At 34.4% G+C, this 72,089-nt stretch overlaps 3 protein-coding genes across 3 annotated transcripts; all 3 read left to right on the forward strand.

Annotated features, from left to right (window-relative positions):
* The first annotated feature begins 9,445 nt into the window (after positions 1-9,445).
* Positions 9,446-24,668, forward strand: LOC104888468 (prefoldin subunit 3). Its single transcript, XM_010673458.4, has 6 exons — positions 9,446-9,704; positions 10,718-10,775; positions 11,773-11,844; positions 23,448-23,567; positions 23,660-23,761; positions 24,230-24,668. The coding sequence occupies exons 1-6, from the start codon at positions 9,568-9,570 to the stop codon at positions 24,314-24,316; spliced, it is 576 nt and encodes a 191-aa protein (XP_010671760.1). The 5' UTR covers positions 9,446-9,567; the 3' UTR covers positions 24,317-24,668.
* A 17,839-nt stretch (positions 24,669-42,507) lies between these two features.
* Positions 42,508-45,238, forward strand: LOC104888469 (WRKY transcription factor 23). The gene is made up of 3 exons (XM_010673459.4): positions 42,508-43,382; positions 43,832-43,975; positions 44,243-45,238. Exons 1-3 carry the CDS (start codon positions 42,733-42,735, stop codon positions 44,811-44,813), a joined length of 1,365 nt encoding a protein of 454 aa, XP_010671761.2. The 5' UTR covers positions 42,508-42,732; the 3' UTR covers positions 44,814-45,238.
* A 19,652-nt stretch (positions 45,239-64,890) lies between these two features.
* On the forward strand, positions 64,891-67,978 carry LOC104888470 (peroxidase 40). Its single transcript, XM_048640643.2, has 4 exons — positions 64,891-65,241; positions 65,766-65,957; positions 66,140-66,305; positions 67,369-67,978. Exons 1-4 carry the CDS (start codon positions 64,945-64,947, stop codon positions 67,767-67,769), a joined length of 1,056 nt encoding a protein of 351 aa, XP_048496600.1. The 5' UTR covers positions 64,891-64,944; the 3' UTR covers positions 67,770-67,978.
* The last annotated feature ends 4,111 nt before the right edge of the window (positions 67,979-72,089 follow it).

Raw genomic sequence — 72,089 nt, forward strand, 5'->3', positions numbered from 1 at the left:
CTACTTACCCTACTACATTGTTAGAAGGTTTTGCAGGAATTATCTTTGACGGGTGTACGACAGCCTATCAAAATGCTCACGACACAACCGGATATATTGTTAAAAGTTGTACCTCTAAATTAGGATATTATCTTTGAAAGAAGGATCTTCCTAAGTTCTACTTGTATCTTTTTTCTAGAAAAAAAACCTTCAGAAGCCTTGTGATAAGGATATCTAAATTAGTGTTGATTAATATATCAGGTCGGGTCATGTTCAGGTTAATAATAACGGATTGAGCATGTCCCAACCCAAACTGAACTTGTTTGTTAAACGGGAATAAAAACTCAACCTTGTTCCGGATTTGTTTATTAAACGGGTTGCCCATATAGGCATATAACCCGCTTAACTCATTTACATATTTATTACTATTAAATTTTTATTAAAATTTATTAGGTTTTAACAATAAATTCACATAAAAGTATGCATGATTAGATTTTCTTTTCAATATTTGTGTTCTACAATTAGAATTTTAAAATTTTCATCAACTTTAACACTAACTTTTTAGCAAATTTATATTTTAATGAATTAAACAGGTCAAAGCAGGTTATCTTCGGATTGAAAATGTCGATCTTAACCTAACTCATTTAATTAACTAGGTAAGTCGTGTAAATGGGTGAAAAATCTCAACCCAAACCCCCTTATTTTTAAATTCAGCAAACGAATTGGGCCAGTTTTTCACCGTCCTAATCTAAATAATTGATATGTGGAGCAGTGGGCTCCTCCATAATTTTTCTATCTTTATCCTCTGATAATTAAATTAAATCCAAAGGATCGTACAAGATTTTATTACATGCACGAGGTGAAAAGGACTTGAAGAGAAACAAATGGGTTATGTTTATGCATTTGCAATTATGCATGGGACCTTCACCTTCAGCTCTTGTATGCATATATCATGAGCGAAGTCTCAGTCGATCTGACACGTGCTACATGTCTGAATTCACTGTGGTTGTGACTTGTGAATAATATCAAATGTAATAATGGGTGCAATAATTTGCAGCATCTAGAGAGAGGAGGTGAAATTGGATGATCAGCCAAATGATCCAATGCAAGTGCAGGAGATTTTCAGATTCATATCAGTATTAATCAATTGGTTAACGACGTACTAACTAGGAAGAACTCTGAGTTATTATATGTCGTTATTATTTTTATTGTTTTAATTGGGTGAATGTTTGTTTCTAGCTTGTGGGTGTTCTAGAGAGGGGACCATAATACAATGGATGTATAAGTCAATATATGGATCTAAAATCATCATGACATTATCTTTTCTACCATGATTATGGGGGTATCCATACATCAAAAGAAAATGTTCTAATTTTCTTTTTTTTTTTTTCCGCCAAATTTATTCATGACCTTAATTAGCATGTATGTATGTATGTATGTATGTATGTACAAGACATGTAGAGGTGGTGTGTTCTCAATAGTCAATATGGCAGGAGTTTTCGGTGTATGTACGTGGATTAACTTATTTCAACTTGTTTTTAAATTGGAGATACAATATAGAAAACACTAAAACACAAGGATATACTCTTTAGGAAAAATCCATATTATTATAGAATGACCCTATATTCTAGATGTGCTATGAGAGAATGTTTCCGCGATAATGGAATGCACGCATTAATAATCTATGATGATCTTAGTAAACAGGCGGTGGCATATCGACAAATGTCATTATTGTTACGCCGACCACCAGGCCGTGAGGCTTTCCCAGGCGACGTTTTCTATTTACATTCCCGTCTCTTAATAACTAGGGTACTAGCTAGTTAATTATGATTAGTTTAACCTGCCAAGCTACGAGTTAGAGTTTGATTGGTGGTGAGGAGAAGATTAGTTCTGAATCTTGTTTAGATTGAGACTATTGTACTAGGGGATAATAGGAAAAGAAGAAGAAGAGAGAATCAAGGTTAATGGAGGTAGTGCATGGTAGATGCCATGAGATAAGATGGAGGAATAATAAGACAACCCTTAAAATGAGGATAATAATTCTCCTTTTCACACTCCCTCTTTGCATTAACACTGCATATTGTTTTACAATCACTAATTAAACTCATCTTTTCGCTCTCTCTAATTTAGATGCGTGACCCCCTTAACGTACGCATTACGTACCATGTTTTCTATTTAAGATTATATTGCACTTATAATTTTACAAAACAAAATAACAATGAGGATATTTTAAATTCATTGAAACATGTGATTATACTTTAAGAAACTGAGTGAAAGACTGAAAGTTGATATCATCAACTCTATTAACTTTTATTAGAAAATTAGAGTTAAAAATAATCATAGTACTCATTTATTCTTTTCTTGCTTACCCAAAAAAAATGGAACTTTTTTTTCGAAAATAACATATTGTACATTATCATGAAAGAGGCTATTAGGTCTTTTTAGTGTCTGAAAATTGATACCGATTAAGTCAGATTAAACTTGTAAGATACTGTTCTTTTGGACGGAAAGAAACCGAACCGAATTAGAAATAAGTTCAAAAGAACAAGGTCTATGTAATTAAGTTGGACCATGGCATGAAGTTTGTTGAGTGAGGTTCAATCCAACCCCATTGAAACACATCAAGTACACTCTTGTTAGGATGTTTCTTAACAAAACCATTTGGCTGATACCAACTAACATATAGTTGATTTTAGCCTAACGGTTTGCATTTTGAGTTTTTTGACGACTTTGCGGATTTGGATTCTTCATTTCTTTACCTAATTATCATCACTACATGTCAGTTTCAAAACAGCATGAACATTTCCACACATATAATCCAGAATTCAATGTTTGTTGGAGATATTCAACAAAACATGTGCATTGAAGATTTGTGATAGCAAAGATGTGATAAGTGAAATGTAACGAACAAGCTAAGCCATTTTGTAATAGAACAGAAATACCATTCCTTCCTTGGTCAATTAATTTATGTATGGTGGTCATGATAAATATGACCATGAAAATCTAGTGGTTTAGAACAATTTTAATCTAATTTTTTATATCTAAAATCATTTTGGATGATCATTAGATTTTCATAATCATATTTATTATGACTTGTACAAGTGTGGAGAATAATTGTGTTAACCTGAGTAGGTTAACCCTGACATTCAATATATATATATATAATGTTTACAATACAGACCTATGACTAGTAAACGACCATTTAACCCTATATTATCCAATATGACTATTATAGAATTTTCATCCTTTTCTTTTACTTACACTAGTGTACACTATGTGATACCATCTAGTTTATTGGTACAATTTTGACGGGATGGTACTCAAGACTTGAGATTGAATCTCGTCTGCATCATTGACCATTGTGCTTTGATACTCTCTAACAAAAACGCTAGTGTATGCTACATGTGTGTTATGCATGCACGGGCAATATCATAGATGGATTTGGAAGTAATATAGCTTGAAAAATGGGTACGATAAACGTAATTATGGTGTGTTCTACTCACCTAAAAAGTTTTAAGCTTCAAGTTTAATAAGTTCAGTTAAGTTCTAGATAAGTTTAAATAAGCTTTTAAACCTTGTAAAATAAACTTTAATAAGTTATAGTAAATTTCAGATAAATACATATATAGATTTGGATTTTTTAACTACAATAATACACACTTTTGCCCATTCTCTCGCAACAATACAAACTTTTGATTATTTTTTAATAATACAAACTTTACATCAAAATTCCTCCAGTAGGTCAAGTTGACTTGTAGCCGGTAAAATAGGTCAAAAAAATTATAAAATGATCTTTCTTCTTTCTCCCTCCTCCCCCAACCCCTCACCCACCTGAACCAACTCAGTTTGTTACCTCGTACAACAAGTTAAAATCGGTATTGCCATACTGGAGGAATTTTGATCAAAAGTTTGTATTACTAAAAAATAATCATAAGTTTGTATTATTACGATAGAACGGGCAAAAATTTGTATTATTCTTGTCAAAAAATCCTATAGATTTTAGAATAAGAAAATAAAAATTTGATTTTGAATAAACAACTAAAAACTTATTATTTAACTTAGTTTTTTTTTACAAGCTTGATTTATTAAAAAAATGACGTGGACAATACCAGATTACCAACTATGGTCACCTTTTTAAAACAATCTCAACTAAATTATATTTTACAACACTTTAAATATAAGATTGACATGTCTTTACTTTATACCCATACAAGTATAGAACACATATAAAAGTAAAAGGATATTTTAAGGTAAATAATACCTATGCTTTAGGTTACATAGAAAAAGCTCACAATTTTTTTTTTTTTTTTATGTAAATAAATCCTACATAACAGTGGTAGTATTATGTGAGTCCTTTAATTATTAAATTAAAATCAATCTACACTCAACACTAGAATTACCATGGTTATATAACTTAAAATATTACTTTCCTAAAAAAAACTAAAAAAAAAAGTACTTATTATCAATCTGTTTGACTTCAACAGTTTCGATCCTTGGATCTAATTGTATGACTTCCTATCTCCCACATGGAAGACCAAAATTCAAATCTTAGCAAAAGCCAAAATTTCAATATTGTTGGGAGTTTGGGAGGTAGTTTGGGGCTTGTTGGGCATCTGGATGAGTGGTCTTGTGCGAGGACAACCCACAGGAAGGACCTCTGGATGAGTGATTCTTTATGAGAACAACCTACAGAAAATTCATCTTACCACGGGTCGAGGGGCCTAAATTTCTTTTGCTCGAATTTAGACAATGATTTAACATTGTAAACCTTTACTTGAGCCACTTGAAAGAAAGCATGAATTGCGGCGTACCTTCTTTAAAATACAAAATAAAACAAGTTTTTCTAAAATAATAAGAAAAAAAATAAGTGACCTAGCTAAACAGCTAAAACTTGGTGAGCTTTATAATGAATAATAATTGAAACCTCATGCTTAATATATTATATAGGAAGACAAGTTAAAATAATTTGGAAAGTGACAAAGCACATGGCATTGCATCTTTTCGACTAAAACCTTTGATTAGGTAACCACTAAAATTAATACATTATATAATCTTTTGAATTGACAACAAAAAGTGACAATTGCCACTACTTAATTCATTGAAAACCAATTCATCAATCAATTTTTCTAATTTAAGATTAGAAGATTACATGGTTTAAGGGGGACCCACAAAGCATCTTAATCGTTAGTGGCTACCATGTGGCATGCCTTTAGTGGTTAAAGCCGTTACATCTACGTTACATCACTACACCTCTTTGTGTGCTCCTTTTTTTTGGCAATTTTATTATGGCTTTTAATTGTTTAATTTGATAAAAAGTTAATGGACAAATAGTAGTTTTATTTTATTATATGCCTTGGACAATTGTGAATATGGATATTATATGGACACTTTGGTTTCGACATGGATGATGATGGTTGTTGTTAACTACTTCAATTTATACTATATGTATAACCAATTGGCGACTATTTTTTTTTTAACAATCGAGGTATCCATTGCCGATAGCAGTGACTAATCTCCTCGCCTTGGGTGCTCCACGTAATGGTAAAGAGCTGGCCAATGATCTCTTTCCATTCCCGAAGGTTGAGGATCGAACCCCCGACCAATTGGTTAAGGGATAAAATGAGCAACCACTATACTAAAACTAGGGGTGAAAGTTTGGTGTGCGGTTTGGATTAGGGCCTAATCCAATCCGATCCAAATAAAATTTGGATTTCAATTTTTCAATCCGAATCCAAACCAATTAGGGTTTGAATCCGATCCAATCCAATCCGAAATTTTGATACTCTAGATTGGATCCGATCCGAAAATCCGATTTTTTTTTAACTCTAGTTTTTCAATGAAATAAATTAAGCAACAACAACAGCCTAGTAGATTAAGGAAATGAGGAATTAAATGCAGTTAGTGTTTTTAGGGGAAGAATTGAAGTGCTATGTGTATTGGGCTATGGAGTATGTTTTTTTATAATAAAAAATCAGTTAAGCACTTAAACCCAATCCAAATACATAATACAAGGCATATTACTATTCGGTTATATTGGATTTTTGGATCCAATTACCCTCAATCCAATCCGAGCCGAAAATCCAATTTTTCAAAAAATCTTAATCCGAATCCAATCCGAACACAGTTCGAATCCGATCCGAATTACTAATTCGGACTGGATTGGATTGGATTTTGGATTTTATCCGAATAACTTTCACCCCTAACTAAAACCACTTGGTTAATTAGTGACTAATTTATAGAGTATATTTTTTGTCGATGTAACTATACCACAACCACTATGCCAAAATCGAGTCCTCATATAATTATTGAGTCAATTTTTGTTCAAACTTGTGATCTTAGAAAAAGTGGCTACTAAGGATACCAATTTGCATTGTATGCACCTAATTTTCACCAATAAACTAATTTTGAAGATTAATGTCAAGAGTAATTTGAATCATTGAAAATTACTAATGTGAAAATTTGATCAATCAAAGTTTCGGGGTTTTGTGATGTATTGTTTCATGGAGTATTATCTTGTGTTGGTGGTGGATGATGCATAAGGATGCCGATGATGGTGGTGGTAGATATTGAAAAAAGAACTTTAATGTAACAAGATGGGTATATTAAAGACTATTGAAACAATTAAAAGCGAGGTTATTATATTGATTCGATTACTTTTTCTTTGCATAGAATTTACGTTTTTCTTACTATAGTTATGATGGGGCATGATGAATACGAAAAAAGTTCCGAAAAAATGTCACCGGACATCATAAATAAGGTATCTTACCATATTAATCCACAATTGAGCAGCTGGTGATAGCCTAATTAATGTTGTTGGAATCACTTCCGATATCGAGTCCCAACCCTTCCAAAGAGGGATCCCCAATTTCCCCCTCCTTAGAAAAGACGTTATCTTACCTAAAAAAAATTAATCGAAAATTTCGATTCATGTATAAATAATCATAAATTTACTAATATCTTTTCCATATCGGTCTAAGCGACTTGCACACTCTCACCAATCACCATGCATAAAACGTGAAACTTTATGCAAGTTCTCCAACCTTCGTCTTCATCCTAATTTATAGATGATTCATAACCTAGAACGAGAACACAAACGTTTATGCAAGGACACTTATGTATTGTCTTATTGACCTAGCAAATCTAACACAAGATTTGTGAAATTACTTCCTGAAAACGAACAGCTCTTCGATAACTCAGCTTCAGCTTTCTCAATGTTTGGACAAAAAAGAAAAAGAGAAAGACTTGTCTGATGTTTGTGATTGGTAATCAAGTATGTAATTGGTACCCGCCCAAAACAGGAAAAACCATGTGCCTTGCTTAAAAACAAAATTGTCCAAGTCATAATAAATCATCAAAAAAGGAAATTAGTATACAGAAGAGTGCATAAAAAATTTTCTTGTTGGGCTTGTGGGCCATGTAGAGAGGTAATAGTCATGGGGGCCTAAAGAAAAGCTAACAAATTGCAAGACAAGAAAAGGATAGGATCTATTTGAAGGTTCACAACTTCACCACTAAACAAAGCAAAACTTCCAACTTTACCTTTGGGCTCTTTGTCATCTTCTATTGAGACAAAAGTTTGTCCATTTATGTCTTCAACTAGTTATTGTCCCGAGCCATACGTCTCGAATTATTTACCGACGTGCAATTGAAGTCTTCAAAAATACAAGTATATGTCTTTAAATGATTTTTTCCCCCTAAAGACGAACATGAGCATTATAGTGTAGCGGTTAGTACATTAGCCTATCAAATCAAAAATCATGGGTTCAAGTCTTAAACATACATTTTTATTGTTTAATGTCTCATTTGATTGTGCGGAGAAGAGGAGAGTACATGTGGCAGCATGACATTTTTGTCTTGGGTTTTAGATATATATAGATTAGTTCATTACCTAAAAATCTTACCTAATAATATCTCCGAAGAATTAAGGGCTTGTTTATTATTGTTTATTACTAGAATAATAATATGAGAATCTGAATAAGTACTTTTTGGTTTTTTGTTGTTAATTTTCATAATTGATAGATTTAGTATGGGTATGACTGATTTTATGTTCAATATACTATTTATATCATAAATATCTTTTAAACTTAATATCCAAAACCAAAACTAGAGACTAATAGTGATACTGTAGAAGTCATGAAAAAAGTATAAGCTGACATATATAAAGTTTGTATCACATATGATTATAGTTTTTAAGCAATTTCGCAAAAAGTTTCTAAATCCAAGATATACATTTAACTGTGATCAATTACTATTTGGTGTTAGATCATAGCCAAACCTGAGTTTCGACAATCTTGAACATAAATTACAAATCACGAGCACCGAACCATTTGTATGCATAGTATAGGGTTTGATCGCGAGACTTCAAGTATATATACTAAAGTTTTAACAACTAGGCTAAGTTGTAGTTAGTGTTATTATCATAAAATATTATATTAATAAATGAATTTTTTTCTTACCCGAAACATAGTCCGGACCTAATAACTAGTTTCAATTAATTAAAAGATGTGGCTTTGTCGTATTGTAGCGTTTTAGGACTATTCTTCCTATTGCATATGAACTTATGATCCTATAATCCATGTCTATCAATCCGATTTTACCTCGTTTCATAGATCCAATGTATCTATCATAACTACGCTGTGCAAAGAACAATGTTGGACTGAAATCTGTACTGGATTGGAATTTGGATCAGACCGGACCGGAGACTTCTAACTGCAAAATAATTGATTCTGGGGTACGATACGGTTCGGTCCAAATCTGGAAAATTTCGATCCAAATCGTTTGGACCGGACTTCCTATTATTTTAGTAAAAAAAGTTTATACGTTAAAAAAAGTTGTAAAAGGTAGAAAGTTAAAAACCTACTATTTATTACTTTAGGATTATTGTTATTAAAATTATTAATTTTTAATGTATTAAGTTTATAAAAATATATATATAAATAAAATATATTTTTTCTTAAAATATAATTTCGATCCAACAGGTCCAAGATTAGAACAGACAAGAAAAATTTCCGTCCGATCCTGATCAAAAAAATACCAAATTTGGGATCGGCCAGTTCCGGTGCACCACCCCCTAAATTCCTAACACCATTGGCTTTCCAAATTTCCAATAGAATTTTATGATTTTATTCCCAAAGAGAGAGAAGGTAGTTGTTCTTGTACTTTTTCCCCTATATTATTTGATCTCAGGTTAAATGTGATGGAAACTTTGTAGCCCATCATTTAACAAAGCTAATTCCTTTTAGCGTTGAACAAATTTGGCAAAACCATACTGCTTCAACCTTATCAAGACCCACAGCCCAAACCCAATCATTGACAAAATCGCCTATTTCATCTTATTTAGCCCAACTTAGCTATACACCAACCCAAGCCCACCATCTGTAAAAACGACATCGTTTTCTTCCTTCATTCGTGAGTCTTCCTCTCTTACTTCGTTTCTCAAGATTCAAGTGCAGAAAATGTCAATTCGTCATAACTCATAGTCATATCATAACACTCTTGTCTATATTGTCCGAGTATAAAACCCTTCGCAAAACCCTCACTTTCTCTCTCTACAACACAGCACACTTCCTCTCTCTACTGGTTGTAAAAATGGCGGAGACATCGTCGTCGTCGGAGGTGAGAGAAAGGAGAGGAATACCGGCGGCGGCATTTGTTGAAGATGTTCAAACTTACCTTCGTCAATCTGATCTCGATGTTAGCTCTGCTCTCGCTTTTCTTCAAGAACGGTATTTTTCTCAACTTTCTCTCTCCTCTTTTTTTTTTGTTGATTTTGTACTTTCCTTGTTTTGAATGTTCTTGAGTTTGATCGTTTAGCTGATTTAAGGATTTAAGTGTTTGTGCAATGAATTTCATGATTTGAGTTGAGGATTAGTGATTTATGTGTTTTGATTTTTAATTTTGTTTTTGTAGCTAAATATAAGTTGAAGTTTGCTGATTTTAAATGAAATTAGCGAGATTAGTGAACAATTGGACATAGTAGTGGCATTGATAAACATTCTGTTTGTTGTTGAATCGTTTTTGTTATCTTCTTTTTGTGGAATGATAGAAACGATTGTGCGTTACTGATGGTTTTGTGATGTTACCTGGTTATGTTTTGCGTTTACGGTTATGCTGACCAGTAACCGGAGTGAGTGTTTGTTGTTCGGCTGACAATTAGACAGTACACACTCAAATTAGGGCATATTATACTAATTGATAGCGAATTTGTATTGTTGATGATCCGAAGCATATGCGTTGGAGGAGTCGAGGACTCTTGTGGCTGAATTTGAGTGACTCTAGTTTGTGTGCTGAATTGATGTTGCTTTACTGGTTTTGATTTAATTTAAAAAAAAAAAAAAAACAAGTGCTTGATTTATGAGTTGGATGTATATGGATGGCTGCATGGTTTGTATTTATGGAGGGCCTTTTATGCCAAAGCTAGATTTGCTTTTTTTAAGGTTTCCTTTTTTTTGAAAAAGAAATTCAATGATAATCAATAGGGTTTTGATTGTGTAGTTTGGACCTTATTGTGGCAGTGAACATTTAGTTTGGTTTCTTAATTTGGTTTGTTTCGTGAAGTAATAGCTTGTATGTGCCTGTTAATGTTTGTCCCCGAGCAGCTGGATTGAATTAGATAGCATAATCTTTTGTCAACAAACCATTGAGATATATTATAGTTGAAAGTAGAAGACTCATTTATTCCGTAATAATACCATACCTCTTTTTGTACCTGACTCCTGTCTATGGAAATCTTTGTCAGACTTCAGCAATACAAGTTAGTTGAAATGAAACTTCTTGCACAACAGAGAGAACTTCAGGTACCACTTTTAGTCCCTCTCTGTAAACCTTTTGTTTTTATATCAACTCAGAATGTTCTTATGAGTTGCTTGGTAATGCAAATATGTTATGTCATCTGGGATGAAGAATATTATTCTGCTGATTGAGTAAGATTTTTGTGCTGTCAAATAATCCTAGCAGTATTCTCACTTTCTCATGGAGTTGAGAGCTCAATACCACTTTTATCCTTCATATATTTTTTTTATTTGTTTACATATTCCCTTTACCAATGTAATCTTTCTTTTTAATTCCTAGGGTTAATATGGGAACGTTCAAAGTTCAATTTACTGAGCTTAAATTGTGGCCTATTACTTGGAACGACATATAATAGAAACGTGGCTGTTATCAGGACAAAGGGAGTATGCCTCTTTTCTTTAGGATCAAAAACAAGCTTTGCATATTCTCAAGTAGAGAAATTACTACTAGTGGAGTGAGAGGAAGAAGAATTCCACAAAGAAAACCCATTTGGTCCTTATGTTCTTTCTTTCTCTTTTATCTTTATTTAGAAATACTGTAAATTGTGCTCTGTCTCCTCATCTGTTGTAAATCTTATGTTGTTTGTCTCATTCTAGGAATGGATGATGGTTCTATAGCCTCTATTGCCCTCTTTTGAAAAGAGTATCTGAAAATGATTTATTATTTTTATGTTGTATTCTTATGCTTCAGCTAGAGATTTTGTTCTTTTATTTGGTCCAGAATTTAGATATAGAAAGTACTTAGTAGTGCATCCACATTTTAGGCCACAGGGAATGGAACATGTGATTTCCTTGTCTCTGTCTTAGCTATTTTTCTTACCTCCAACCCCTTTTCCCCAAAATTAATTTTAAGACTTCATTTGTAGATTATTGTTTGTCACTTTTGCCAAAATATTTTGATAATGAAAAATCTGTTCTGCGTTAATTTAGTATTGCTTGCTCAAGTCAAAATTAAAGTTTATAATACAATGTATTGAATCAATTTCTTGCATGTGTCGCCCAGGCCAAGATTCCTGATATAGAGAAGTGCTTGGACATTGTTGCCACATTGCAAGCAAGGAAGGGTTCTGGTGAGGTTCGTTGTTATAGTATTATTCCCCTTTCACATCATGCATGCTGCTTTATATAGCGGTGTTTTTTGGTTTATGCTTGAGGTTTCCGTTTGCTTTTTTTTATTTATACCGTAATCATATTCTATTATAGTACCTTTTTCTGAAGGCCACATGACAGCTATCTCTTATTAGTCCATATTATATGTCTCTCAAAAATACCAATATAGTATTACTTGCCGACTTGCTGTTTTTGTGAGACCCACATAAGCTTAATTTTGAATATGTATAAGAGTGCAATAGTCAACAATTTCATATATTTGTGCATAATCATAAGAAATTTTGCCAATAATGGAGGGATTATTTCGATAATGGTGTAACTATAAGGAAGGGTGAACTGTGATTGTACTTTTGCTCACATAACTACACAAGTCAATAGACCTTATTGTTGTGACACAGACGAAGTACTTTAAATTAGTAGTATTTTTTTAGTACTGTTAATTCTATATTACTTTGTCGAAAAATATATTGTTGGTTTGAAAGTTCTAAACTCTCTCTCTTTCTCTCTATGTCTTGCACACATTTTCTTTTTGCTTTTGGATATCAGAAGTGATTTTGGAGGCAATCCTCCCCCTTTATCAACTAAAATTCCCTTTTGCCGGGAGCTAAAGGATGGAAAAGAGGACCAGCCTCTAACACTACAAGTTGTTATCGATGTGTTCTCAAAATTCAGTGTTATGCGGAAGCGTTTAATTAAACCAACAAGAATTCACAACAACCAAGCACACACACAAGAAAAACAAGAAAGCGAATAAATGACACACAGATTTAACGAGGTTCACTATAAATCTGATAGCTACGTCCTCAAGGCAGGGAAAAAGATCGTTTCACTATGAACGAGACGATTACAAATACAATAGGCAAGGTTCAATTGAATTGAATCTCAAAGACTCTCTCTAATCTTCTCTATTGTGTTTTCTCTAATCTTTCTCTCTAGTATTTGTGGTTAGAAGCCCTAAATATGACAAAACATATTTATATGAAGTCTAAGATACAAGCCCTAAGTCGTTGAATAAACCGAGTGAAGAAATCGCCCTCGCGCGTCGCGGAAAAAAGTAGCCCAGATCGCGACCCGCGACAAGCGTCGCGACACGCGAGCAGGTCGCGAAGGGGTCGCGATCCTCGTCGCGACTCGCGATGCCTATTCTGCCTTGCTGCTCCTTGCTGCTTGAAACTTGGCCCTGTCGCGACTCGCGAAGCACTTCGCGACTCGCGAAGCACATCGCGACTCGCGATGGTCGCGATCCTCGTCTCTTCGCAAGTCACAACTCACAAATCTCCACCTTGACTTGCATCTACTACACAACTCCACCTCAAAACCATCAACACAGCATGTACCTCTGCAACAGTACGCGAGATACTCCTTTCCCTTCCTGCACATACATCTTTCGCCCGATGCCAGGCTTGCCCTCATATGAGTCTCACCCAATCTCGCCAAGATCGCTGACCACTCATTATGAACGACCCGGTCTCACAGCCTATGAGACCCATGTTGCGCATTCACCTGAAACCCAATTTATTACCCGTCGGAGATCAAATCGCCTTCACTGAACCGCAAACACACTAGCTCCACCTTAATCAAGACGAGCCAGTACCCTGCCAGTTGCTCCAACTAGAGCCATTTGCACTTACGTCTAAGTACCCAAAACAAATCACCCTTGGCGCAGGGGAACTTCCGTCGAAGTTCTTCTATGCTCGCACCGGAGCACTCCACCCCGTTCTCACTGGAACGCAGACAACTCCTCCTGGAGTTCCAATCTAGCTACCTCTTGGTGACTTCTCCCAGAATCACCTCTCAACCCAACACTCCCTGGCAAAGACATGTCGCTCGAGATCCCATAGCTATAAGTTGGCACACAAGTATCGATGAACCGAACCTTATCATACCAATCTGCTGCTGAGAGACCCTTGGTTGTTCTTCTTGATGACCCTTAGTTTCAACCAGTTGTGTAGAACTTCCCACAAACTCTACCTCATTGTTGACACTCTCAAACCCGGTTGTTGAACTCATTCCCGTTGACTTTGACCTCTCAACCTGTGAAGAAGCCCCCATAAGCTCACCTCACACTCAAGACCATCATTTTTCAACCCAGAATGCAGCTTCAACTCAGAATCATCTCTAGCAAGTGCCATACCCTGTAAATCATACAAGTTACCCACACTTGACTTCACGCCACGAAGTAACTCACAAAAACCCTTCACCACACGCAAAACTCCATTCCCTCCTTGGAATCGAAAACCCTTACGGTCTAACATCCCAAGAGATATAAGATTTCTCTTAAGTTGTGGAACATGCCTCACGCCTCTAAGATCCTTAACTCTCCCATCATGCATTCTAAACCTCACAGAGCCTACTCCAACCACCTCACACACCGTATTGTCACCCAAAGTAACACTACTCTTGCATAAGCTATAGGTCGAAAACATCTCCTTGTCAGAACACATATGTGAAGAACATCCACTATCAAGAACCCACTTATCTTCTAAGCGTTTCTCCTCATGGACAATTAGAGCTAAATCCTCCTAGAATCGTAGTCAACCTTATTTTGTTTTGCAAAAGAAGCCGAACCATCCTTCTTAGGACATTCACTCTTCCAATGACCCGGTTCTTTACAATAATGGCAAAGATCACTACTTTTAGGGCCCTTCGACCTAGGTTTTCTCCTATCCCTACTCGAATCTCCCTTATTTTTCTCAGCATTTGCTACCAAACCTGCAGAATAATCACGATCCTCTACCATATCACCAGTTGCTTTATGACGCAATTCCCTAGTGATAAAGTGCCGACTTTACCTCCTCTAGGGACACAGTGTCTTTTCCAACCACAAAAGACTCTACAAAATGTTCATAGCTACTTGACAATGAAACCAACAATATCAACGCAGCATCCTCATCCTCAATCTTAACATCTAAATTACGCAAGTCCAGTAAAATAGAATTCAAACGATCGAGATGTTTAGGGACATACCTTATCTCATGCGTAGGCCAAACAACCTTTGCTTCAATAGACAATTTGTTTGTGAGCGACTTTGTCATGTACAAACTCTCCAGTTTCAACCACAAACCTGCAGCCGTGATTTATCTGCAACCTCTGTGATGACATCGTCCGCCAAGCATAGCAAGATAGTGGAGTGTGCTCTTTCCTCCATAGATTCCAACTCAGCCTCAGTTAGACCAGTCAGATTTCCCTCTTTTGATGTCGTTGTGAAACCCTTAATCAATTGTTTCCAGATACCTTATTGTTTTAACAAAGCTCTCATCTTTATCTGCCATAGCCCAAAACTATTCCTTCCCGTAAACTTGTCGATCTTTAAGGTTGTTGTTGCCATGTCCCAAAAGCGATTAACCCCGGTGTTAACCTGTAGCTCTTGATACCACTTGTTATGCGGAAGCGTTTAATTAAACCAACAAGAATTCACAACAACCAAGCACACACACAAGAAAAACAAGAAAGCGAATAAATGACACACAGATTTAACGAGGTTCACTATCAATGTGATAGCTACGTCCTCAAGGCAGGGAAAAAAGATCGTTTCACTATGAACGAGACGATTACAAATACAATAGGCAAGATTCAATTGAATTGAATCTCAAAGACTCTCTCTAATCTTCTCTATTATGTTTTCTTTAATCTCTCTCTCTAGTATTTGTGGTTAAAAGCCCTAAATATGACAAAACATATTTATATGAAGTCTAAGATACAAGCCCTAAGTCGTAAAATAAACCGAGTGAAGAAATCGCCCTCGCGCGTCGCGGAAAAAAGTAGCCCTGATTGCGACCCGCGACAAGCGTCGCGACACGCGAGCAGGTCGCGAAGGGGTCGCGATCCTCGTCGCGACTCGCGATGCCTATTCTGCCTTGCTGCTCCTCGCTGCTTGAAACTTGGCCCTGTCGCGACTCGCGATGGTCGCGATCCTCGTCTCTTCGCAAGTCACAACTCACATTCAAAATAGCTGAATTGGCTTTGCAAGATGACTCTTTGAGTTCATAGGAATCACAGAAATGACTCCCTCAGTCAGCCTTGTAATTTTTTTTCTTTTTGAGAAAGCTTTTCCCAATGGAACCATTGTGTCTTTGAGCTAACCTAATGCGACAATGAGTCTACCATGATTTTTGAATGAACAAAGAGAGAGTCGAGGTCTGTCTCCCGGAGAGAGTACGTGCGTTTCCGAGGGTAACAATATTAACTCCCTGCTTAAAAGGCAAGGGCAGTTTTTCATCTACCAGCCACAGTAGTATCGATAACCTTCATAGTATGGAACCCCTTAAGTCACTTATATACAGTAGCCTAGATGTGTTATTTTGCTAACAAACACCAAGAAACTTCTAAATTTACACATTATATATGTGAACACAAAGATATGAGGCATACCTTTGGACTAAGGAGGAAATTCGTTTTGGTAGTTTCCCAGGATTCACAGAGATAAATTTGAACAGCTTCACATCAGCAAATAGTTCGATTGAAGAATCTGGACCTCTTATTATTTTAGTTTTGAAATTTTTGCTATATATATACAATAACACACAGGGTTTCCCAGATGAGAATAATGCTTTCTCTCAACTTCTCGTACAGATTAATGATTCTGTTTTCAGGGACAGCTAGAACACCAGATTTTCTTTGGAAGATGTTACACAGTAATCTCAATACATCCTTGAATGGAGATAACCTATTCATAGAAAAAAAAGATTTGATTGCTAGCATTCCCTTGTGACCCCACAACTGTCAAAAGTTGCCTCCCTGAGTCTGTATATAGATTTCTTTTTGCCAGCTCTTGAATATTCCGTGGAGCTCATGATCCCAAAGCCAATTAATTTGTTTGACCTGAAGCCAAGACATTACTTCCTTGAGAACACCTTCAGAGTTCTTACACTAATTAAATCTAATTAAATAAACTTTTCAACTCTAAATCTGTGATTGCTTAGCCCGCATCAAGATCATTATTACTTCCATATGTTGCATGCCTTTGCAATGTAACCATTTTACCCCTCAGGGCTAGCCATAACATAAAATAGCAGTAGAGCATATTAGAGGGACCATATATGAAGCCATGAAGGTGTCCCAGGGGTCTTTCTCCCCTTTCCAACAAGGCAGTTCATGCACCTTGTGAACGTGGAATTTCGTTTCCATAAGTGTTGTTTTCAACCTTAGCTTATTTTACGTTTTAGGAACTTATTCCTTGGCTACCTTTTGAACTGCTTACTAGCTGCTTACATGAAGCCGGCCTCGACTTTTGGGATTAAGGCTTTGGTATTCTGTGTACAGCTGCATTTACCCAAATAGAATATCCCTATACACGTTTAGCAGTGGCCAGCTGCACCAAAGTGACTTAGCATCATTAGAAGCCAACCGCTTACTAGCTGCTTACATGAAGCCGACCTCGACTTTTGGGATTAAGCCTTTCGTATTCTGTGTACATCTGCATTTACCCAAATAGAATATCCCTATACACGTATAGCAGTGGCCAGCTGCACCAAAGTTACTTATCATCATTAGAAGCCAGCTAGTCTTCGGAGAAGCTTTGTCCCATAACAAGAGCTCCTCCAGACCTGGTGACCTATCCTATAAGGTGAATAATACCTGGGTTTAAGGATCTCTTATTTCTCTCTTGAGTTCTATGGATAAGCTTCATTGAGGGACTGAAACTTAGAAATGACTCCTTTTGGTGGTGGGAAACCGTTGCTCTAGAACAACTGAACTCTATAAGTGAAGATCTTATCAGCCCTCCAGCTTGAGAGATGTAACAGTGCTCTTGCAGCCCTTGAATAATCTATGGTTGTAATTCTTGTAAAAGATGCGTAATGCAAATTATTGTACTGGAATTATGGTTGACTATGAAGCGCTAGGTAGTAGGTACCTAATAGGTAAAGCCTCCCTGATACCCAGCTGGTCAACAATCACTCTTCTCCGAGCTTCAGCGTCAAGGTACTCTCCCAGAGAAGTTTTTCTTTTTGCAAGATTCGCATGCCTATCAGCAACCTTGTCAGATATATTGGGATATCTTGAACATCCTCTTGACAGAAGAGGTCATCAATCATGGTGTTAATGAGCTAGAGCATCCTACATCTAGGATGAAGTCATGAAACCATCATAGTCACTTCTTGAAGTTTAAGGTAAAACTCCATAATAGTCAGAATAGGTATACTACTTTGGGTCACTTTGCAATCATTCTCTAGAAAATGTAATCCTCTAAATGGAGAACACAATTGTTTAAGAGACTTTTTTTTTGGGGCGAGGGGACGGGGTTTGCTGTTGAAAACGTCTAATTTAGAGTACCATAGAATCTATATATATATATATATCCTCCTTGAAAGCACATCTAGGGAAACTTGACCATAATGCTTATTGATATCCTGTCTAATAATACTCGGTCTTGTAGTAGGTAACATACAGGAGTTGGGGATGCATTTCAGGGGAGGTATGATGATGGGTAGAGTGATAGCAGTTTTGTGGAAATATAGATGTAATGGAAAACATTGAGTACTTTTACACACACGATAGTAAGAAAGATATAGATGTGATTGGAGATAGTATAATGTTACATTGAATAGAGAAGTAGATTTGTAGATGTAATTGAAATGGTGGTTATCGGAGAGCGTATAACCACAAATGTCTATGCAATGTATTTTGGGACAAAGAAAATCAGGAAATGCTATTTATTGTGAGATGGAGAGATTATGTAAGATTTGGCATCCATGTACGAAACCTCCTCTTCATCAGGACGTTTATCAAGCAACGCCTTTTATTCTGTCAGAATTTGTTTAGTATTAGCCCTCATACAAGACATTACAAATCAGAGGCCTATAATTCTTAAGGTAGGCTAACTTTGAAAAAGAGTTAGTCAAGTAGTATTCTCTCGTTGCAAGAGCTTACTGAAGTCTTTTTCAGCATCTATAATATATTTGTTTCCTATATGCCAATTTCTGTTTAACTCTTACTGCATTTGTTTAAGGATCATGATATAGAGTTGACTTTTCGATTGACTTCTCTTCTACCAATATAGTAGAGGATATAACACATGGCAAAGTGATGAATCTTTACATCCCACTCAAATTAGCTCATTTCTGGTGGTCTTATTCTGAACTGGGCCATTTCAATGGGCTAGGCTTGAACTCAATTTGGGGGAGGCCTGGCCTACACTCGATTTTTTTTTTTTGGGGGGGGGGGGCTTGGTATGGTCAAGGGCTGTATAGACATCCGATCTTTGTGGGCTAGAAAGAAGCTGTTTTCCAATTTCTATATCTGGAGCTTAAGTTGGTTAATTGCCTAATGTGGCCGTATGTGTTCGAATTTAGGGAAGTAGAATAATTACTAACTTCTAAAGACGGTTTTGGTTGGTAATTTTTAAATTTAGTTATGATAAGTCATAGTAAATTAGTACTATCTAATTTACATGTAAGTGATATAACTCATAGTATGGTAAAGCTGCCATTGAAGGATACATATACAAACAATTTGTAATTGACACCAGTAAATCAGTAATCTGTGCAGTAAAATTTTATCTTAATCTTGACGGCAATTGGAGCAATGGTAGCAACAAAATGCCTTGGAATAAGAGCTTTGAAAAAAAAATGATGGCTCAGATTTTGGATTTTTTAAAGTTGGTAAAACTTGCTCAAAGATTAGTGATCTGGGATTAGATTTTTCGGCTTTTCGATCTTCATCTTCTTGTTTAAGAACCTCAAATTTTGTTTTGAGATTGTCTCTGTTAAATTGCATAATATTGCGTGATTGAAATTGATGATGTTTTGGAGGTTTAGAGATCAAGATGATGGTGGAAGAAAGAGGAGAATAAGGTGCACAAAAAGGCATTCAATAGGGATATTAATTATGCTCTGAAGGGTGGTGGATGGTTACTCCTGAAAGAGATTAAGGCAGTGTGCTATTTTCTGTGAACTATCTTGCATTGAGAAAATGATAATGGAGATCTCTCTGTAACCATTTTTTTAGTTACCATTCTCCTTCCCCTCAAAAAAAAAAAAGTTATCATTCTCCTTCATTTGATTTTGTCCACTTTCCATTCCATAACTTGAACCAAATAAGCACTAAAAGATTTTTCCTAATCAAACCTGAATAAAGATAAATGATTGAGGTAATATTATTCCAACTAAGATTCTTAATAAAACATTCTACTCAACTGCATAAATTGCACTTAAGAATATCTGCTAAGATGATTCCTAGAACCTGGCCATTAACACTCACGTTTGAGTTATTATCCTCAAAAGAACCTAGGTTTTATTTACTTCATTGACTTAAAACCAGTTCCAGTTCCTTACCAATATCTGTTTCTTGTTCCTTGCTACAAAAACTCAATTACATCCTAATGTAGCCAAGTTTCTTGAGCTTCAATCCTTTGCACAACATTCTCTGATAAATTTGTCAATGCTATCAGTCAAGTTTATTTCCTTTCAAGTTGCATCGTCTATAATATCTTGCGTAGTTTAGAGAAAAATTCACCAGTGTTAGTAAGATCAGTTTGCCATTGTTCTTTTCATCCTTAAAATTAAGGGGCCGGGCAATAGGTCCAATACTCCAATTACAATATATGGCAACAAGTGAGAAATAATACAGAGAGGTCAGAAAAGATGATGTGTATGAGGTAAGACGGGGCCTACTATTGGTGTGAGAACAGAAGTTATTATAAGGGTGAAAGACAAACTGCACTATGTTATGATATTATAGGATTAGTTTATGTTTTGTTGTGGTCCTGTAAAATGTTTGGGTATAGATTTTCAACTCTTTTGCTGCAAAGTTGGTGGTTCAATGAGGCTGAGGATTTTCTTTCTTGTGCTAACATTGATATGGAATGATGTGTAGGATAGTACAAGAGTTGACTTTGTCTTGTGAAAGAATTTATTACTACAAGCCTTGGTCACTTTAATTATTTCTTGACTTGAGAAGGGTTTTTAATCTAAATGATTATGTCTTTACTGTTGCTTCTTGTTTCCTTTCTAGCGATTGTGGGATGGTCTGCATTGATGTTGAAAGGATGAGCCATATAATACCAATTATCTCTGCGTGGACAGCATGGATATAATGTTTTAGAAAGTAGCCAAAATTTATTGCTAGTTGGGCTAACTTGCTAGATTTTGCAACTCAAAGTCAAAAGTGAAATCTCCTTTGTTCCTTATGTTGATCTTAGCTTACCAAGGACTGGGAAGCCAACTTTGTTAATTGCGTTGCTTTTGAGCTGATTGATACGTTTCAAACGGCTGCATCTTATATCCATAGGTCTCGTTCATCTGGTTCAACTTGTAGTTCAGGGCCTTTAGGCTTTTTACAACTAAAATCTAGGCATAAGAAGCTTTAACAAATGCTTAGTCAGCATTATGAAGGTTTACCACAGTTCATTCATGGTAGATAATAACAAAAGATTAAAAAGAAAAGAATCAGTTCGATAACTAAAGATTTCAGGAAGTCGTACTTAAACGACTTCTAGAATGTGGTGTAACTCGGCGAAAATAATTAGTCTTGATGCTGGCCAAGTCCACCTCCGTTTGATTAGAGAAATTACATTGCTTCAAACTTGAAAGTTCTCTTTAGTAATTTGTTGGACATTTTGGGCACAAAATTAGAATATCACAAAAGATAATAACAAAAGATTTAGAGGCTAGTTCGATCACTAAAGACCACATCAACTCTTATCTAGCTTCTAGAATCTCGAGTGGTGCAGCTTAGCAAAAAGGATTAATCTTGGTGCAGTCCAAGTCCTCCTCAACTAGATTAGAGAAATTGCCTTGCTTGAAAATACTCTTTTGTAATTGTTGTACATTTTGGGGAGAAAATTAGAATAAAACATCAACCATAACAGCAACAAACCCTAAGTCCCAAAATGATTTGGGGTCGGCCAACATGAATCGTCACAAGAAACTTTTTTCGTGACAAATGACCAATGAAAGTAATGGAAGAAGAGTTTATTCAAGCAAAAATTAGATGGTGAAAGTGAAAGTGAGAGGAGTAAGACGTGAGATAAATAAAGGAACCAAAAACCGAATGAGGTGAAAAAAGACAACCAAAATATGGGGAGAAAAAGTAATGAATAGATAATTTGAGAACTTTCTATAAAAGATGTAAATAGGAAATAAATGAAAAGATTTGAGAAAACCCTAAAAGGAGAATAGATAACATGTTGTGGTAAATTTGGAATATCACACTGGCTCCTGCACTTTGGATGCATTGGGTTAATTTGGTCAGGTAACATTCATGTCTATGTCAATTAGTTTAATATGGACCATCTATCAATTTGAGGCGTCTTATTTATCATGTCTGGTACGTCAATGTCGGTTCAGGGTTGTAAATGGTTAACCAGTTTCAGGTACAGTCTAGGTCTGGTGGGTCATTTCAATCAAGTCAATTTTTGCCAGGGCTAGTAACACTGTGGCCTGGTCGATTAGTTTTCTGCTGTCCTTGACCTTGTTAGCTGGGTGCACAAGGATCTAAGGCATTGGCTTTAGGTGTTACTAATGAGCCGCTTCTACATAAATTTTGCTAACACTGTAGATGCCAAGTTGGCTTGGCCAATAGTTAGTCTTTCTTCTCCCATCTGTTGTTGTCTTTGTGGAAGTTCATGCTACTTTTCAGTCGCTGCAGATATTCTAATCTTTTCCCATGAGCAAATTTATGTGTTTTTTACTAGAGTTCCTGTATCATGAACCCTTTGGTTTAGAGGATTAAAGCTTAGTGTCCTGTATGGTACTTCTGACTTCAAACTTTATTAGGACATGCTTTGTCGAAGTTGGGTTCTGTAGACTTGTCAATATGATGCAATGTTTGAGTACTATACAGTTTTTCTTGGGGTTCATGAAGATTTAAGCTCTCCACTAGGCACTAGAACGGTTGCTGTTAAATAGTGGCTAACTTGGTGGTGGGCTTGGTCAATAAGCTAAATGATCATTTGTCAACACTAGAATGCAATTTGTTCCCCTCCCTCCCTCCCTCCCTCCCTCCCTCCCTCCCTCCTCCCTCCCTCCCAAGTATCTTTCTTGGTGGTGGTGTTTGGAAAGACTGAAAGCGTGTCCCTCATACAATTTCCTCTTTACCTGGTGCTGCCTGAGCGAGAAAGATGAACTTATTTCAATTTTGATAAGCACATCCCTGCGTAGGAGTAAACTTTTGTGCTCATAGCTTGCTCCTTCTAGTACTCAAGTGTTTGGAGCTGACTTAACTGCATTATGTTGTAATCAGGACTTGCTGCTATCATTTTTAACAATCTGGATTGAACAGGATAGTTAGACCGGGTCCAGTTAATGTCCGAGGAAAAATTTGACTCCAAAATATTGTGTGAGCAATTGGAGTAATAATACAAACTTACTAAAATTGACCTGTATAACACTATAAACCATAAGAAAAGCTTTCTGGATTTCAATATATGAAAATTAACAAAAAAAATATTACTTCAAGTTTTAGATGACTCTGTAGACGAATTCTTGTTCATAATATATCTTCAATTTCTAGACTTGAATGGTTGAATAGCACAGTGCTGTATACTTGAATGGTTATTGCATTTACTATATTCACCAGTTATTGAGTGTATATTTCAGAAGTGGTATAACCTACTCTTATGATATGCAGCCCCTCTTAGCTGATTTTGAGATTTCTGAAGGCATATTTTCACGAGCTCGAATTGAAGATTCAGATTCAGTGTGCTTATGGCTTGGGGCAAATGTGATGCTGCAGTATTCACGCGAAGAGGTGGCCCATTCTTCCTCAATATTCTTGCAGAACCAAATTACCAATATTAACTTAATGTGTGCAAGTCTCATATATATGCAACTCTTTTACAGGCGAACACTCTTTTACAAAAGAATCTGGAAAATGCAAAAGCCAGTTTAGATGTGCTGATTGGTGATCTACAATTTTTGAGGGATCAAGTGACGATTACGCAGGTGTGTGCCATTACCTCTGGGGGAAGTTGTTTTTCTGTTTGCTGGTGTTATATTCGGATTTAAGCTACATGGCACAAATGATATATAAAATTCTAAAATTGTCTCTTATATTTCCAAATCCTCTACCCCCTCTTCCCTTTGGTATGGTTGGTAAAGGTGAGAACAAAGAGCACAGAGGATTTTCTTAAGCCATTCATGAAGAGTTGACTATTGAGAAGTCATCTAAATTTTAAAGGGATGTGAGACCTCTCAACAACTTCTGAAACTTATCTTTTTGAAATTTTTGCCCATTAAAACTTTGGTGATATGTTTATTTAAACTTCATCGGTACCATATATGCTTGAAACTTACTATGTGGACCTACCTAGGGTAGGATGAGGGGTTTTGTAAACAAACTATTGTTGCTATACTATATCTGCACTAAGCAACAACCTAATCATCGTAGTGAACAAACTGTCGAACTTCCAGGTTACAATTGCCCGGATTTACAATTGGGATGTTCATCAACGTCGACGACAAGCAGTTGGTACTTCTAGTTCCGACAAAGATTCATGATACTGTTGCTGACCTGTATTAGGAGGCGGCTTGCCGTGCTCTAGCCTTTATGGTTCAGAGTTCACTTGGACCTCCAGTATTAGAAGTAGGCTGTTTCATCTCATGTATTGCATTTCCCATCCAAATGAGATCATATCATATCTTATACTAAAAACAGTGATCTTATTTTGTAATCTTCCTCCAGATTTTGGTTTATTCATAGCTACGTTGTGAAATAGTCAAATCTTTTTTGTCCCCTTAGTTTTTTTTTTTTTATTGGCAGAAATATGGTGTGAGCGGTTGACAAAATTCATCATGAATAATTCTTTTGGCCTGGATTATGATTAATATGTTTTGTGTTATCATTTTATCAGAGCTTTGACTCGGTCAGTCTAGCATCATTCTTTTCTTTGTGAAGTAGATGATAATGGTATTGACTTACATAGGTCATTGTTCTTATAGTATAGTTAAACCTTTGAAAAACTTTAGGTCATAAAGGAAGAATCCTTTGATGTAACTAATGCGTGAGATCAGTGTCAGCAACATTTGGTCTTTAATTAATTATAGTACTCTTTATAAAATAAACAAGTACTATATTAACAATTGTGTAAAAGAATATCTTATTTATGGTTTTGTTTCTTGTTCTCTCTTCTTGTAAATAGGTCATTATTTCATTTTAGTTATCTATCTCTATTTCCTTGTATTTGTGTAACTTTTAATGTTAAGTTTTGCGAAATTGCTCAGTATACTTTTTTTAGCTTCTAGAGTCTATTTCTTAGTTCAAGATACCTTTTACTAACTAGAATCAAAAAATTAGTAGATTTGTTCCGTACAAAATGAGAATGGGCTAGGATTATGAACTTATAATCTAGAAGTTGATTATCGAGTCGATTTTATGAAATATCTTTTCGTTTAGTCCGTGATTGGATAATTTGTTGTGTTGTAGAGTTACTATCATTTTCTCTAAATTGAAGTAGTCTAAGAGGGTCACCTCGATAGGAGTGTCTAAAAACGACTTTAAAGAGAGAAGTTTAATAATTGAACTCTTATTATTGTTATTATTAAGCAACTACAATTTGTAAGAGTCCCACTTGGTATCTTTTTGACCCGTGACTAGTGGGGGCAGATAAATGTTATGCTAATCACTAATCAGACCATATTGTAAAATTTTATTTGTTAAATTGCTAATCTTTGACATGATTTTTATTGAGATTTGGTAAGTTTTGTCATGAAATACAAGTATTAAAAAAAGTGGTGATCATGTAATGCTTAAAGTCAAAGCTTTGGACTATTTTCCTTGGGCTTCCAACTTATTCCTTCTCAATTCTGACACCACCACTTCTTCGTGATCCATGTAGTTGCAATTTTTGTATTTTCTCTTCTTTTTCTTTTTCTTTTGGGTAATCGGATATTAAAAAATATAATGCGACCATCAGGTGTTCAAAAGTCAAAAACGTAGTGTTGTAGAAGTAGAGTATGTTCTACTGTTTTTTCTCGGTTATCCAACTTTTTGCGGTGGTTTATGCTTGCCTCACCCTTTTACCATGAATTTTGCAGACAACATGTGGTTTTGAAAAGTAAGAATGAAGCAAGGTTTTACCCTCATAAGTCTTATAAGTGTAGATTGGCTAATATTTAGGTAATGGGAAAAGGGAAGCAGCTTAAATCAAACAAACGATGGTAATAAATTTCGATTTTTTGGACTTGTTAAGGCTGATAGAAGTATAGTGCAACCGGTCCATGACTTAGCAATCATGGCAAATTGGCAAGGCAAGGAAGATTTGTGTATGTTTGTAACTGTGTTGTCGGCTTTGTTTTTTGTTTGTACTTGTTGTGAAAAGGAACGATAGAAATGCGTTAGTATTGAAATTAATATCTAGGAAATGGGCTTTATAAGCTAAAAACAAAGATGTTTCAAAAGGTAACTAAGTATTTTCTCCGTTTAGGTATGTAATTGTTTTGTCGGCTTTGTTTTTTGTTTGTACTTGTTGAAAAAAAAAGGTGGAAATGTGTTATTATTGAACTTAGTATGTAGTAGATGAGTTTTATAAGCTAAAAACAAAGTTGTTTCAAAGGGTAAATAAATATTTGCTTCATTTGACTTTTTATACTATTTGAAATTCGATTTTGATCATATTTTATTGCTAATGTGTAAAGATAAATGTCATTATCTTAATTATTATTGGGTCAATCACAATATGATGAATTCATTAAGAAACAACAAAATTATCCCCTCTTTGTTTTACCTCTATTTGAATAACAATGGTCATTCTTTGATAGTGTTTGGTCAAACTTTTAGGAATTTTTTTTTTAATTCCGTCTCTACTTATAAAATTATTGGTTTTTTTTTTACAAGAATTTTTCGATTGAATTCTAACAACTTAATATACTTATATACGAGTTCTGGACCAATTTTGAATTTCACTTACTATACCATAACAACACAATTACACAAGTAATACTCATAAAATATGGTAGGAATATGGAATTGTTGAGTCGTTCATTCTTCATGGATCATGGTGTTGTCCCTTTCTACAATTGGGACATCATATAATTGATCTCCAAGTGGAGTCCAAGTATTGAATGTTCATTTTAACTAACTGTCCCTATGTTTGACCCTTAGGCCAATAACAGTTAGAATCTCTCCTCTCATTCTCTCAACGCCCCCTCTTCTATTTAACATTTTCTTGTACGGATTGCTATACATTTTTACGATGTACGCTCTGAACATTTTGTTCTTGGCGTTCAATAGGTTACAAAAATTTAGAGATCATAATGTAAGCAAGAATCGAGAGATAGTCTGTTAAATAGAAATTTTATTAAGATTTGGAATATAGAAGAACTCTCAATCTTCTCATTAAACTTTAGAGGAATATATATATATACAACCTAATATCAGAAACCTTACTAAATTCGATATCCTAATAACTTTACAGATAGGAATATAATACAAGGCTCCTAATAAATATAATACTCCAATACTCCCCCTCAAATTGGAGCATGAAGATCACAAATGCCTAAAATTGCATAGGAGAAAACCAAACTAGCGTTGTCCCAAAGCTTTGGTCAAGATATCTGCTAATTGATGTCAAGTAGGTACATAGGAGGTAGATAAGTAACCAGAAGTCAATTGATTGCGAATAAAATGACAGTCTACCTTAATATGCTTCGTACGATCGTGAAAAAATGGATTCTTGGAAATATGAATAGTAGATTGACTATGTGAATACAAACGCGTAGGCTTAGGATGCAAATTACCAAGAGAAGACAACAAATACTTCATCCACTTTAACTCACAAGTAGTAGCAACCATAGCCCTATACTCAGCCTCTGTAGATGAACGAGGTACAATAGGTTGTTTCTTAGTCTTCCAGGAGACAAGATAACGACCCAAAACACCAAATAACCAGTAACAGAATGTCGAGTGAACGGACAAGAAGCTCAATCACTGTCACAAAATGCAGTAAGTTGCATATTACCCAAAGGGCGCAACATAATACCCTAGCCAAGACTGGCTTTTAGATAACGCAAAACACGAAAAGTCGCAAACCAATGACAAACCTGTGGTGCAACAAGAAATTAAGACAGAGTATGAACAACATAACTTAACTCAGGACGAGTAACACCCAGATAGACCAGCCGACCAACTAGGCGCCTATATCTGTTAGGCCATATGGTGACCCTTCGGCGGAAGCGAGACGATGATTTTTCTCCATAGGCGTGTCAATAGGTTGACAACCTAACATGCCAACTTTTGTTAATACATCCAACGCATATTTGCATTATGACAAAAGAAAATATTGTCCTTGCTCCTAGCAACCTCAATGCTTAAGAAATATTTCAATATACCCAAGTCCTTCATATGAAAACAAAAACTTAAATATTCCTTAAACCAAACAATAAAATCATGAGATGAGCCTGCAATAATCAAATCATCAACATAAACAAGAACATGAAGAGCAACATGTCCCTGAATGTAACTGAACAAAGAATAATTTGCAGCAGACTGTTTAAAACCATACGACTTTAATGCCTGAGATAACTTTGCAAACCACTGTCTAGGTGCCTGTTTCAATCTATACAACGATTTTCTTAACCTGCAAACCTTCCCTAGAGGAGCACCACGATACCTAGGCGAAAGTTTTATATAAACTTCTTCATGCAAATCACCATGTAAGAAAGCATTGTGAACATCCATCTGATGCAATTCCCAATTAAGAGATACAACAACAGCTAAAAATAAACGTACAATGCCCATTTTTGCAACAGGAGCAAATGTTTCATTAATAATCAACACCTTTTATATGACGATTACCATGAACAACTAGTCTACCTTTCAATCGTTCAACCTCGCCGGTGGAAGTGTATTTAATACGACACACCCAACCAATACTAATGGCTTTCTTACCTGAAGATAGATCCTCCAAAGTCCAAGTACCATTGCACTCAAGGGCCGCGATCTCCTCCTCCATAGCCTTACACCAACCAGGATGTTCAACAACCTCCTGAAAATTGTGAGGCTCGTGTCCTTTAGTAACAACTGCCAAAAAACCTCAATGTTTTGTAGAGAAATTATTATAATCAACATATCAAGCTATATCAAAGGACTTACCTGAAGAAGGAGACGGAAAAGGAGATGCGGTAGAGGGTTCGGATTCAATATTTTCACACACCACAGTATGAGTCACAAAATCATGCAGAGGAACCAAAAAAAAAATCAGTAGAGAATGAAAATTACTCTAGAATTCGAGGAAAAAAATTCAGTAGAGCAAAAGAATTGATAAAAGAAGGGATGTCCCTTACTAGTACCAACCTAAAAAGAATTGGACAACATATTTATTATACTGAATAAGTCAAATTTTTTAGGAGGGATGTCCCTTACTAGTACCAACTAAGATAATTTCCTAATCTAGACCTTAAATACATGTTCAAGCTATGATGTATAGCTCACGTGCACCACATGTGAGTTTGCCACATTGATAAAAGAAGAGAAATGAGTTTACTATCTAATGCAAAGAGGCTACTCATTTTATTGCCATATGGTTTTAAGGTGCAACCTTTTTTGCTTGTGAAGTGGATTCTTTCTCTTGGTGATGGGAGCGGTTCAGACCCATATTTAACATGGGTGCGGTCCTTTACACGAGTTGTGATGGGTGTAAAGGACGAGATAACTCATGAGCTACTCAAGATCGACTCAGCCAAAACTCGATGAATATTCGACTCAAGCTAAGTGAGCTCGAATCAAACTCAAGCTCGACTCGAGATGTTGGCGAGTCAAGTAAGCAACTCGATACTCGACACAAAAACTCATGAGAAGCTTGAATACCCAATTTATAGAAAAATACGTAAATGCAACATATATATTTTATACCTTGGGGTTGCTTTTAACACGAGACACTTACAAGCTACTCGAGTTCTACTCGGTCAAAACTTGACTTAAGTGAGCTTGACTCAACTCGAAATGCTAACAAGTCGAGTTGAGCTAGCTCAAACTCGAACTTGACTTGCATGATTTACACCTCCACTCTATGCTTGCAGCTTAGTAGAGAGGGTGTGGTATGGGATCTCACCTTTTGATTTGATGCAGGCTCCTATTAAAGGTGATCAAGGTGAGCTCGACCCCGTCATAATATGAGCGGGTCTTGGGCACAGTTTTTTGTTTGTGGTTAGGCCTAGTCTGACGTGGATTTTTGGGCAATAATTTCGAGTCACAGGCAACCTAGAGTTGAAAAATAGGTTAAATTTTGAGTCAGTCCGAAAATGGCACAAAAATCCTGCTAGACCCAGCCCGGCCCAAAATACTAGGCTTTGGCGTGAAGTTTTTGGCCGGAACCTCGGCCCAACCCGCAGTTTGGCCCGAAATGTGCTTTTTTATATATATACCAAATCCCGGTCCGACCTATGATCACCTCTAGTTCCTATATAGCCACTCATAGGTTTTTGAGGTGTTTTTTTTTTCTTTTATCTCCCCAACCCTAACTTTGAAAACTTGGTCCATTAGGCATAACTAAGAAAATAGTAACGATTAAAGTTCAATCTGTCACGTACTCCCTCCGTTTCCTAAAGATCTTCCCACTTACTGTTCCTACAAATACCAAGGAAAATCAAGTTGTGTGGGGCATGGTGTGAGTAAAGTAGGAGAGAGAAAGGGGTTAAGATAAATAAACAAATAAAAAGGGGTTCAAGTAGGAGAGAGAAAGGGAGTAAAATTGAATTAATAATGTAATAGTGGACCATATGATAGTGACATGAGAGGGTAAATAGGAAATTTGTTTTGTCAAATAAGGAATAAAGCAAAAGAGGGAAGATCTTTTGGAAACACCCTTAAACGGAAAGAGGGAAGATCTTTAGGAAACGGAGGGTGTACAACATAATCACATCACTAAATAAAATAGCATTACTAAATAAGAGTAATGCTAGTTTTCTCTATTAAAAAAAAGAAAAAGAAGAGCATTACTCTTTCTTTTTATTTTTCACTATAGCTATATTAATATTTTTTTTAATTATGTCCTATTAGTAAAGCTTGTAAAAATTGATAGTCTAAAAAAAACATTAACAATATCCTACATCAATTATCAACCTTAATTATATTGCCTAGAAGCGTTCTGCATCATCCAATACAAGATTAAACAAATACGTAGTATAGTACTCCATATGGTGAAAAAATTCATCATGCAATACAAGATTAAACAAATTATTTTTTCCACGGAATAGAATTAAGCATATCTATTTACTTATATTCTTGCAATTAACATTAAAAAAAAGATTGAATATTTTAATATGACGTGCACGCATATCGAGGCGGATTTGTCTTCACCTTAATGGGAGGTCTATATTATATCTATTACTTTTATGCAAGCAAATTTTGTCTGCTCCTGTGTTGACGCGTTAAACTTTTAATTTTATTTGTTTGATTTTATAATAAAACCTGCAAGTTATGCTCTTTGAGTCTTGACTTTGACTTATCACAAGGCATTTTTGGCCCTGGTCCAAACTGGCCCATAGTGGGCTCCCATCCGATCCTAGATGGGTTCTTTTGGTTTTTCCTTTTTCTTTTTCTTTTGTTATTTATTATTGAGAAATTAAAATATGTCTACTTTTATATATACTATTATTATTTTACACAATAAGGCGAATTTAAAAGAATTCTTCAATTTAGATTAGAGATCTATAGATGCCGCAATCACCGGATGATGTTCTCACAAGGGGGTCAAACATCTAGAAGTAGAGAAAGAGTCAACGGGTTGGAGGAGAAGCAATTTATTACAAGATGGAGGACCTAATCACCTATCAATTCTTATTTATCTTTCATAATCTTCCCTTCCCTATCAATATATATTACATTATTACTGTTATGTAAGATACTCCTTCAGTCTCTAAATTCATTATTTTTTTAGAGGAAAAGCTAGCTAGTTCATTAATCCAAAGACAAATTGTTTACAAATATATATGGGGAAATGTCAGATCGACAGTGATTTTTCCATATATGTTTAGTACCAAATGGATCTAATTTCGCTAGGTGATGAGCAACAAAATTGCCATCTCTACAAACATGAGACCAAGCTATTGAAATGAAACTAGAGCAAATAGAAAAAATTTCATCAAGTACAATGTCTAAATCTGCAAGAAAGAGAGCTCCTCTTGAGAGACGGTGGATGAGCACCTCACAATCGGATTCCAAGATGCAACGATGAAAGCCATACTTATTTAAATTCATTATGCATTTCACTATTTTCGACAATTTTAAATTACTTTATCCATCTTTTATGAGTCGGAATTGAACTATAATTTCATTTTTTATGTGCTACATACACAAATGACATAATAAATTTTTTTCGATTCCATCTAAACTCAAAATTAAAACTCTTTTACATTATATAAGAATATATTCACCTATATTTTTTTTAATCTTCTTGCTTTTTTCATTTTGCTCGTGATGGCTTTTGGGATTGTTTTGGAGAGAATTTAGAATTTTTATGAATTATATCTTATAGAAAGACTTCATTGACGATCAGTTAATTTCATATTTTAAAAAGTTCCTTGCGTAAGCCTCTTTAATATTTTCATCCAAAAGTTTAAAATTTCTCACCTATGCACTAAGTCACATTGAGTCGTACGTAAATCCTTACGCTTTTTACTTTTCTTTTTTATTAATGCTTTCTTATTACCGCTTAACTTGGCTTCTCTAAGTCATATGAAAAGATCAATGAAATAAGCCAACAATTATTTTTTTTAGATTAATTATGTATGAAATTAGAAACGTTTTTTTCTAACCTATGTACCTAGTGCAAAGGTTAAGGCTTATCTATTAAACAAATTAATTAACTAAAATAAAATATGCTCCCTACAATTATGCTAAATAGTTAGTTTTCCCTATTAATATATATTTTATCTTTTCTTTTAATCAAAGCAAAATTATCATTAATATATATTTAGCATAATGCGTGCATTGTGCTCCCGGGAGCACAATGAGAACTGTGCTCCCACAATACAAAATAGAACATTTACGAACACGAAAACAAACATTTACGAATACAAAAACGAACATTTTACTGTTGAAGTGGAACATTACAAAATTCATTTACGAAAACGAACATTTTTTTGTTGAAATGGAACATTACAAGAATTCATTTATGAAAAAGAACATTTTACTGTTGAAGTGGAACATTACGAGAATCCAAATACGAAAATGAACATTTTTGGTTGAAGTGGAACATTACTAGAATTCAATTACTTAAATAGAACATATGCTTATGAAATATAGAACATATTTTTTGGTGGAAAATAAGTTTTAAAAGAACATTTTTTAAAATTGAACATTTGCTTATCGTAAATAAAACAGATTCACAAAATATAGAACATACTTTTTTGCTAAAAAATAAGGTTAAAACGAACATTTGTTGAAATAGAACATTTGTTTATTGAAATTAGAACATTTTTTACGAAAACTAGAACATATTTTTTTTGCTGAAAAATATGCTTAAAATGAACATTTGTTGAAATAGAACATTTACTTATCGAAAATGGAACAAATTTACCGGACGCAGGGTGTGCACCGTGCTCCCGGGAGCACAATAGAATTTTCATATTTAGCATCATTATAAGAACGATATTTTATTTTAGTTAATTAATTTGTTTGATAGATAAGCCTTAACCTTTACATTGGGGGCATAGGTTAGAAAAATCGAATTAGAAATATCCTACATATATTTCTCGAACCAATTTACCGCATTTCGGACCCTTTTAGATGTCTTGTTGCGATAACATTGCGTATGAGATGCCTAGCTACTTGTAATTCTTAGCAACGTGAGAACCATTAACAATTTGAACATCGTAGACATTGGATCCACACCCCACATGCAAAGTGCCAATTTATAAGTTTCTCTCTGCCCTTTACTGTCAGCGTAAGATGTTTGTTGTTGAACAGAAAATATATATATAGGTCAAGTTTGACTATTGCCGTAATAGTCTTATCAAATTATTGTAGTACACTAAAATATGACAATGTATACGTTAGGGGTTTCTTTGCCTCACCTTAGCTTGTATGTGAATGCGACCACACTCAATAGGCTATATCGGGGCAATTGTTTGGTTTGCAAATATGTGGCACCCAATGCTACAAATTGATGTTCATCATAACAAAACAAAAAAGCTTCATATTTACTATTATTTCCTCCCTAATTTGCTTTTTCCAAATGTGCTAATTTACATCTCATCTACATAACACCGGCCTAACTAATGATATATATTGCTCTAACCATAAATAAAAATATCTTATTTAATATACTATGTAGAGTTTTAAAATTGTGGATGTCAGCTATCTTAATTGACTAAAGTATTAGGAGATGATGCATGGGATCAAATTCCGTCTACATTACTTATCCTTGCGACTCTTTCTACACAAAAAATAAAGATTCCTACAACTCATATATAATATACATAATATTAATTGGATGTTGAACTACATTTTGATATTCAAAACTCTTTCAATCCTTATTTGATACACATGGAGAGAAAAACAACATTAAAACCAATAAGTAAATTAAACTTAACAAAAAGAAAAGTGCACTTTATTAGAGTTATAAAAACAACAAAACAAATCTTTTTTAAAAATGGAATTATAGGCTAGGATTGATTAAAAAAAAGGCCGCCTTCGACATAGAAGACCTTCAAAGATGGATGTGAGGATTATGTGAAAGAGAGTCTTTCCTCTCTAGTTTAGTTCGTAGATTGACTGACACACGCATTTTAGAGACATCAAATTAAAAAGGAAAGTGTTAAGAAGAAATGCACATATATATAAGTTAATCCCACATTAAAAAAAAAAACGAGGGGAAGCTTAATAACTAATATAAAAGTTTGTTGGACTATACATATTGACAATTCATTCTAGAATCAAAAGTCATTGAATATGTATTTGTTTAGATTTTCCTCCAATAAAGATTCATGGGTCAGCCTAAGATTGTTTCGATTACAAAAAAAAAGAGCTTAAAGGCAATGTAAATCACGAGATAGAGAAATAATGTCCCTCTCCCCTCTCCACCCTTTCCTTTATCTAGCTGGGCGTGTTTGTTAAAATTAGTTATTTTAATAGTTGTCGGCTTTTTTGTAAGATGTTACTTTTTGAATTTTTTTTTAAAAAAACAATAAGTTCGCTTTGTAAATTGGCTTTTTGATTAGTAAATATAACAATAAATTATAATCTATCTTTAGTAGCTACTGCCATCTCCATAAATTAACTAATTTCGTGAATCCAAAAGTTACCTATAACTCCAAAAATAAATTAATTTTTCTTGCCAAAGGTGTCTTGGGAGTGCATATAATTTTTCTCCTTTGTTATTTGAACAAATTATATAAACAATTTTTAAAAACAGTTCAAATGAGAATGATTTATGGTATAGTCATCCATTGCACATATCTTTACCTACGTTATTTGAGAAGTTCAGGTGGTACTTAGTAGAGTGTTATGCTATTGTATTATAATATTTTGTCACGATTAATTTAGGTTATAACCCATGCACATCACTGCTATAATTTATACATGTTGACTTATTCTTATATGATGCTACCATTAGCTAGTGGCACTAATTAAAAAAATTAGTTAATTGGAAATTGTGTGAACTAGTAGTAGGATATGGGAAAGTGAACTTTGGGTGAAGAGAATAAAGAGCTACTCCTCCCAAATTACACAGGGCATTTTGTTTGATTATGCTCCCCCATACTTCTTGACGAAGCAAATCTACCCAATAGGCAATAGTCCTCTTTTTAAAAATCCCTTATACGTAAGATACGTTTTTTGAAATGGTTGGATGTATATTGAGGTAAGTGATACCTTACCTGTAAACTCGGACCGAGTTGAGTTGATATGTGTGAGGTTCTGGTTTGATTAGGGCGTTTTTTTCTTATCTTAAAAAAATATGATGTCATTTGATAATTTGAATAAAACAAAAACCTAATATCTTTTTTTATTAGGAAACTAAGAAAATTAAGAAAAAAGACTGTTTTTCGTTCATTCCGCAACCCAAAAAAATTGATTTACCAGTCCCTAAGCTCTAGCTGCTACACAGAAAGTAAAAAGCAAATGTTAACAGGAGCTCTCGAGACATTAATGAGATTCACTTATAATGTCATCTTCCAATTCATACTTTCGTTATCATTTTTAGATGCAATATTTACCTTTTTGATGATTGTATTAAAATAATCAAATGTTACATTTAAAACTACAAAGGTGGCATAATCTATGTGGGTCAAAGAGGTTAAAGTAAATAATGTGTTTTATATAAATCAATCTTACCGAAGTTAGTCTTGCATGGACCTGGTCGACAATAACATTATTGTACACCAAAATCACTTATTTAACAAGGTGACACTTACTTTCAATATAGTAACCTTTTAAAATCGTAAGTTACACTATATAATTACTATCTACATATATAATTCATCATGATCAAAATTCTCACTTTGTGACATAGGAATTTTTTTTTTCACATAGTCAAACTTTGCAATCCATATCTACTCATCTTTTTTATCTATTTTTTTTTATATATAATAACCCTGATTTCATAAATCATATAAATTAGCATTAGATCCACACTAATTTAGTGTGGACCGGTTCCATATAGTTTTTTTTTTACCTCCCTTAATTACACTTTGGAATTTAAGAAAAGGAATTAATAGATAATGTCCATGCATGATTCTACATTTCTACTGTATGACCAACGTTAGTAATCAAATTAGCTGTCTGACCAGCTAGCTTCACTATAGACACACCGAACAAAATAATACGAAATCTGGAAAAGAAGATAGCGAATATCCTTAACCAGATTTATCAATTTGCAAGTGAACATGAAAAGTGCAATCCCAAAACGATAACATTACTATCATCCTCAACCACAAAAGGTTACCAATAAAACCATGCTTAATTGAGGGAAAGATGAGCCAAATATAGAAATTAGAAAGCGCTAAGTTTGACTCACATGGAAGAAGTAGAGCCCAGACGGAATCGACGTTATTCATGTTAACCTTATGCAAAATATATATATTTTCTCTGTTTCGTTCTAGATAAAAAGTAGGGTTTTGGTTTCGGGAATTTAGGAGAAGATAGAGTTAGAGAAAGAAAAAAAGTGACTTATATGATGAAGAGAGATACAGAAAAAATAAGTACCAAATATAGTACTTTTTTGATTATTTTGAAACGTTCTAAAATAGAAAGTGTCTCGTTTATTTTAGAATGGAGGAGATTGATATTACTTTCTTATAGCAAGAGAAATTGACACTCTTATTGATTTGGAGGTGTCTACGTGTGATTTGTTGAACAATTGTAACAAAGAAATATTAATGAGAAATCAATAAGCCATTTAAAGAAGAGAGACACAAGGTTTTTTGTTTTTTTTTGATTTGGTAAGATGAATAAACTCGATGTTGTCTTCGCACAAAGTCCAATCCATAGATCCATGCACTTGGAAGGAAGGGGAATTATCCTTTAAGTGTCTCTCACCCTAGTGGGATTTGATCCCCTGACGACCTTGAGGTCATGAGGTAAAAGTCATATATACCAAGCTAAGTGCAAGCTAAGCTTGGTGACATACAAGGTTATTTGGTTTTCTTAGTAGGACCTTAATCTATAGTTGTGAGATTTGAGAACTTTTCTTGACCTTTTAATTATTATCGATGAAACCTTACTCAGCCCAAAACATACTATTTGTCTAATTACCTCTTTAACTTGAATACTCTTTTTATTTTTTTTAAAAAAACAAAAGGAAATTTTCTAAAGTAATAGTCATACGATATCTACAATCGATATCAAAGATGAGTAAAAAAGAATATAATTGAATCCAACATATTTCTCCTTTCAATTTTTTTGAAGTTGATTAATTATTAGATCTAACAATGTGGCATATCCTTTGTCCAATCAGTGTTTCATTATCCAACTTTTTGATTGAGCTTCCGAGAAAGTGTTGAGAAAGAATATCATGATTTAATTCGATTGACTGCTGACAAATAGCCAATATCGATTGCGAATTTGAACAACAAACTACCATCAATGAATCGTGTTAGTTTAAAATTTTGAGCACCCATAATCGCTAGTACAAAATTATTGATTTGCGTCGGACATCGGTCTGATGGCACAGGTCTCGACGCAAATTTGAGAGTTAGGATATGTGTCGGACAAGGACGCGACGCAGATTTAAGCTATTTGCGTCGTATGCAACACGAAGTCCGACGCACAAGGCGCCTAAACAACACCAACATCCTCATATGCATTTGTCCTTTGCGTCGTATCCTGAGCTACATGCGACGCAGATGAGCAACCATCTGCCTCGCATATAACTCAACATGCGACGCAAATTGCCTTTTTTTATTTTAAAAAATATAAATTCATAAGCATTGATACATACACAACCAATGTTGAATCATTTTATTAGCAGATCTGAAGTTCAAAGCAATACAACAAACAGATACCCAAAACCTGATCAAATAATCATTCTCATCACCGCAACTCACACTCAAATAATTCACAAATTCGACAAACACAAACAAAAAACAATGGTGGAAAGTTCTATTATCAAGAAAACTAAGAGAGACAAAGAGAACAAACTAGTTTACAGAGAATGAACAAACCACTATTATCAATTTAGAATTTACAATTACAACAAAAAAATCCTCTAAGCTTCTAGATCTAAAATCGAAATTGAAAACATGGATTGTATTGAGGAAATATGTAAAAAAAAAAATCCAACAGTAAATTTGAATCTAGAACAGTGGATAATAATCAAAGGAAGAACGATCGAGACTTCGCCGGAATAGAACATTCGCCAGATATGAGAGTCAAATATACAAGTATATTCGAGAACTTACTACCTGGGATTCATAATTTAAGAAAAAGAAAGAACGATCGAGACATTCACCGGAATAGAAGCTTCGCCGGCCAAAACATGGGCGTCAAATTGCGAATCTCCGATGAAGTGAAGGTCTGCAAAAAGAAGACATCAGCACCATCACCGTATACCACCACGCAACCATCGTCGGCGTTAGAGTGAATTTTCGAGTTTTAGAGGCGCGCCGGAGAGAAGAATGGAGATGGGAGTTGCCTGAGAGAACGAACGGATCGGAGATGGGGAGTGGCCTAAGAGAACGAGCGGATCGAAGATGGGTGTTAGATTTAAAGTGAAGGAGAAAATGGAGAGAGTGAAGGTAGCTGTAGCGGACGAAATTGCTAGAGTGAGAAAGTGAGAAAGTGGGCGAAGATCTAGGGTTTTAGATATGTATGGAAACGACTGAGAGGCAAAGTAAGAGTTAAAGTGGGTTTTTTATGTTGTGAGCCTATCTGCGTCGCACTTCCAGCCCATTCGGCGCGCGGCGCAATATCATTTTTTTTGGTTATTTTAATCATTAATTCGCCAAACACATCTGCGTCGGATGGACCTCTTCGTCCGATGCAAATCAACCTTTTGCAACGTACCTTAATGACATGTGACGCAGATAGGGCCTCGATAGGTACTCAAATTTTGTCACCTGGATGCAGCGATGTGCGTCAGATGGGCCTCAAGGTCTAAAGCACATCCTTGTATCTGAGCTATATGCATCGCACTTCATGAGGATCTGACGCATATGGTTCGTAGCTGGTGCTTGTGAGAAGTTGTTTTGCGTCGCACTTGGATCTCATGCGACGCAAATTAGGTTTTCACGCCGTCTTCGTTGTAGTGCGACACACTTGAGGGGACGCAAATCGTCCTTTTTCTACTGGTGAATGTTCATACATATCCTAAAGCAGTAGATCCGTCAAAAGACAATGAGAATGAAAAACTCTCACAAAAGGATACAAAAACTTTATTAAATATGTAGCAAAGTACAATTATTCATATTACAAGCTAGAACTAAATTGAAATCGAGACTTGCCATTGAATTGTTGATGGTTTCCCTTAGACTATCTATGGAGGCTAGGATTTTTTTTTAGAAAAGAAAGGGGAGGGCTAACCCTCTTTTTTAGGGAAAAGATAAATTTCATTAATTAAAATTTATACTACATTTATAATAGGTATTAAAGAAAAACGAAATACAATTTAACTTATCCATATAATGACGATGAATCAAATATGACAAAAATGTATTTCGCTGAATCATGCAGCAATTTATGATATTGTTATTTTATCATTCTTAAATATATACTTCCTCCGTTCCATAATAAGTGAAACATAGGCATTGGGCACAAGATTTAATAAACATCACTTTCAAAAGCCAAAAAGTCATAAAATACCCTTTTATATTATCAAAAGTAGGAGAGAGAAAAGCAAACTACACAAGTTTATGATGGGTATTCTTGTCATTTTGTCACTTTCTTTTTTCCATTTAAAGTATGTTTCACTTATTTTGAAACGTTCTAAATACTTTTTGAAGGGACATAGTTTATTTCGTAAATAGTTTTAAGTTTTTAATTGGCTATTTCTTAAATAGTTACATATAATAACAGTTGTAGAGTTATGATGTTCTGCGTATATAATTTGTATACATATTACCACTTTAATTCGCAAAATAATACGAATAAACGAGTAATGATTAATCTTTGGTGCATGAAGCTTCTCTAAATTATCACAAATTCACAATAATCAAATTCCTCCTAGGAAAAAGAAATAAAAAACAAAATCACAATCAACCTTGGACCCACTTTTGAGCTAACCCACCTGTTTATTTCTTTACTGGCCGGGGAAAATTCTATAAAGCCATTTCTATGATATGTGTGATTACGACGGCACTGATATCATATGGGAGTAAGTATCATTGACCAAAAAACAAAGATTATTAAAATTTTCAAATAATCTAGCAAAGTGTGATCATATATATATTTCACATATTTACATTAAACATTTTAGATATCAAAAATATAAAATAGAAAAATAGTGGAGATCATAAAAAAGAAAGTTACAAAGAGTTTCTCATAAACTTATATTATGAGAACGCCTAATCTTTCTAAGGTGTATTTCAGTAAAGACCTATTAAATTAAACCTTTTCATTTACTTATATTATCAAATATATATTCCCCTAAAAAAAAAATCAAATATATATATGATTTTGTGCGTGTCCGTAAACTTATTATTGCACTTGCATCTTGTAAGTGTATGCATTACTGTTGAATTTCATTGAAAGTCCACTTGTAAGTGTCCCACATTGGAGAAAGAGAAGATATTGTTATACTTTATAAAGTAGAGGGGTTACTCCTACTATCACCAATTGATTTTAGTATGGAACTTCCTTTGGGCTTATAAAGTAGACCAACTCTCTCCTCCTCCTCGTTTGGGTTACCTAGGCCCATTTCATATAATTTGAAAATCAACACGGTATCAGAGCCCCTTGCTACTGGATAAGGTTTTACCTTAAGGTAGAGGAATTACTATAACTATCACCAATTGGTTTCAGTATGAAACCTCATTTGGACTTATAAAATGGACCAAAATTCTCCTCCTTCTTGTTTGGATTACCCAGGCCCATTTAATATATTTACATAAATATCACAAGACCTCATGCTCATATATGTGGAAGTATATGCTTAAACATAATATCTTATCTTATAGTAAAATCTTAAATAAGTTGAACAAAACATGACTTATGTTGCCAAGAAAATAAAGACCTATAAGATATTACAACTTAGGCTATGTTTAGTTCACCTGAAATTTTCTGATCTGATCTGAATTTATTTTTTCTGATCTGATCTGATCTGAACTTATTTTTTCTGATTACAAGATCTTATCTTTTAGATTTTTCTCAATATATAGAAAAATATAGTCATGTGGGTCTTGTTTGATTCGTCTCAATGATACTTTATTAATATTCAATTATTATAATTTTTACTAATATGTAATGAAAGATATAATGATTTTTAAATATAAGCATAATCTGAACTGATCTGATCTGAACTTATTTTTTCTGATCTGATCTGATCTGATCTGATTAGATCTGAAATAAGCAAAAATAAGGTGAACTGAACATAACCTTAGGAATACTAATTCAAAACATCAAAAGTAAAAAAAGAATAACTGCCAAACAAAAAAAAAAAGACTGAAAAATTGACATCATTTTTCTAGAATTGACGAAGTCTTATGTTGCTATAAAAAGTAACAAAAAGGTGATTACTAAAAAAAAATTGTAGGTGGGGTGGGAAATGCACAAAAGCTAGACCTTTTGACAAGCCACGTGTAGATGAGGATCCCGTTTACACGAAGCTAGTTAAAATCCCGCGTTATTTCTTAGTACTCTGTTGTAGTAGCAGCAACAGCAAGCACTACTCCACAAATCAACAGTCTGAATGAAAAACGTCGACAACAAGCCCCCCCTTTTAATATAAAATCAAAATTATATACTTCCTCCGTTTTCTAGTACTTATTACACTTTTTAGTGTGAAAAGTTTCACATTACTCGCTATATTTTTTTTTAACAATAAATTCTCTTTATCTCTTTCTTTTCACATGGGTCCTTTTTTTTTTCTCTCTACTTCTTTTTTCTCCAAAAATTACCTAAAAATTCGTAAATAGAGAAGTGTAGCATATAATATGAAACGGAAGAATTATTACACATAAAATACAAAATAAAACTATATAATAGTGCCAATAAGAGGACGGTCCAAATCGCAATTAATGCCACAGAAATTTTTTTTAAAAAAACCGTCCAATTTATTCACTTAGACCCGTACTTTGCAAGCCAACCCTCTTCAAATTTTACCGGCAATTGGCGGTCACCATCACCCACCTGTTTCCCACACATAAAATGAAAATCCCCTCTCATTTCCTCTCCCTCTTCTCACTTTTAAACCAAACAGTCCTCCCTCCCCTTATTCCAGTATTCACACTCTCTTTCATTTCTCTCTCCTCAAATTTATCCTTTTTTTTCTTATTAAAATTCCCTCTCAAATGAAGCAGCAGCAGAATCATCTCTATATTATTTAATGGATGCTGATAATAATAATACTAAGAAGATCAAACTTGAAGAAGAAGAAAAAAATCACATAGCAACTTCTAAAATGCTAGACACTACTACTTCTAACCACAACAATAATACTATCTTCTCCGATCAGATCATGTTTGGTTACAACAACAATAACAACTTATTCGACGTTGCGGCGCAACCGTCGTGTGAGATGCTGATGATGGGAAGCTCTGGTAGTGGAGGATTTGATAAGAACAACAACAACAACAATAACAACTACATGGGTTTTATTGATATGCTTGGTATCCAAGATTATTATGGCGGGTCAAGTAATTCGTTATTCGATCTGCTACCACCTCCTAATACTCCATTTATATCAGCATCATCATCATCAGTGTCAACCACAATATCACAAAGAATGATGCAGCAAAACGTGCACACTCAAACAGTACTGGATCCGTCTCCGAGTAATTGTTCTACTATACCTGGAGAATCATCGGAGGTTGTTAATACACCTGCAACACCAAATTCTTTATCCATTTCTTCATCGTCGTCAGATGCTGTCAACGATGAACAACAACATACTCAGCAGCAGAAGACACAACAGAGTAAGACTGTTGAGGTTGTTAACGATGATGTTAACGATGATGAGGACAAGACTAAGAAACAGTAAGCTCGCTCTTAATCTCTTTTTACTTAAAATTTAAAAATGAATAATGATCGATGTCTGTTTATTAATTATAATTAGTAAATAGTAATCTTTTTTTTATAGATAAAATGTTCTAAAATGTGGAAAGAATTATTTTCATTATTGATATATGTATATTATTTCATGCTCTGTTTACTCTTGACTAACTACTTAGTCAATAGCCAGATATTATGGACGAAATTATAAAAAAAAAATATGAATAGATTAAAGTATGAGAAATGAAATATATTTGGTCAATGGGTTTTGGTTTTTTTATAGTTATGAATTTATAGCGGATTGGATTCCTTAATTGTTAAGGAGTTGGGTTTATCCATTTATTTCTTATTATTGTTTTAATTTATTTATTTATATTTTTTTTAAAAAATGTTATTAGTACTAATAATAAATAAATTGGGGATGAAAATAATAGGTTGAAGCCAAAAAAGAAGAACCAGAAAAGGCAGAAGGAACCGAGATTTGCGTTCATGACAAAAAGCGAGGTTGATCACCTTGATGATGGCTACCGTTGGCGCAAGTATGGCCAAAAAGCCGTTAAAAACAGCCCTTACCCCCGGTACTCTTTCTATATATCTATATCAACTCCTCATTTTATTTCCTTTTTTGATTTTTTCTCTCCTCATCAACCACTAATTTAGGCATTTTTTCCAATTGTGTCTCTACTTCTTTGCGTAAAAGAGAAAAATGTTCTTCGTTATAAATAAATGAAACACTCCTTTCTTTTATGCGAGAATTTTTTGAGAGAAATGATTCATTTAATTCAGAACAGAAGAGGTATATTATTATGGATCGGATGATTTAATATTTTTCGCTCCCTTTATAGGAGCTACTATCGTTGCACCACGGTAGCATGCGGGGTGAAGAAGCGAGTGGAGCGTTCTTCTGATGATCCTACTATTGTAGTGACAACTTATGAGGGACAACACACCCACCCGTGTCCGGTTTTGACACGGGGAGGGATTGGAATTGGGATCGGGATGGGGATGGGGATTGGAATGATGTCGAATCCATCCCTTTTAAATCAATGCAGCACCACTCCCACCACACCATCTGCTATTGGTGGGAGCGGTCCTGCATCATCCCAAACTTTCCTAATCCAACACCCTCAACACTATCAGTTTAACAATATATACCCTCATCATCAACAACAACAACAACAACAGTTTCCAAGTTATTTTCTTAACCCCTCGTCTCAAACTTCCTTAAGCTTCTCACCTAGTGGTGGTGGTGGTGGTACTAATGGTGGCGGCCAACAACCTAACACGATTGCTCTTCAGAGAAACATGTCGCGTCCTCCTTGTTCTTCCTCCATGAACCAGGTTAGAGATGATGGACTTCTACAGGATATTGTTCCATCCCAAATGCGAAATGATCAACCAACTAAAGAAGAGTAGGAAATCTGGATTACTACATATATTTCTACATATATATTATTCTATATTCAGATGATTATAATGTGGGATTTTTGTTACATAGTAGTACTAGTATATCCTTTTTTTTTTTTGTCTATTATTTGCTTTAATTAGTTTTTAGTAGGTATTAGTGCTAACATTTGAGGATAATTAAGGTGGCTTCGCCATCTTTGAAGCAGGAGGAAAGAGGTGGAAGGAAACTCAATATTCATCATTTTTCAGAAGGCCCTCAGTAATCTTGGTTTTGGATTGTGGTTATTGATGGGTAATTTTAATTGATTTGGGTTTATGAATTTCCTAGATTCTTTTCTTCTTTTATTATACAAGTATTATAAATTCTGTATATCAAGCTGTTTCTTAATTTTTACTTTAATGGAGAATATTCAGTAATGACTTTTAGCCTTTAATTATTGAGTAATTAAGTTTATCACTACATTTGTGGCAATCCATATTACGTTCATATGTGCAATCCATATTAAATTTTAGATCTATTTCATGGCATATTGATCGATAATGCATGGTTTTTACTAGTTATCTCATTATATAATTAGGGTTAGGGTTTTGGTATGGAGCATATTATGATCTTTGAATGAGTGCAACTTTCAGATTTAGCGTCTCTTTTTGTGTGCATGACACTTTAGAAGTGCTGCATTGGGGAAGTGAAGACAATTACGCGCATTACCCAAGCTTTGGAACTCGAACCTGTGGCTTTTCTTGTGCAAAGTAGATAAGAATAAAGGAACCCTAAAGATGATGAAATGTGGAACTAGTTTTCTCTTTTGACAGTTTGAAAGTAAATACTTTATTTGTTTCAATTTAGTTGTGACGCTTTCTATTTTAAAAAGTTTCAATTTAGTTGTGAAATTTTCATTTTGGGTAATAACTTCTCTCTATCGCTCTCCTATCACATATGATCCTTTTATTTTCTTTCTCTATCTCTCTGCTCTCAAAAAATTGTCTAGGAATCCGTAATTTAAAAAGTGTCACAACTAAAATTGAAACGAAAGAAGTATTATTTTTCTTTTCATAACCTAGTGTTTATTTCATCATGTAAATAAAAATTACTGCGTCCTTTTTCATGATGAGATTAGTACCTACACAAATTAAAGAATTTTTGATTGTGAATTGGGGCAGGTATTCAAAGGCAAACAATAATATTAATTACATTGGTACTTTGTAGCTGATGAATAAGTGTGTATTTACTTTCTAAGTAAAGAAAATTATAGGATAAGAATAGGTGAATAAACAGTCAATAATCTAGAAGGGAGGCAATATTATGTTTTTTGATTTTGTTTTATTCTTCAGATGGATATACAGTACTACTAAATTAGCACTTTTCATTGGTCAATAGTCAAATTTAGCGGGTCAAATTCATTGAAAGTAAGGAAAATTAGGGAGAAGAGAATATCTAACTCTCTAATACCCCAAATTGAAGAGATTTTAGTGTGGTTTGAATTCATGACTCGAGATCATATTACATATATACAAGTCATATATTATGTTTATATATGAGGGATGACTCAGCTGGGTAGAACATCTTTTCCAATTTTAATTAGGAGTTTCTCACATCAAAATAAATCTTTTTGAATAGGATTCCCTTATATTTTGCACAACTTTTCAAGCTACATCCTTATCATAACAAATAATATGTAGGTTTAGATTATCTAAAGAACACTTATATATCCTACGAAAATAGTGAAATAATAGTCTATTTTAGCAAGATATCAAATGATAAACCGTTTACCTGAAAAAAGTAATTTTTTCAAAGACTGACCCAAGCAACGAGTATAAACTGGTTAAGATTTAGCCAAAATGAATTACTTATTGATCTAAAAGGATACTACGTAGTTTTCTTATGTTCTTATATAAAACTTGTTTTCACTGGAACCTAATTCTCTCTCTGTGACCCAATTAAATCTCAACACTCACGGTTTCTCAGTCCAATCTATGGACCAGGTCCGGTGGGAGGGAAAGATATAAAGGCAAATCCTACCCCAAGAACCTTCAAGCGCCAAACCATGACCTCAAAGTGAGGAAGTGTGAATGGCACCGTACGTCTACACTAAGCTTAAGGAGAGATACATGCATATATACTTGGTCAGATTATGGGTACTTTTGCTTTGCATGATCTTCTAGAGCACCCATAGAAGTTGATCACATCTATACCTAAAATCAGGACCTTATTTACTCTTTATATTACAATTCAAAGAGAAAATAAAAAGGACTTTTTTTTTTTCATGCGAATAATATGCATTAGTCCTTTCCGGGAAAACACAGATAATAAGTATCCAAATTAAAAGAGTATATCTTTTTCAAGTTTTTAAACATGTAAATCTCTAACTTGCTAAGTTGCTTATTTGTTGAGCAGCAGGTGATAGTCTAATGGTATTGGCATCACCTCCGATCCTAGAGATCATGGGATCGAGTCTCACCCCTTGTAAGGAGGGATCCCCAATTTCTCCTCTTCCTTGCAAGGGACTTCATCTTAAAAAAAAAAGTTGCTTATTTCTTAACATACTATGTGTATTGTATAATTGATAGTACTTCACAAACCCAAATTGGACCAAATTAGTGAAATCCTTATATGTTATTATACAGCTAATATTACTGGTATGAGAGAACACTGATCATATGATGTTCCCCGTCATATGACACATTTTTCCTTATCATTAAACTTTGCTTTAATTTGCCCAAATTAATGAAACAATGATTATTTGTGTTACCGTGTACGTAATCTAGATATAGTAATTGTATATACCATTAATATGTATCTTGTCCTGTGTTATACATGCGGTGTATATGAGGCCAATCAGCTACTCAAAATATATATGGTGCAATATTTATCAATTTAATGCATTGCACTTATTAGTTTGCACTCCAAATTAATGGAGGGATGGTCTCAAATTAATTAGTTTGAGCTATTATAACCTTCTTTTAGTTAGCTCACTATAGCTAGTTAGGTACGTAGCTGCTTATTTATGAGTGATGTGCGTTTTAACATATTGCATCTTATTGAGGTTAAACGGGTTGATTATATCAAGTCCGGATCCTCTAGAGTGTTAATGAAACTCTACAAGATAGAGTTGTATCTGAGCCATACATTTTAAAATCAAGGGTTCATATTGGTGGAGGGGGGAAATTTAGGGGCAAATTTTTATGAGATAAAATATGAGGGATTTTGGAAAGAGAATATATGAGCCGTTGATTTTTTTATTCAATGATTGATATTGCTTAAACTCTACCTTGTAGAGTTATTTTACAACTCTAGAAGATCCAAACACGATTATATCATATACTACTAAAAGTATATTAATTGAAACTGACTCTATGGAATTATAAAAGTTGATATATTTAGAATTTGTAATACCTTAAAGAAAATAATAAGATCCTAAATGATATTATTTAGTCTTATTACATGGTCAAAATCATATACTCCTAATTAAGTATTCATGAAAAAAAATAAGGTCAAAATTGATGAATTGCCTTTGATAAAGTAATGGGTTATTAATAGATCACATGAGGGAGATATATAGAATGAAGGGAGTATTACTTTTTAACATTATACTAATTCAAAAACTAAATTACATTTTAATGTTATTTTCGACGATTGATTAAGATTAAAAAGACGGTTAAACAGTGAGATAATTAGGATGAAAGAATAAAGCTTTTGATATATTATATATCAAGGGTATTATTAATAGGTGAGAGTTATGACATACATTGATCCAACTTTATATATACCTCTACCTTTCAAGTTGTAGCAGTTTATCAAAGGATTCCAAATTTGTAAATACTAATTGTTAAGGGATCGGAGCACACATGTCAGTGATTGGGGAATTAAGGTTTTTTTCACAAGAATTCATTTCACAACTTAAGACTAAAGTTGGGAAATTTCAAAGTATCTATTAGAAATTTAAAACTAGAAAGTGATGTTAGGTTTTTGGTTGCTTTTTGTCTCCTTCATACAATCAACTACTTTAAGATGAAAGTTAGACCGCAAACGAATGATCTGAACTAATGATAGCCTTATTTCTCTTTTTCTTCCATGCCGAATAGAATATCACATGTACAAATGCAAAAGTATCTATTTTAAACATATTGGTTCGGCATCAAGTAATTGAGCGCTAATAATGATATACTGTGTTCACAATCACATTTGTCATACTTATAAGTGCTTTCATAACTAACTATGAGGTAATCAAGGATGTTTTGGCCTAGTGATTAAAATTGAGGTGCTGTGAACGATATGTCACATATTCGAATTCTCCTTTCTCTTCTTTGTACTTTGTACTGCTTGAGTTCACTCATTTTGCTCATTTGGAGAAAATAATCTTGGGATCATGGTAATTGGTACACCCAGGTGTACTATAAATATTCTCATACTGCTTTCGTGGCTCATATGAATAAAAAAAAAACATAAGATACTATTATTAGTTTCTCCATTCTTATAAGTATAGGTTTGAACATCATAGAAAATATAGGTTTGGAAATCTGCACATGCATTGGGAAAATATTGTGAAACAACGAGTATAAAAGACTATATTTTTTATTAATAAAGATAAATAGACAACTATCCAATATTTATTGTTGAACACAACAATGAACTATTGTGTGAAGTAAGAACTTCTATTGTAAATTTTGCATAATAAATTGCACTTTATATTATTCAACTGATTTTAACACATCTTAAGTAATTTGTATTTATTGAAATTTACTTAATGAAATATATTTAAACCTTTCGAACTTATCCTAATTTATTTTGAACATAATTTTCTAAAATATCAAATCAAAATAAATTCAATATAGACATAACAATCTATAAGAAATTTGATTAAAAGTAGTATGGATATTGTCGCTTTAAGATCTTTATCAATTACGCTAGATAATAACTAAAACTCGAAATTATGGATAAAACTTGAAAAGAATGGTTCTTTATCCTTTAATTTCATGATTGGGGGTTGGGGGGATTGGGATGATCAAGCGTATTGGAGATTGAAAGGGATGTTTTGCTACCACCACAGTCCACAGAATAAGGGCAGCTTTGGAGTAGAAGATGACTAATTAAAAAGGTAGCTTTTTACACTAAAAGAATTCTTTTATGGCTTTTAAGTCTCTTCCAAAAAGTTTTGTTAATGTATGTTGCTCTTTTGGCCATGTTTATCTTTTCATTTAGTCATTGCAGACAGGCTCAAACTTTTCAGACAAATGATTGTTGCTATAATATTCCAATGAATAACTAGCTGTACACGCTTCAGCTTCCTAATTAATGTACCATGATCTATCACCCATTATATATTCCTTTTCCAAATTTTACCCTCTTTCTATAATCTAGATAAATATAATTGATAGTTAGATATATCTATAGAATCTAACATAATTTATAATTAACTTCAATATAAAAAATGGAAAATGATATACGTAGCCCTTATGGCTATGTATAAGGTGCTTAAAATGGAAATAAAATATTGAATCAAACATTTATTACCTCAGTTGATGTGAAAATATGTCTTGAATTCTTAAACTGTTTCCATTTAAAGAAATGTATTTAATGCTTATATGTAGCCCTAAGGGCTACATATAACATTACCCATAAAAAATCTCGTCCAGTTAGTTTTGGCTAATGACTACTTATTAGTAGTAATTTCTATTATGGATAGACCTCCATAGGTTGTATGATACTTTGAATTTTGACTAGCTAATTTTAAGATCCTAACCTGCATTAAATAAATTTGCTAATTACTAATTAATATTGTCCATCTTAAATTGTTGTGTCAATTTTGGTCATTACTTTTTTTTTTTACACATATATCAATTGTACAGTATAATGCAATAGGCAATTAGGCATATTACAAGCTATAACATCACCAACAAGGCAACAACAATAGCAAAATATTTGGATAAATCATTTGGCAATTCAAATGATCATGATCGTATGTGTTCTTATTGAATACATATGACATGTTTGACAAAACTAACGATTTTAGTAGCGGTTAGCGGTTGTAGTAGTTGTAATTGTATGAGGTAGGTGCTAGTTGTTTACTAGTAGCTGTTAACGATTAACGATTAACGATTAACGATCAAAGTAGTTGTTTAATTAGAAGTGTTTGGCAAAAGTAGTTGTTGAAATTGTAAAAGACAATAAATGACATTTATCAAATATGAAATAAACTACAACAATTTCATATGTCAGTTCAATAGTTAAATTCAATATTTATTTTCCAAATAACTTAGGGCCTGTTCTTTTCGGCGTAAAGCAACTGAACTGAATTGAATTGAACTTAACTGAAATGAATAGTGATATGTGAGAGTAAAAGTATTGTCCAGAGTTGAACTGGACTGAACTGAATTGAACTGAACTGAATTGAATTGAACTGATCGAACTGAATTGAATTGAACTGAAAATAAGCCCGGGAGAACATACCCTTACACTGAAAAAGTTGTATACGACTTTTTAACTGCTCAAAGAAATATATAGATTTAAGATAATATTCAACCCTAAAAAAATTTACGATTTTTTCACCAAATACCCCTTACAAAAAATTTATTCACCAAATACCCCAACTTTTTTCAAAATTCACCATATACCCCTGACTTTTAGCAAAATTCACCAGATATCCTTACTATTAACGGACGTTAGTGCTCCGTTAGCCTGTATTTACAAGTTTACCATAAGTCAACCTAATTAGCCCTAAGTTAACCTAATTAACCTAATTAAACCTAACTAAACCCTAAACTCTCCCTAACCCAACCCCCCACCCCTACCCCCAAACCCTAGACCCACCAGCCCCACCACCCAACCCCAGCCCCACCCCTCCCCGGCATCCCCCGTGACCCCCTTTCCGACAGCCCCTTGCTTCGCTCGTGCCTCCCCTCCCCCTCCGTCCCTCGCGCCTCCCCTTCCTCGTCCCTCGCGCCTCCGTTCCCCCTCCCTCACTCTCGCCGGCGAGCTTGTTTTCGAAGTTCTCCCCACCCAGATTCCGACCAGATCTCTTTCTTCCCACCCAGATTCCGACAACAATTTATTCGTCGACATGTTGTTGGGTGTTTGTTGGTATGCCGGCGAGAGTGAAGGACGGGGAGGGAAGGCGCGAGGGACGGGGAAGGGGAGGCGCGAGGGAAGGAGGGGGAGGGGAGGCGCGAGCGAGGCGAGGAGATGGGGGCTGCCGGAAATGGGATATGCGGGGGTTGCCGGGGAGGGAGAGGGGAGGCGCGAGCGAGGGGAGGGGGGCTGCCGGAAATGGGATTTGCGGGGGTTTCCTGGGAGGGAGAGTGGAGGAGGTGGGGCAGGTGGGTCTAGGGTTTGGGGGTACGGTTGGGGGTTGGGGTTGGGTTGAGGAGAATTTAGGGTTTAGTTAGGTTTTTTATGGTTAATTAGTTAACGGAGTACTAACATCCGTTAGTCAAAAGGGTATTTTGGGTAATTTTTCTAAAGATTTGGGGTATCTGGTGAATTTTGTTGAAAGTTAGGGATATATGGTGAATTTTGAAAAAAAGTTGGGGTATTTGGTGAATAAATTTTTTGTCAGGGGTATTTGGTGAAAAAATCGAAAAATTTATATTACCTATTTTAACTAAATTGCTTGTGGAATGAGGAGTATATAATATTATGAAATATTTGTTATATCTTCTCTTTTAAAATAAATAATTAAATCGTATAACTGCTATTGTAATAGAAATACAATACATTGCCATATGCTATTATATATAGTGTTTATTCGCTAAACTGCTACCTATAAATCTCAGACGTTACTTGTAGTAACATTTTATAACCGCTACCCGCTACTGCAATAAACACCTTACCAAACAGTCATAATTTTCTTAAATAGCTTTTTGATCTTATTGTCCAACTGTGAACACACTACCTAAAACACTAGCTCCAAATAGGGCCATAACCCACAACAAAAATGGTCCACTAGCAACCATAAAAAAAAAAGGTGTAACTTTTAATATGAGATGGAGGGAGTATATGTCTTGGAGATTTTGTTTATATCATATGCTCCTATTTTCTCTGAATGCTTTACCCATTGGGTTCAACTTAGCACAATCATTGAGGAGGGAGTATTGCACTCCATCCATCTCATCATAATGCTAGTGCTTGTTTCTCATTTTTATTGGAATAAAGATAAGTGAACAACAATTAATATTGTGTAGGCAAGTAAGTAGGTAGTATGACTCAAAATTCAAGCAAGGATTCATGTATCTTTTTTTACCAAGTTTGTTTGGTGTAGTTGGTTGAGAATTCAACCTTGTGATTTTAAGCTGCCATACTTGGGGGTAGGAATTCTCCTTACCTTTCCCCTTAATCTCAAATGCCTGCCCCGTAAATATTAGACCAAAAACAAATTACGGTTAAGACCTAAATAGGGTCCTTTTCCTAATTATTATTTTATTAAAAGAAAATGTATATACTTCTCCACTTATTACACAGAAATTCATCTTACCTTAATGTATTTTCTACTTTTGAAACATTTGGCATTTTCATCTCATTAAGAGGGCATTCATTTGTTGGGGTTCAAATTATAAAATGGAATAGATGTGATAACCTTTTTTATGAACCTTTTAAGTAACGACAATGGATTTGAAACTTCATACATACTTTCAGTTTTCTCCTCCATCGATCATTCGATCTGACCCCCAAATCAGGTAGTGGTTTCTCAATCCTTTCTCATGAGATTCTCATTTTGATAACATTTTATTGTTACTTGCTATGTATATCATTTTCCTAAAATAAAAGGTCACATATAAACATATATATAGTGCTTGAAGTGTTTTAGATAGATCCCACCAATTTTAATACTTAACTTTTATAACGAATCACTAACACATAGACAACACAAAAAATAAAAATAGATTGGTAGTTAATCCAAGTAATCTTAAATCAAAATCATGTCACTACTCCCTAAGATTGATTGGTAGATACTAGCCAATGGACCTGGATGTTGGAAATGTTTATTCCCTTAGAGGAAAAGCATGCATCAGGTGACAGAATGGGAATTAGATCCTTTTACTGCTATAAGTGTATTGCCAATTTACGTAATATGGCCTAAAAGTCACAAAATTCTGATAAGAGATTTGATTTGTGCATAATAATCCCCAAACTCCTTCACAAGGTATGAGAATCAATGTGGTTTATAGTTCCCAAACCTTCCATTATCCGCAACACACATACAAAAGCAAAAAACAAGAGAAAAATTCCTCATAGTTTCAACTGAATACACTTCATATATATTAGGAATATACCACTATTATATTATAACTTTTAGGTGATCAAGAGTACTGCTTAATCCCTCCATCTTAAAATATAAGACATACACTATCTTTTTAGAGTAATCTTTGAACGTATTGAGAAAAATTGGTTATCAAGATTTGTATTTAAAGAATATCGTCTCATATATTTTAAAACAAAGTCTTTATGCTAAATTGATAAGAAATAATGCATTTTTCTAAGACGGGATTATGAGTACGAATTTTATATATGGTAAATGAAATAAGATGTTCTCATTGGCTAACATGCATCTATTCCTTTTTTTTTGGTTTCCTCTTAGGGTGTTGTTAGGGTGCGAAAATCTATTCCTTTATTTAATTATGGTAGATTGGTAGTATCATCTCTAAGGCTGCTAACTTAGCTGAGCAGCTCGCGAGCAACTCGAACTCGACTCAGTCAAACTCAGTCAAGCTTGACTCGAGTTCGCTCGACTAAGTTCAAAACTCGATAATTTAGTATGCGACTCAATTATTTTCATTCAATATCTCTTTAAAATAGAGAAATACATTGACATTAAATATACTATTTTTCACCAACTACCCCCGAGTTTTCAAAAAAAAATCACGAGTTACCCTCGCACTTTCAAATACACTTGTTATCCCCGAGTTTCTTGATAATACACCCAAATGTCCTTAATACTAACGTTAGTTTTTTGGAAAATTAGATGAGAATACCCCCAACTTTGGCTCATTCGCTTTTAATACCCCCAACTATAGGTTATTCCTGTATAATCCCAACTATTGGGGAGGTCTGTCATAAACACACCAAGGTGACTTGCAACCTGTTAGCTAGGTAATTTTTTTATTTCTATTTCCTTTCTCTTTTTAATTTCTACTCCCACCACAAATCCCACCCACCACAATTTCAGCCACCCTCTCCCCCTCCCCTCCATCGCGCAGCCCTCCTGCCAGCCCAACCCTCATCCCCATCGATTTTCGCGACAACCCCCTCCCCCTCGATTTCCGCGGTAACCCCCCCTTTCCTTGCCCCTCCTGTAATTCGATCTCCTCCATTCGCATGTCTGCCAGTACCAGTGCTGCTGCTCGTGTGCCCCCCCCCCGGTTGGGTTATTGCTGCTTTGTGGTACTGCCACCTTTGGTGGTGGTCATGTGTTGTTGTTTTTTATGTGTCGTTGTTGTTCTTTTCTTCGTCTATCGTGCACCGCTATATTGACGTTCTGTCGTCGTGTTGTTGTGTTTTTGCCACCTTGGCTGGGTTGTTTTACCCTAATTCTTGTTGTTGATGTTGTTGTTATTGTTAGAGTTTTGGTCTGATGAGTTACTTTGGTGTGTTGTGGTCAGAGGTAGTGGGTGGTGGTTGTGTTGTGGTGGTGTGGTGCTATGGAAAGAAACCGAAACAGAGGAGAGAGAAGAAAACCACGTAGGAAAAGGGGTCTTTGGTGTGGCGGTTTCCGACGAGGTTTTAAAAATGGGGGTGAGGGAGGGGGCAATGTTGGTGAGGGAGGTGGCAATGGGTGGTGAGGGAAGTGGCAGTGGGTGGTAGTGGGGGTGAGGGAAGTGGTAGTGGGTGGTGAGGGAGGTGGCAGTGGGTGGTGAGGGGGTGGCAGTGGGTGGTGAGGGGGTGGCAGTGGGTGGTAGTGGGGTGAGGGAAGGGTGGGATTAAAAAAATACAAAAATAAAATAATCATTGATAATAAGCCAATAAAAGCATGACACGTAGCTTATTTACCAGTTAAATAGGTTTCCTTCAGGTCACAGTGCATTTGTGGCGGATCTACCCAATAGTTAGGATTATACAAGAATAACCCATAGTTGGGGGTATTAAAAGCGGATGGGCCAAAGTTGGGGGTATTCTCATCCATTTTTCCTAGTTTTTTTAGGAAAAAAAATTTCGTTAGTCATTAACCCTAATTTTGTTTTAAATCTTAATTAACCCTTAATCATAATCCTAATCCTAACCCCTATTCCCAATCCTAACCACTAATCCCTCACCCCACCTCCCCCACCTTTGCTGCCCCCACCCCCATCGATTTTCGCACCCCTCCCCGACCCTGCAGCCCCCGCCCTCATCGATTTCGCACCCTCCCCCACCCCCGTCAATTTACCCCTCCCACCCACCCCGTCTATTTTAGTGGTGTTTTTCATCGGCCTTGCGGTAATCGACCATCTATCTTTGTGAAAATCAACGGGGTGGGGTGAAGGGTGCGAAAATCGACAGGAGTGGGGGAAGGGGTGGGGGGGTTGTTGGGCGTCTGTGGGTGGTTGGAGAGGGGGGCTGTTGTGGGTCTAGAAGGGTTGTGGAGGGGGGGTTGTGGGGCTGGGGCCGGGGCTGGGTGGGGTGCGGGGAGGGGGCTACGGGGATGGGGTGGGGGAGGTGGGGGCTGGGTGGTGGTGGAGGTAAGGGGTAGGGTTAGAAGTTAGGATGTTGTTAGGTTAATTAGGATTAATACTAACGGAGTTAACTGCCGTTAGTCATTAAAGACATTTGGGTGTATTATCAAGAAACTCAGGATACCAGGTGTATTTTGAAAAGTGCGAGCATACCTCGTGAATTTTCTAAAAACTCGAGGGTACTTGGTGAAAAAACCGTCAAATATAAATTTGAAACCCCGAAAAATGGACAAATTCCTTTTCTTAGGAATACATACCGCACTCGTCACTCCAAAAAGGATAATGGTAACCCCACTATTAACCACTTCATTTATGAATTTCACAGTAATAGAAATATATGTCCTACCGAGATAGAATTCGGAAATTGATCTAGCATAAAAGAATAAAATTTGTAAAGAAAATAAAATATAATAATCATATGCCCAAAAGTCAAGATGGACCGAAACTTTAAATGAGCTGCTCGCGAACAATTCGATTCGACTTGACTCGAAGCTTAGCGAACACGAGTCGAGCAATCCTTGACTCGTGATCAACTTGCTTGATTAGCACCCCTTTCACAATTGGGTTCCGGTTTAAGGATAATACTCCCTTCTCTCGAGATATCTCCTTACAAGCATTTGTTAAGACTGGAAATCTATGAGGCTATAGTGCTATATACTGTTTGAGAAAATAACTTAAACTAAAAATTCACCCCATTAGGAACAGATTGAGGGTGCGTTCTGTTCAACTTAAAAAATTAAGTTTCAGGTCTAATAAGTTCAGATAAGTTCAGATAAGTTCAGATAAGTTGCAATAAGGTCTAATAAGTGCAATAAGTTCCAATAAGGTCTAATAAGGTCCAATAAGTTCCAATCAGGTGCAATAAGTTCCAATCAGGTGCAATAAGTTCTAATCAGGTCTAATAAGGTCCAATAAGTTCCAATCAGGTCTAAAAAGATCCAATAAGGTCCAAATAGTCAATGTTTAATAAACATTTGTATTATTGTCCACTATTTTGTTATTCATAATTTCATATCACTATTAGCGGATTATGTTATTATTAGAATTTTAATTAAAGTACCACAATGATTATATAGTATTATACTTGTATTAGTGTCTATTATTTTATTATTTATTTGTATTATGTCTATTATTTTATGTTAGTGGTAATAAGGTTCATAAAAAATTTTGAGGGGTAGTATTTACATTAGTGGTAATATTTATGTTATTCATGGTCAATGTTTTTGTCTAATAAGGTCAAATAAGTTTCAATCAGGTTCAATAAGGTCTAATAAATTTCAATCAGGTCCAATAAGGTCTAATAAGTTTCAATCAGGTCAATAAGTTCCAATAAGGTCCAATAAGGTCAATCAGGTCCAATAAGTTCCAATCAGGTTCAATCAGGTCCAATCAGGTTTAATAAGTTCCAATAAGTTCAGTTCAGGTTCAATAAGTTCAGTTCAGATAAGTTCCAATAAGTTCAGGTCCAATAAGTTGAATAGAACGCACCCTGAGTAGTTGTTGGAATGATTTCAAGATAATTCAATTTGGACCCGTGCACAAGTACAAAAAAATTTAAAACAATGATAGATGCTGAATAAATCAACATACACATAATATATATACTTAGAGATATTATTAATATATATTAGTATGCCGTGATTAAGAATAGAAACTAGGCCTACAACGAATGGTGCCAAATATTTGTCAAATCTACAAAATAAAATTTTCACGTAAACATGATGTTCAAATAACTTGTATCAAAACGAAATACATACCGTTCCTGGGTAGGATACCCATCTTTACTCTTTTATGATGTTAAATATTGATTGACTAGGTAGCAAACTTTTGTTGTCTTGCTCTACTTATCCATACCTCATTATTTATGATAAGCTATTAAAAGTTGACACGACACGACAATATGACACGATTAGATATGGAAAAAATGGGTTAGTATCAGGCTTGCTTCTTTACGTTTATAAAAATGAGTCAACACATGTTTTACCGTTTAATAAGTGGGTTGAGTTAATGCTGAGATTTTTCAACCCGAAACTAACACAATTCTATACGTTTAAATTAAACATATAGGAAATTTATCATTTTAGCACCATTTAAGATATAAGTGAGCAAAAATAGAAGGGGAATAAAATAGAAGAGGGGGAATAAAATAAGAAAAATTATTTTTTGTCATAACTACCTTAATTATGCTAATTTTTGCAAGAAACTACATTATTTACAAAATTTTGTACGAAACTACCTTTGTTACGTTATTGTTTGTTGACAACTACCTAAAACTTTTTCTGACGTTGACTATAGTTTTCCGATGAGTAAACCCATCTGCAGGTCACGTGACTTGTTATTTTCCTTATTTTATTCCCCCTTCTATTATCCCCACCCTTTTCTAAAATAACACTCTTTCTCCTCACCTAACTAAGTATATGCATACGGGTTTTACACAAAATAGAAGGGGGGAATAAAATAAGGAAAATAACAAGTCCACGACCTGCACATGGGTTTTACTCACTGAAAAACTGCAGTCAAACGTTGGAAATTTTTTTTAGGTAGTGGTCAACAAACAATAACGTAACTAAGGTAGTTTTGTACAAAATTTTGTACATAAGGTAGTTTCTTACACAAAAGAGTGTAAGTAAGGTAGTTAAGGACAAGAAAATCCTTCTTTAATCTTTCTAATATACTATTAGTAAGTTATTACTTAAATAAACATACTTCGATAAATAATGGACATATAAAGTCAATTTATTATTAAACTATTAGTGATTTTAAATAAATAGGTTAAATGGATCAGCACGGGTAACAACTTAATTAAACGGTCGGGTTAGTGTGTCAAAGGGTTTCAACACGATCAGCTAAACAAGTTGGATCAATGTCAAGGCTTCTTGACACGATTAGTAAATGACACAAACACAAAATAAACACGACACAACCTATTTAATTTGATAGCTCTAATTTACTCTATGTATGGTTTTTGATGTGATATTAAAAAGGAGATAATTCAAACTTTTCCTCTATCTCAAGATTCAAGTCAAAGCAAGGGAGATTAATAATCTTCCTTGACTCTTTCAAATTGTGGATACAATATGAGCAGCTTATAGCATCCATCCTCCCCTTGAGAGGGAAGACTACCATCATCTAATTTCAAGAAGTTATTTAGAGAAAATAGCATTACCTATTCCACTTGCTTGACTTTTACAGTCTTTTTTTTTTTTTTTTTTTTTTTTTTGTAAAATGTAAGAGAATATTACCAAAATTGCAATCAAGATCCACCAATACACCAGGCACAACCTCAAAACACAAACCAAATAAACAGACAAACAACAGTTACAACAACCTACCACAACAACAAAAAACAGAACAGATTAAATATTACAGCTTCTATCTAAGTTTTCAAGCCAACTCAATTTGTGACCAGCCCATCTATGATCCACTTTGCTATCTATTCTTTTGCAGATATCCCTCTTAATATTCTTCAGCACCACTTTAGGTCTTGATACTGCATTCTGCCAATATGTAGTATTTCTACTCTGCCACACACGATATACTATAGCAGCAAGGGCGCAATAACAACTTTTTGGGCATCTCTTGCTCCTATATTTTCTCCCCATTTTTTCCAAGCTGTATACAAGTATTCATCTGCATCGATTCTGATATCCAATAACCATTCCATAATACCAACACAAATGATTCTGCTGAAATGGCATCTATCAGTTGCAGATTAACATCAAGCACTGCACATCAGTGCACAACCTTGCAACTGCAAGCCTCTCCCTTGTTCTCACTTTCCGCAAAGCTACCATCCAAGCAATAAGAGAATGGTTAGGAATGTTGAAAAGTGACCACACCCAGTTTTGCCATCAGACAGATTCAAACTGACCCTTCAACCATTTATACCCTTCCTTTGATGAGTATTTTTTACCACCATTCAACCATCTGTTGGCAGCATCATATCTTCCTCTCATCAAATCTTTCACTTTACACACATTCTTCCTCCCCCAGCTAGCAGACTTTGGTGGCTGATACATCCACCAATCTGAATCTTGGATGTAGACAATGTGAACCCATTTAATCCACAAAGTAAAGATCTTCTTTCTGAGCAACTTTTCATACATATTTACCCATTGCAACAACATTCCAAGTCAAGCAATCCTTGATCCATAAGCCTCCATTCTTCTTAGGATTACACACCTTGCTCCAAGCTATAGGAGGATGTCTATGCAAATACTCTTTACCTTCCCATAAAAAGGCTCTACACAGCTGAGTTACTTTCAAAAGAACAACCTTGGGCAATAGGAAAATCTGAGCCCAAAATGTATGCAAGCTAATGAGGACAACATTGATCAATGTGACCCTAGCAGCATAAGAAAGATGCCTTGGGCTCCAACATAAAATTCTTTTTAGCGTTTTATCCACAATAATGTCACAATGTTTTTGAAAACTTTCTAGCAGTAATAGGCATTTCTAGATACCTAAAAGGGAAAACCCCCCCCCCTCCCCTCTTTGGTACCTAGTAACTTGAAGAATCATGTTTGCAATGTCTTCTTTTACATTCCCAAAGACTTCTACAGTTTTACTTTCAAAATTATAACCTAATACGAAAATATACCAAATATTTTTCCTTGCCCTTTTAGACACATAAAAGTCGATTGTAATTCGTACACACCCAACTCCTTAACTTGCAAGCCCGAGGTACATATATACTAAATCAGGGCAGGGACTCGAGGCATCGAGCCGCCCACCCGGACACCTTAGACCACCGCTCAGGCAAGATCTTCGGAGTTCCTTGCGGTGCAATTTATTATGACCCGGCCTTCCAATTAATTCAATACCATATATATTAGGCTTAACTCACAAGTCACAACAAGATAATGTACATGCGTTAATGCGCTATCATATGAACACGTAGATGGGAATACATGCTTCTGAAACTACTGTACGTATAAACGCTCTATTATAAGAATTAACGTGACATAACAGAATTAGGCCTCGTTAGTGGATACAGTATCACATGGCAAGAATATCATCAATTTCATTTTGATCTAGAAAATACTATTTCTTTACAGAAAAAATTGTACATTTCAACATCGTAAATGATGTAAAAACTACTGAGAAGAATATTCACATTAGCTGGAGATTATCTAGTATTGCTATACGGTTGCAATCACCTTTCTTTTCTTTTAGCTTTTTCAATCTTTTTGAGCATTTATACAAGTATTTTCTTTCAAATATATATTTTTGTTCTTAATCTTTTGTGTGGTGGATATTGGAATCCTTGAATTTTTTGGAAAAGGGGACATTTAAATCATGATGAGTGGGAATACTTTTTATAATTTCCCAATTAAGTCAAAAAGTTAGATCCTTTTATGGTTTCTCTTGTGCCCAAAACTTTTTTTTTTTTTTTGATATACTTTGATTGTATGTATGTTGAGATGTCAACCAATAGATATGGATCATCATAAAATGAAAGTGGGAAAAATATAGCTAGGTGGGCTCTTGCTTTTATGCATACTTTTTTTGTTGCAATAAACATCAAATGTTTTTGTTCATTCAAGCTTCTCAAGTTTAGGAAATTTCATGTCGGCTTCATGGCCTTCAATAGAACATTCTAGCTTAAGTGCAATGATTCCACGTTTCATATATTGCGTTAGAATTTGGATTAACAAAGACGCAATTTTATGAATAGAAGAAATATAATATTGCATTACTGTTTTGCAAATGTGAAATTGCAATTTTCAAATCAATGATGTTTTTATTCTCTCCCTTTGATAATAGGAGTATGTTTTAAAAGTCATTTCTCCACTATTTAACAATTAACAATTCCCCCACGAAACAACTCATTTTTTAATGCAACATTTGTATTTTTGGTGAGTGGATTAAAAAAAATATCAAATGTTGCACCTAATACATACAAAATACGTACAATAGTACTCCCTCTGTTTTTTTTTTTATCGTTCTCACTTAGAATCTTGACACTCTTCATATTTAGAGAGAATCTTCTCAATTTTTTTCAATTTATAAGAAAAAATATAGTCATGTGGGATCTTGTTTGATTCGTCTCAATTAGTACATTATTAATATTCAATCGTTATAATTTTTACTAATATATGATGAAAGATATTTAAGTTCAAAGATGTGCATTGGAAGATGTGTAAATGGAAAGTGAGAAAGATAAAAAAAAAACAGAGGGAGTATGTAATATAAGTCACTTTTTAACAAATAGAAGTTGTTCGAGGATCAATGGATCGGTACCATCCCGAGTTACAGAGTTTTCCTCATCCCAAGATTATGTTGGCGAATTTATCTTGTTGTGGTGGTAATAGTGGGCTTTTGGGCCTATTATCTTCTAGGATGTAAAGCATCTACTTTTCTCTAAGCCATTGCATCTTGCACTCTAATAGCCCAGCATAATGTCCAATTATCTTCCCTAATACAAAAAATACAATATAAGTTGTTCTTCCATTCTACTAAAAGTTCCTCCAAACACTAGTTCGTATTATCGAAATTATAGGTATTATTGTAGGCGTAAATTGATCAAATAATCATGATGATGGTAGTGGTACAAGTTTGGATACTAGCGTAGTAAGAGCAACTAAAACGGCGGCGTAGGAGGACCCGCTTGCAATTTGTCAAATCTTAGAGCAACTAGCTTAGTCCTTGGAGAAGAATTCATGTTGTAACCGGGAGAAACTAAGTTGCTCTCCACAAAGCTTGTAGCTTTGTTGAACTTTTTGTGGGCCCTTCTTTTACGTTTTTGTTCTTCATAATATCCCCATCTCACTTTCCTCAATAATTTGTTGATATGGTGATGGCATCTGGAACCTACAAAAACCACAAGTGGTTATAGCTTTCCATTAGTGAAATTTGTAGCTTAAAAATGTTGTAGTTTGAGAATCTGGTGTGACAAACAAAGCTAAAACGATTGTTGCTTTCCATATACTTGTTCTAATGGTGTCGTGGGTTTTATAGCTGATGAAAGAGTTTTAGTTTAGGTCGTGGGAGTTATAAGGATGGCTTGAGAAAATTTGGTTTGAGGGTGGACCTAATTATTATGTAAATTTGATCACTTGTAAGTTCCTAGAAACCTAATTACTCAGATATGCGAGAACTTGTGACTTGTCACCAACCTAGCCCAAGAGAGGATGACTTAATAACCAAAGAATCCAGCCCAATAGTAGAAGTGTAGCCCAGTGTAAAAACTAGAATTCTAGTATATTTCTAATCAGCCTGCATGAGTCTTTAATTGCTGGGCTTGATAATGAGTCAATAACACAACTACAATTCCTTTACCTCAGGTGGCTCAAAAAATCCAAAATAAGTAACGCCTTTCCTCTTCAAACTGCAATAATTGGAATGCATACATGAATGAATGGACTTTTAAAAGTTTGTTTGTCAAAATTAACCATCCTTGTAGTAGGTAGTCATCCAAGTATCAAGAAATAAACACTTTAGGTCTCTTTTATCATCAAAATTTCCATACTCTTGTAATGAAAATAAATGTTCATAAAGTTTCTAAGGTTGTTTGGATAAGAGTTTATAGAGTAGCTTTTAGTAATTTGATTAAGTCAAAAACCCTGTTTATGGTAAAGGTTGTGTTTGGCGAAGTAGCGTTTACTTTAGCTTTTACTAATTGGAAAAGCTGAAAAATTTTGCTTTGTAAATACTAGTACAATATCTAACCACTATTATAATACTACAACTATTTATGTTGAACATATATGTCTTATATCCTAGCTAGCTGCAGTTACACGGGCGGGACAAATATGGAAAAAAACTAATGGGGTCTTGTACAATTTCTTTAATTGCGCCTTCATTTGTAGTTTAAGATTCATATTTCCAGCTGGTTAATGCCGACTATTTTCAAAAGTTTAAATAATGAAACTTTTATAAATTTCATGTTCTCATTATTCTTTCCCTTACACTTTTACTATTGATCCAAATGTTATTTTTATCTAATTAATCTTCAAAGAATTAAAAATAAATATTTTTGGGGTCTTTATATTTTGGGGCCCTATTCCGTCACCGTAATTGCATGTGCCAAAGAATCACCCCTGTATAGTTGTCAAAGAGGTTTGCCTTGCAAATCTAACTTAATTCGTAGTTCCTGCATTGAGAAGATTAAATGCAAACTAAAAAAATTGCTTTGTAAATACAAGTACAAAATCCTAGTTCTAGCTTTCAAAGAGGTTTGCAGTGCATATCTAACTTCCTCCATAAATTGAGAAGATTAGATACATGCTCAAACTAACGACATATCGCAGCTGATATCATATGCACATGGGTTTGGTTCTTCAGCTCTATAATAATACTCGCACTTACTCTTACGAGTTATGCATTGTCACTTATTCATGTGCTTGACTAATTCCTCTGCAGTAGTCTAACCACTATTCCACAATTCTGACATACATACATACTACTAACCCTACTATAAATAACCTCACTCATACTACATACTGATCATCACTTAATTACTAAAATTTAAAAATATCATAGCAACTGTCTAAAAATGTACTACTACATGTACACTAAAATATGCATGTTTGTTTTGGTGCTAGAGTTAATGATACTACTAGTAACTCACGGTGCAAGGGCACCAAAATCGTCCTTAAATACAACATGTCTTGAAGATGGCAATGTATACTTAGGAGCTCCTCCTACTGATGGATTACTAATTGATGCCTACAAAGATAGCTGCCCTGATGCTGAATCCATTATTTTTTCGCGGGTCGAAAATGCTGTTCTTAATGATCCTAGAATGGCTGCTTCTTTGCTTCGCCTCCATTTCCATGACTGCTTCGTTAATGTAACTCTCCTCTCTCATGATCTCTCTCTTTAACTTAAATTTCTTAGCTCTTTATAATCTTGTTGAGTTTTGTTTTTGTAAATTTATGTATGTCATTACTCATTATACTTGATCTCTTTGAAGTTTAATTATCACATTATACTGTAATTTTTAGTAATAATGTGACAGTACATCCTAAGAATATTGCATGCATGTATTATAATAGCACGCAGTACTAGTAAAACTTCATGTCAAAAGTGTCTCAATAGAAGGCAAGTGACATATTCTTTATTTTTAGAAAAAGGAGTATCAGTTGACTAATAAGAAAAATTTGTACTAGAGGATCTTTTATAGTCATTTTTTGCGACAAACAACTTTTTAAATTCTTTTAGGCAAGTTAAAATCTGAAAATAAAATTTGTATGCGATAAGAAACCTTGGCCACTTTTGATCACTTTTTTTATTTTTCTTGGCAATGTTGTTATTTCATGTTAATTGGTTTATAATACTCTAGTATGTTTTTCTTCTTGTGCACCGTACCTGTAGGGATGTGATGCATCGGTATTATTAGATGACACTGGTAATTTTGTTGGGGAGAAAACTGCGGCACCAAACTTGAATTCTCTAAGAGGGTTTGAAGTGATTGATGCCATTAAATCTGAATTGGAATCTCTTTGCCCCGGAATTGTGTCTTGTGCTGACATTTTAGCTGTTGCAGCAAGGGATTCTGTTCTTGTGGTAATGTCTAAAATTCCTTTTTTTTTTTACTTTCTCCCTTTCGAATTAAATGCAACAAAAGAATAATTTATGTCTCGACAAATAATACCTCTTTCTTGCATTTAATTTAGAACGGAGTAAATCATTTATTCTAGGAGAACTATTATGTGCTAGTGGTTTGATATATTGTCGAATTTATCCAGTCTAATGGGCCGGGCTGGGAGGTCCAGACAGGAAGGAGAGACAGTTTAAGTGCCAGCAAGTCAGCAGCAAATACCAACATTCCAGGCCCAAACTCAACAGCCCAGACATTGGTAAACATGTTCCAAAATGTGGGCCTAAGTATTACTGACATGGTTGCTCTTTCAGGTAAAACTAATACTGTAATACATAAGTTGGCCCCTAATTAATCTGTACGTTGAGAAGTTGAGGATGTCAATATGTAACTTCTAAAGATTTTTTTTTCTAATAAAGAGAGAATCCATTGTTATTTTAAAAAAAAAAAAAAAAAACTAAAATTTTGTGACATTTCTATTTTACAAAGGAATATTGGAAGACGTTGTCCACTTTGATGTTCCTGCGAGATGCCTAAAATGCTTATATGTAATTAGTATCTAAATTGTCAAAAATAAACGTTATTTTTTGAGTGATGTTATATTCATAAAGCTATTTTTTTTATCAATTACATTTTTTATATATCAATGCATGTATTGCGTGCATTTAGGTCTTAGGACTACTTCTATTATACATGACATGCATGCCTAGTCACCCAAACTACATGTAAGTTACCCTTTGCAAAAATCGCATCAGTACAATTTGAAGTGAATAGCCTGAAACTACCAGTTGTATATAATAAATATATACAGACTTAAGGTATGACACTTAGTTTTAATAAACAAGACTTAACCTAGTGGTAAAAGTTTGGTCTTATGACTTTAAGGTTATGGGACCGAACCCCACTATGGATTTTGGTGAGGTTTCCTTACCATCCTCCTCCCTTCACGGAGTCTGATTTACGAACTTGACTGATTGTCTGTGCGAAGTGCCTGTTTAGTAGGATCTTTCATCTTACCTACCTTAAAAAAAAATACCTATAGCTGGTTTTCTTTTACTTTATATATCATCTATTATTGTTTTGAACTAATTTATTAGGGCAAAGAATTTATAATCCCGATCCATGCAACAACATCATTTTGAATCCATTCAAATTGAATTGGTATTTTCTTCACTATAATTTTTGTGAAGAGACGTCTACAAAAATTTATCTTGGACAATTTGTTTATGAAAATGTATATGTAACCAAAAACGGACCGCACTTAATTAAAATCGGGTTAAGTTCTAATTGTTCAATCTGACTACGTAGTAACAATGCAAGAACTACTTTTTTTCTTAACAACAAAATACATTTGATTTTACAAATACAACTTTGTAGGTGCTCATACTCTTGGAAAAGCTCGGTGTTCATCCTTCAATTCTCGGCTTCAAACCAGCAAAGGAGACATCAACATTGATTTCCTACAAACATTGCAGCAACTTTGCTTGGTATCCAATAGCAACACCAACAATATTGTAGCAGATTTAGACCTAGTTACCCCATCAACATTTGACAATCAATACTATGTTAACCTTTTATCTGGGGAGGGTTTACTACCCTCCGATCAAGTTCTCTTAGGTGGTGATAATGATCAGACAGGTGAGATTGTTCGATCATATGCGGAGGATGAAGGTGCATTCTTTGATGACTTCATTGAAGCAATGCTCAAGATGGGAAGCATAGGAGTTCTTACTGACAATAGTGGTGAAATTCGTCGTAATTGTAGGGTTATTAACTAATAATGATGCTTTTATTAATTTGACTCCACAATAGTGCGTGATATTTTCAAAAGCAGTTATTAGTTTGTTAATTAATTAGTACTACTATTATGGATCAGCTAAATTGTGTTGTCATTAGATTTCTAATATCTAAGTACTTATGTATTAAGTAAGGCTGATTGGAACTTCATCTTAAGCATCGATCATGCACTTTTATTTTCATAAACAAATACAGCAATCCGACTTGTGTGGACCCGGTTCACACTAAAAATAGTGTGGACCAGGTCCAGGCACGTGACCCGTTATATCACTTTAACATACACTATATCATTTTAACATACATGCACTATCATTATAACATACACTATATCACTTTAACACACCCTATATATCACTTTAACATACACTATATCACTTTAACATACACTATATCATTGTAACACACACTATATCATTTTAACACACACTATATCACTTTAACACACACTATATCACTTTAACACACACTATATCACTTTAACACACACTATATCACTTTAACACACACTATATCATTTTAACATACACTATATCACTTTAACATACACTATATCACTGTAACATACACTATATCACTGTAACATACACTATATCATTTTAATATACACTAACTATATCATTTTAACATACACTATATCATTTTAACATACACTATATCATATCAATATACACTATCATAAACTCACGTGATATGAATTGGGTGCACACTAATTAGTGTGCACCGGGTTCATATTAGTTTTTTTACAAATACAAATCTCATATATATATATATGATCGACTTACCATGCATGATGGTAATACGAAGGTAACTTGTTGTTTTAAATGGATCGTTTATAGTAACTAATTATCTAAAAATGACTATTTAAACTTATAATGTGACCCCTTTAACTCACAAAAGTAACCCTTTTAAGAGAACAATCTAATTAAGATAGTCTAATTAAAATATTATTGTAAGACAGTCCTACACATAAGTTACAATTTATCTTTAAAACTTCACGAAACATAAGACAAATGGAAAGAAAAGCCTAAACTTGTCTGAAAAGCCTTCAGTTATGATTATCTTAAAAGGGATTTTCAAATGTCCATGAACTCACGCACAATAACAAAAAGTAAACAAAAAATAGTTTGATTATACATTTTGGATTATTGTTCAATGACTCCAATAATATTATAGCCGGCTACTATAACTTAGCCCTTCTTTTTCTATAAACTAATATTGTTCATTGATTTAATTAAACCTTCAAAAACTATAGAAGAATAGAGAAAATGCTAATCTCAATAAGAAAATGAAAGCAAAAACTTCAATTACTTAATTATATTATTCATTTAGAAGTATTGTTCATTACTTTTTTTTTAATTTTTCTTAACATCATAAACAAAATTTCGTGGAACTAAAGTCAATTAGCATATAAAAAGCTTAACATTCAAATTTATTAATATAGTATATATATTTTTAATTATAGTTTGATTATAAAGTCAATTTAATGAATGGTGTAACTCTAATATTAAAAATAAATGGTTCGGAATTATTAGCAAAAGTTTGTGGAACGTAAAGTCAATTAACTTATAAATTATTTTTAACATAGAAATTTATTGATTCATGTATATAGATTATAGTTTAATTACAAAGCCAATTCAATGAATGGTGTGGCTCTAAGATTATATTAAAGATAAAGTATAGCCATATTATAAAATTGTCCTAAATTTTTACATTTAATTAAAATATTTTTTTCAAGAAATATTTAAATACATAATAAGTAATGTAAGTACTAGAAATAACAACCTTTTCCTTGAAGGTTGACCATGTCCTTAACTAGAGAGATCATGTTTTTTTAATTGCCAAAAAAGAGTTTATTCTTTTCTTTTTGTTGGTTTGGGGGGGGGGGGGGAGTTCAGTACCTTGGCAACTTACACTAAATGTATGTCATACTTCATATACTTATAGCTTAACATGTGTCCATAAATACTATAGGTGATCAAATGATAGGGCGGGATAGGCCACCCCTTTTGCCTACTTGTTGGATCGGGCCAAATTTTTGTGCCCATAGCTAGGGGCATAAATTATGCGAGTCGAGAAGCTTGAGCTAACTCGATTCAACTTTATCGACTTGTTAGCATTTGAAGTCGAGCTCACCGAGTTGAGTTTTGACCCATGCCATCTTTGACCAAGTCGAATTTTCACCAAGTAGATTTTAAGTAGTTTGCGAGTGTCTCATATTAATTAAAAGCAACCCTAAGGTAGAAAAATGTTGAATTGAGGTACGTATTTTGCTATTGATAATTTGGTATTCGAGTTTCTCACGAGTTTTTGAGCGAGCATCGAGTTGATCAACTTGATTCACCAACATCTCGAGTATAGCTCGTGTTCTATTCGAGCTTTGACCGAGTTTGGCACCGATTAGATCTCGAGTAGCTCGCGAGTTGTCTTGTCTCATTTACACTCTTACCTAAAACTCGCTTTTTCGGGCTAAAAAATGGGTTTTTCGGGCCATATTTTGAAGTAAAAAGTAATTTTTAAGTTGCTCAATATCGTATAAAAGATTTAGGAAGGGGTAAGTGTATTTTTTCGGTTGGGCCGAGCGCAATTTGATCAACTCTAATTAAATACTCAACACGTATTAGATGAACCATTTTATAAAATACTTAATTCTATTGAGCTACACTCCTGTTTTGACTTAGTATAATCCCTCAGCACTAAGAAAAAAAAAAAAAAGAATATGCTACGAAATCGACCATTACAAAGTTGAATTAGTCTTGTAAGAGACCGTCTATTTTTAAATTAAATTTAGGCAATGACAAACCCTATATTAAAAACACATTTAGCTCTTACCTCAAAAAAAAAACACATTTAGCTCAATCTCTATTATATAAGCCCAGGGAGGAAGTGTGGTGTCCTCTTTTGAAGTGACGAGAATACTCTCTAATAATTTAAAACAATGTTTTTAATGAGAAATCTATGAAACTTGCCATATGAGTAGGTCAAAATAGAATATGCAATACCATTGATAACTTGACAAACTAGATTGACACAATCAATTTAGGATATCAATTAGAATCTTCAACCAAAAAAGGTTTGCAATATATCGTGATAACATAATAATTCATATTTACAAAGTTCAAATAATATACTCCCTCCGTTTCCTAAAGATCTTCCCACTTACTGTTCCTATAGGTACCAAGGAAAATCAAGTTGTGTGGGGCATGGTGTGAATAAAGTAGGAGAGAGAAAGGGGTTAAGATAAATAAACAAATATAAAGGGGTTAAAGTAGGAGAGAGAAAGGGAGTAAAATTGAATTAATAATGTAATGGTGGCCATATGATAGTGACATGAGAGGGTAAATAGGAAAATTTGTTTTGCCAAATAAGGAATAAAGCAAAAGAGGGAAGATCTTTTGGAAACACCCTTAAACGGAAAGAGGGAAGATCTTTAGGAAACGGAGGGAGTAGTTTATTAACATTTATAATTGTTAAAGAACTATACTAAAGTCGTAAGAAGACCTTATTAAATCATCTATCAAATATTATAGTGACAGTATTGAACAATTAAAAATCATTCTCCTTTAGTTTAAAAAGATAATAACATCTATAAAAAAAACCTCAATAATTTACATCACTACCAAAATAATTTTAGATAAAGAACATGTCCATTTGTATATACCTACCTAAGATTGTCACGCACGCATCGCGTGCATATGCAACTAGTAATGACTAGTTTGAAGTTGCGCATAATAAACCAAGTTTTGAAACCATAATCTTACTCTAATTCTTTCCAATATTATAGGCCACTTCGTAATTTTATTAGTATATTAAAAGTTTGTGTTTGCTTTTATATAATATTTTCCTTATTGTTAGAATATATGAGTGTATATTCCTTTAGTATCTTCTATATAAGTAAAACTGTATCATCCTCTATTAGAATATCTAGAGTATCTTATAGATAAATTAATCAATCTCAATTAGGATGGTATGGAATTTAATAGCTAGGATTCCCGAGATGTAGCCTAAACTCACACTTTCTCTTTTGTATATTACGTTAGCCAGAACTCAGAAGAGTTATACAATGAAGAAGAATTATCTTCTCGCATCCTCGATGATTGTCTTTCCTAATTATAGCATGATTGCTTGTATGAATTATATATATGATTTTCGACTATAAGGGAAATGATCATCGAAGCAATTCTTTCACTTATGATAGTCCTATAATAATATATAAAAATAACGACTATATCATATAATTTTTTTTTCCGAAACTAACTATATATATCATATTACAAAAGATGCAAAAAGTTACAAATCTCGGA

The sequence above is a fragment of the Beta vulgaris genome, chromosome 3 (assembly GCF_026745355.1).
Source record: "Beta vulgaris subsp. vulgaris cultivar EL10 chromosome 3, EL10.2, whole genome shotgun sequence".
Lineage (NCBI taxonomy): Eukaryota > Viridiplantae > Streptophyta > Magnoliopsida > Caryophyllales > Amaranthaceae > Beta > Beta vulgaris.

What these genes read in the sequence shown, in the direction of transcription:
- LOC104888468 (XM_010673458.4), top strand. Translation starts at nt 9,568, where the DNA reads ATGGCGGAGACATCGTCGTCGTCGGAGGTGAGAGAAAGGAGAGGAATA. An exon ending in CACAACAGAGAGAACTTCAG is followed by an intron (nt 10,776 to 11,772) that starts GTACCACTTTTA and finishes TGTGTCGCCCAG; the next exon opens with GCCAAGATTCCTGATATAGA. An exon ending in CAAGGAAGGGTTCTGGTGAG is followed by an intron (nt 11,845 to 23,447) that starts GTTCGTTGTTAT and finishes TATGATATGCAG; the next exon opens with CCCCTCTTAGCTGATTTTGA.
- LOC104888469 (XM_010673459.4), top strand. Translation starts at nt 42,733, where the DNA reads ATGGATGCTGATAATAATAATACTAAGAAGATCAAACTTGAAGAAGAA. An exon ending in GAGGACAAGACTAAGAAACA is followed by an intron (nt 43,383 to 43,831) that starts GTAAGCTCGCTC and finishes TGAAAATAATAG; the next exon opens with GTTGAAGCCAAAAAAGAAGA. An exon ending in AAAAACAGCCCTTACCCCCG is followed by an intron (nt 43,976 to 44,242) that starts GTACTCTTTCTA and finishes CTCCCTTTATAG; the next exon opens with GAGCTACTATCGTTGCACCA.
- LOC104888470 (XM_048640643.2), top strand. Translation starts at nt 64,945, where the DNA reads ATGTACTACTACATGTACACTAAAATATGCATGTTTGTTTTGGTGCTA. An exon ending in TCCATGACTGCTTCGTTAAT is followed by an intron (nt 65,242 to 65,765) that starts GTAACTCTCCTC and finishes CCGTACCTGTAG; the next exon opens with GGATGTGATGCATCGGTATT. An exon ending in CAAGGGATTCTGTTCTTGTG is followed by an intron (nt 65,958 to 66,139) that starts GTAATGTCTAAA and finishes GAATTTATCCAG; the next exon opens with TCTAATGGGCCGGGCTGGGA.